Raw genomic sequence first — 55,904 nt, 5'->3', positions numbered from 1 at the left:
AGTGCGGCAGCTGTGAACTAGGAGCTGCCATTACCAGCAAGGCGGCAAAGCCGAAGACGGGAGAGCCCTGGAGAATGTGTCCCCTCACCCATCCATTGCAGCCAATCTGGGAGAGGCAGAACCCAGTAGAGGCAGCAGAGGTGAGAGAAAACAAACTTGCACTACAGCACCTCCTACTGGAAAAGAAAAGACCTCTACTTACCAACTTGCTGAATTGTTAAGAGCAAAACAGTATCTGAACACGAGTTCACTACCTCAAATGCATGGAGAAACAATCCATCGGGTACCATGAATAACCAAAGGTATCACATTCCCTGACTCAGTCATAACAGTTAAACAGTACAGTATTGGCAGAAAAGGACACAGACCAATGTGACCGAATTGAGAATCCGGAAATAAACACTGGGCAACTAATTTTTGACAAGCAAAAAACACACAATGGAGAAAGGGAAGTCTCTTCAATAAATGGCATTGGGAAAACTGGAAAGCCACATGCAAAAGAATTAAACTAGACTGCTAACACCATACATAAAAATTAAAGTGGACTTAAGTCTTGAATATAAGATCTAAAACAATAAAACACATAGAAGAAAACATAAGACACTAAACTTATGGACCTTGGTCTCATATGGCTTTTTGTGAACTTGATCCCAAAAGCAAAAGAAGTAAAAGAAAAACAAATGGAACTACATCAACCTAAAAAGCTTCTGCACAGTCGAAACCATGTAAAAACAAAGAAAACCAACTGAATGGGAGAAGATATTTGCACATGATACCTCTGATAAGGTTTTTTTTAATCCTCACCCTAGGACATTTTTTCCATTACTTTTCAGAGAGAGTGGAAAGGAGAGACAGAGAGAGAGAAACATCGATTGGCTGCCTCCCACACATACCCCAACCAGGGCCAGGATGGAGCCTGAAACCAAGGAGCGTGCGCTTGGCTGGCATCAAACCTGGGACCCTTCAGTCCAAGGGCCGAGCTCTAATCAGTGAGCCAAACTGGCTATGGTATAATAATGGGTTAATAACCAAAATACCTAAGGAACTCATATAACTCAAGAACAACAAAACAATTAAAAATGGGCAGAGGGCCTCAATAGACTGTCCTCCAAAGAGGACATACAGATGGCCAATAGGCATATGAAAAGATGCTCAATGCCACTAATCAGAGAAGTGCTAATTAAAACCACAATTAAGTATTACCTCACACCTATTGGAATGGCTATTATCAATGAATCAACAAACAAGTGGCCCAGCCCACATGGCTCAGTGGTTGTGTGTCAACCTGTGAACCAGAAGATCACGGTTCAATTTCCGGTCAGGGCACATGTCCAGGCTGGGGGCTCGATCCCCAGTTGGGGGAGTACAGGAGGCAGCTGATCAATGACTCTCATCATTGATGTTTCTATCTCTCTCCCTCTCCCTTCCTCTCTCTGAAATCAATAAAAACATATTTAAAAAAAAACAAGTGTTGGCAAGGATGTAGAGAAAAGGGAACCCTCATGCACTGTTGGTGGGAATGCAGGTTGGTGCAGACACTATGGAAAACAGTACGGAGGTTCCTCAAAAAATTAAGAATGGCACCTCAGGGGGTGGGAGCGGGGTGGAAGGGGTCAATAGGGAGAAAAAGGGACATCTGTAATATTTTGAACAATAGGAAAAAAAAAAGAATGGGCACCCCTGGGAACATGGTGCTCCAAGCGGTAGGGAGGGTACAGGCTGTGGCCTGCAGCCTGCATGCTGCCTCACCCACCACTCCCTGCAGGCCACACAGCCCTGGGGCCTAAGGGCAGACACCCTCCAGACGCTGTGCACCAGCCCCAATCTGCTCATCGTGCATAAGTTCAGAGAAGCATGCATGGATAATAACAGAAAGTTGAATTGGAACAGTGGGAATCAGCAATTTTGCACAGGAAGCTTTGGGAGATTTTGTATACTGTAGTCTGCCTGAAATTAGGACAAAATTGAACAAACAAGATGAGTTTAGTGCTTTGGAAAGTGTGAACTCTATTCTCTATCAGGAGAAGTAACTGAAATTAATGAAGCTCTTGCTGAAAATCCAAAACTTGTCAACAAATTGTGCTATGAAGATGGTTGGCTAATCAAAATGACACTGAGTAACCCTTCAGAATTAGATGAACCAATGAGTGAAGAAGCATATGAGAAATACATAAAATCTATTGAGGAATAAAATGGAAACCCCCTAAATAAGGTAGTATGAAACAACTTAATCTAGCATAGTTGTCTTAAATTAGCAGTGGACAGAAGATTTAAAATAGCAACTTTCAGTAATACCAATGTAAAAAGAAACAATGCTATTGGAAGAAAATAGCCCTTAACTTTCTGATGATTTCATCTTTTTCACAACACCCTATGATTTTTAGGCTAGGCTATAGTTATAATATTCAGAATTCCTGAAATTATCTGTGGTAAAATCTAGTTATAAAAATTATGCAATTCAGGCTAACATTATCTTAAGCCTTATGTAATATTGTAATTTGCTTACATCCACCTCTGGATTTGGAAATAACTGGCAGTGGAGAAAAGTTTTTGTTAGTTTTAAGTTACAGTGTCAGATGACAGACAATACTATCTTAATTTGCAATATACTGAGTTTGCTGGTGCTATTTTAATACAATGAAGCAGCAGCCTTGCAGGAAAACAAGAAAGTTAAATAAAACATTCAACTTCTTCATTAAAAAAAATTAAGAATCAAGCTACCACATGATCCAGAATCCCTCTTCTGGGTATCTATCCCAAAAAATTTGCAAGCACTTATTTTAAAGATACATGTACCCCTATGTTCACTGCAGCATTATTCACAGTGGCCAAGATAGAAAAACCTAAGTGTCCCCTGATGAATGAGTGGATGAAGATGTGGTTCATATACACAGTGGAATACTACTCAGCCATAAAAAGATTAAATACTGCCATTCACAACAATATGGAAGAATATTGATAGTGTCATGCTAAGTGAAATAAATCAGATGATAAAAGACAAGAACCATATGATTTCACTCATATATGGTACATAAAACAAAACAAACTCATAGAGACAACTGTTTGGTGGTGGGGAATGGGATGAAGGGAGCACAAAGAGGTAAAAGGGGTAAAATACAAGGTGATGGAAGAAGTCCACTCTTCAGGTAGTAAGCACACAATGGAGTACACATATGCCATATTATATGCCTGAAATTCATGTACTGTTGCTAACCAATGTTACCCCAAGAAATTTAACTTTTAAAAATTCTAGAGGTGGAGGCAGATGTTTAAAAACATACTGCCCATGCCCTGGCCAATGTGGCTCAGTGGTTAGAGTGTTGGCCCACCCACCGAAGGGTCTCGGGTTCAATTCCTGGTCAAGGGCACAGGGATTGCAGGTTCAGTCCCTGGCCCCAGTCACGGCATGTACGGGAAGCAATCGATGTGTCTCTCACAATGATGTTTCTCTCTCCTTCCCTCTTTCCTTTCCACTCTCTCTGAAAATCAGTGGGAAAATATCCTCAGGTGAGGATTAACAAAAGAAAAATTTATTTATATATATCTGAGTGTGTTTCTATGAAAGCCAGAAGAGTGAAATTCTAATAAATTCAGGTTTGGGCAGAAATAGAATATCTAAGCTCAAAGTACTGCTGGTTTTAATAAAATTTCTTTTCAATATCTTAATACTTTTTTAATGACTGTAATGTCTCAGGGGAAAAGTTAATCATTAAAAAACCCAAAACGACATAAAAATTAAATAAATACATAAAAAATAACTTAAAAACAACATAAAAACATGTATAAAAGGGGCATGTCTCATTTTGTCTTGGGCTCCAAAATGACTTGACACAGCACTGTTTGCTCAATCCTATATTCACTTGAAATTTTAACATTTTGATGCACTGCACGGTATCTGCATTCAGCAGTTTATTCCTGTTAGGTGTTCAAAGGACAGTATCTGGCATGTTGGTTGTCATGGCTTCATGCATGTTAAACCTGGTAATTTTATTGATACAGTATAAAAGTTTATTTTGACATTTTGTTCACAATGAATCTTTTGCATTCATTTTGAGCTGTTAAAGTATTGCTTTAATACCTTTCATTTTGATGACCAAGGCATTTGCCCCCCCCCCCCAAATTTGGGCCCCAGGAGAGTGCCTCCCTAGCCTCATTAGCTTGCAGGGATCTTGGCAGTGTCTGGGGACATCTGTGGTTGTCACACATATGGGGGTTCTCCTGGCATTGAGTAGGTCGGGGACAGGGATACTGCTCAACACCCCACAGTGCCCAGCACGCACCCCTGCCTCCCATCCTCCCCCCGAGAATGACTGTGCCCGATGTAAGCAGTGCCAAGGGGGAGACTCTGCCATAGAAAGTCTTTTAAAGGTTCCGTTCCTCATATGGCACCTTCTGGCTTAATTTCTATTTCTTCCCTTTCAGAGATGGGCAGGAGAGGGTGTCTGCTTGGGGACCGAACCAGCCAGCCTGGGAAAGGGGGTTTACTTCAAAGGAGCAAAGTATAAGGAAGGCCCAGCCCAAGGGGAGAGGAGTGGGCCGCCCTGTATTTCCCTCCTGGGATTATGCCCACTCTCCCAGTCAGGCCACTGAGTCAGCACACAGCCTGTGGACCAGCTGCCTGGAGTATGATCCTGGGGCCCAGCTTGGGCCAGATTCCCTGAGAAGCATGTGAGGAGAAAGTGGGGACACATAGGCTGTATATTTGACAGTGGTTCTTGCGGTCAAAATTCTGTGCCCCAACACCACACACACATCAAGATGGTTACTATCAAAATCCCCAGAAAACAAGTACTAGCAAGGATTTAGAGAAATTGGAACCTTCCTGCACTGTGCATTGTTGGTGGGAATATGAAAGGGGGCAGCTGCTGTAGAAAACAGGATGGTGATTCCTCAAAGGATTAAAGGTAGAATTACCATCTGACTCAGCAATTTCACTTCTGGAATTTCATTTTTGTATATACCCCAAAAACTGAAAGCAGGACATGGGGTAATCAAGGGGACCCCTGACACGAGGGGTGTTGTTAATACTTTTTCCTTTATACATGTTCACATGGCTTCACTGATTACAATGAACGTGTTTGTCTCTGTTATTATATTTCTTTTTTTTAATGTTTTATGTTGATTTTTTTTAGAGAGGGAGAGATAGAAACATCAATATCGATCAGCTGTCTCCTGCAAGTCCCCAGCTGGGGACCAAGCCCAAAACCCAGGCATGTGCCCAGACCAGGAATTCAACCAGTGACCTCTTGGCGCATGGGTCAACGCTCAACCACTAAGCAACACCAGCCGGGCTATAAATATATACACACACACACATACATATATATGTGTGTGTATATATATATATTTAAATATGTATTTAATCCTCACCTGAGGATGTTTTTTCCACTGCTTTTCAGAGAGTGAAGGTAGAGAGAAAGAGAAACATTGATGTGAGCGAGACATGTCAATTGGTTGCCTCCTGCACTCACCCTGACTGGGACTGTGGATTGAGCCTGCAACCGAGGTATGTGCATTTGGCGGAAATTGAACCCAAGACCCTTCAGTCCATGAGCTGATGCTCTAACCACTGAGCTAAACAGGCTAGGGCATAACTATATTTCTTAAATTAAGAAATGAAGTCGTGCCCTTACCAGGTGGCTCAGTTGGTTGGAGCCTCGACCTGTACACCAAAAAGGTTGCAGGTTCAATTCCCACGGTTGGGCCACAATGAGAGGCAACCAACTGAGGTTTCTCTCTCACGGGGATGTTTGTTTTTGGTTTTTTCAATCCTCACCTAAGGATACTATTTCCATCTGTCTCCAGAGAGTGAAAAGGAGGGGAGCGGAGAGAGAGACATCGATTGGTTGCCTACCTCATGAGGGATCGAACCTGCAACCCAAGTATGTGCTCTGACCAGGAATTGAACCGTGATCTCCTGGATCATACGTCAATGCCCAACCACTGAACCACGCCAGCCGGGCTCCATCGCGTTTGGAGAGAGTGGAAGGGAGACAGAGGGAGAGAGAGAAACATCAATGTGAGAGAGACGCATTGACTGGTTGCCTCCTGCACGTGCCCTGACCACTGGGGTTGGGGATTGAGCCTGCAGCCAAGGTACATTCAGGAACTGAACCCAGGACCCTTCAGTCCATGGGCCGACGCTCTAACCACTAAGCCAAACCAGCTAGGGCTCACATCAATGGTTTTTTTTCCTCTCCAAAAATCAATGAAAACATATCCTTGGGTGAGGATTTTAAAAAATTAATAGAAGAAATAGCCATGGCCAGTCTGCGGACCAAAGTGTCTCGGGTTCAATTTCCAGTTAAGGGTACGTACTTTGGTTGCAGGTTCATCCCCTGCCCCAGTCAGGGGAGTGTGGGAGGCAACCAATCGATGCGTCTCTCTCACAACGATGTTTCTCTATCCCTCTCCTCTCTCCCACTCTCTCTCTAAAAATCAGTGGAAAAAATATCCCCGGGTGAGGATTTTTTTAAAAAAAGAAATACAGTTATACACGCTGGAAAACACACCTAGCAGTTAAGTGCCAGTTAAGGCCAGGGTCCTGGAGACCTGTGATTTGGGTCTGAACTCTGCAGATAGGAATTTAAGGCTTTAAACCAGCTTTGTAACCTAGTGACTGCCCATTCCCCATTCAGGGTGCCCTCTTGGCTACTTTGCCCTGCTCACCTGAGGCTGCTGTGTTTGTGCAGCTGCCCCTTGGGGAACCCAGGAGGGGAAGGGACATAAGAAATCTTAAGAAGTCGCACTCACCTGAAAACTTGAAACAAATGACATCTGCCTACTGTGAGCTTGGGTTTCCCCGCCCAGGACCTGCCTCCAACTTGAGCAGGAATCACGTGGCTCAGAGTTGGGATGACACCTGCGGGGGTGAACCAGGTGTGCGCACCACCCCTCTGTCTCCCAGGGTGGAGCCTGGGGGCTTCAAACCCACCCTCCACTCATCCAGAGAGCGTACTCTAGGACGGCGCTCAGGAGGCCCATCCTGCTCCTGGCGCCGGCCACAGCTACCCACTCACGCAGCAGGCTTAAGCACCTGCCCTGGGCCGGCCAACCTCTGCTCTGGGGAAGCAATGGAGCCAGAAGTACTTAGGGGGCAGCGCCACCTGGACCCTCTGGCTCGGGAGGAAAAGGGGTTATGGGGGAGGGGGACAATAGGAGGAGGAGAGGTTCCATGTAGGGTCCTGGACCCCCAGGCGACAGACGGTGGCTGGACTAAGTTGGAGGCGGGGAGAAGGACGCATATTGCCCGATTCTGAAACGTCAGAAAGAAAGCGTTGGGTGGGACCTGGGGTATGCAGGGAGGTGGCCAGTGGCAATAGCCCGGGATGTGGACGCCGACGAAGAGGCTGGACGCTGTGAGACCGGGCGGCAGGGGAACAGAGGCCCGGCACAGGCGGGAACGTGGTGACAGGTGCAGGAGGGAGACCCCGGCGAGACCCGCGGCCACTAGGACACAGGACGCAGGCGCAGAACGCGCGAGCCTGGTGCAGCCGCAGGCCCGGGCTCCCTGTCCGCACGCTGATTGGCGCTGTCGCTGCGGGGCGGGGCCTGCGTAGCGCCTGCGCAGCACGCGGCCCCGCGCGCGGGCGGGTGGGCGGAGCGGGCCCCCCGAGCGGGGGCTGGCGAGCGCGGGGAGGGGGCTGAGAGGGCGGCAAAGCCGGCGCGCGCCCGGCTGGGGGTGGAGGGTGGGGGCCTGCGGGCCAGAACAGCCGCGGTAAGTGGCGGCGGCGGCGGCGGCGGCAGAGGCAGCTGAGGCGGCGGAGACCGGGGGTCCGGGCAGCGGCGGCGGCGGCGGGCCGAGGAGCCGGGCGCGATGGAGCGGAAGAGGTGGGAGTGCCCGGCGCTCCCGCAGGGCTGGGAGAGGGAAGAAGTGCCCAGAAGGTCGGGGCTGTCGGCCGGCCACAGGGATGTCTTTTACTATAGGTGAATGAACGTGCTGGCAGGGCAGGGCCCCAACGAGCGCCTCCCAGCGGCCTCTGCGGCGGCCTGGGCACCCCGACCCGGGCCGCGGCCTGGGCCCCCGCGTGTGCGTCGTGCGTGCGTATCGGCGCGCGGCAGACGCCTGGCCCAGTGCGCGTGCGCGGTCGCGCGCGCGGCTGCTCCCTCTCAACCCTTTGCCCAGTGCGCGTGCGCCCCCAGCGCGGCCTCATGGCCCTTGGTCGGCACGGGACGGTCGAGCACCGGCCTCACCGGCTTCTGTGGCAAACCTGCCGGAGGGCCGAGGGACGCCGGCACAGGCCAGACGCCGCTGGGAGGCAGGGGTGGGGGCTGGGCTAGTTTTTTTCTGATGGGCCCGGGAGGGCATACTTACGGAAGCAGGTTCCAGGGTGGCCGGGCCCCGGGGGATGCGTGTTTTTGAAGGGTTGCCCTTTCCCATCTTTGGGCATGTTCGGAGATTGCCACCCCCCGTTTGTCTTGTACCCTCCACCCGCAGGGACGCAGGACGTGAGACTGTGAACCGGGTACACACAGCTCTGCTTCTGTGTTGACATTATTGGTGGTCCGAGGCTTTCAGAGTTTCCCTCCCCAAAATTGAAAGCAGGGGCCGCCCTTGGCCTGGGAGAAATGGCCGAAATTGCCTGAACCCCCTCCACGGAACAAAGAATTAGTGAAAGGCTCGCAGCCCAGCCCCAGACAGTGGGCCACCTGCTGTTTGCCTTCTCTTTTTTCCCCTGACTGGTAGAAGCAGCTTTTGTTTCTGAGCCAGCTTTAACGGTTCCCTCCCCTTTGCTTCAGGTCCCTGGTGAAAGAGCCGGCAGGACACCTGCCTCATGTTCAATGCCAGCTGGTGCTGGGGGTATGCAGCCTGGTTGTGGGCCCAGAAACTGGCTGGGTGAAGCCAAGTTAAAGCAGAAACGATGCTCCGTCCTCCAACAGGCGGGAAGTGGAGGGGTCGCTAGGCCTTTGCTAGCCCCGTTTTAGAAGGAGGGAAGTGAGCTGGGAAGGAATATTGACTGTTCCACACAAGCTCAGGTTCTGGTTTTCAGTTTCCAAAAAGTGCAGGGCAGTGATGGGAGCAAAACTGTGGGACTCCAAATGTGTACAGGAATTAGCTGGACCCTTTAACTTACTCATTGACATAGTGGCACTACAAACTGTTTCTTAGGGACACATGCACATTCCTTTTCACTACCATCTACTGTGACATCACTCCCTCACAGGCTCTTTAGGAAACCTAAATCCTTTTAGTTCTGTCCTGAGTCAGTGGGGAGGCCTCAGACTAGGTACCAGGTGCCTCATTTAATTCTAAGCATGCTTGTGTGCTTGCTTGCTTTTAGATCCAAGGGCTGAGGCAGGTCTCTTTCTTGTCCTTTGTTAATTTAACAAGCATCTCTTCAGCATCTGCTAGGTGTGTGGCACTGCTGGGTCCTGACCATTTAGCTGGGAGTAAGACCCTGGCCCTCTCCTCCTGTGTGACAGCGGAGGCACCAGCCCTCACCCTGTTACTCCTGGGTTTCAGGTGGTGACATATGCTGAGAAGTGCAGGGACCTGTGAGGGCTGGTAGTAGGGGTGCCTGACTGAGGCTGAGGCAGGTCAGGGAGGGCTTCTTTGAGGAAGTGACAGCTAGCTGAGCCCTAACAGTGGAACTGGAAAGAGCAGTCCAGGCAGTGGGAATTCCAGGAGCCTGTGCAGAGGCCAGAGGAACCAGAGAGCAGTCTGCAGCTCAGGAGCTGAATCAAGGCCAGCATGCCTGGGAGCCTGTCAGGGCCTCAGCTGAGTGGGACCCCACTCTGAGGCTCTAGTGCTGAACATGGGGGTCTGGAGGTGGGGGATAGCTCCAAAATGGGGGGCTGAACAGATGCTACTTTAGGTTTCCCATGGCTGCCCCGAAGAGGTGAGGTCCTGAAATGGGAGAGGAGGGGGCATGGGGTCTAGCTTCATTCCCCGGTCTCTGGCCTGAGTGACCCACCAGATACCCACCAGGTGTCCCCCTTTCCCCCAGCGGAAAGAGATCTAGGGGGATATGATGTAGAACTGTGGTATTTTCCTGGAATGTAAGTTCCTGGCCTCCTCACCACTCTCTGAAGCCCCCTTCTGAACCCGGCGACTGGGCAAGAGCACAGGCAGATTTTCCTGAATGCAGTGGGGGTGCTGAGGAGTAAGACAGACCTGGCCCTGAGCTCTAGCCCTGCCCCTAGAGACATGCAAGCCTCGAATTATTGATTTCCTCCTCCAGAAAATGGGAGTGAGCAAGTGTGTTCTTTAAAGAATTGTATTGTAGGAGTAGAGTGACCCTATAGACTGTCCCCTGGGGGCTCACCCACCCACCTCTCCATCTTGATGATTTGCCTGAGCTTCATTCCCAGAGTCTGCTCACAGTCACGTGTTTTCTTTGTGAAAACAGTCTCCCTGCTCTACATTTTCTGTCCAGGCAGGAAACAGGACTTGGGAGAAGTTAGTTCCCTTACCTAATGAATAATTTTTGGGGGTGTGCAGCATAGAGATTATTTTCCTAGAAGGTCTCGTTTTAAGTAGAAGTAGACTTAGGAAAAGCAGAACAGCATCCCTGTCTACTGATGAGAAACAAAGGTATAGGGAAAGACCAGGTCCAAGGCAAGTGTCTGTCCTTTTGCATCTCTTCAGACCCTCCAGGCTCCACGTTGGGCACTGGCTCCCATCCCCACAACCAGCTGTGCTCCCAGGTAGGCCTACCTCCAGAGAAGGGCTGTGATGCTCATTTGTTTTCTCATTCACTAAATATCAGGAATGTCTTCCCATGTCAGTACAGATCTGAAAAACTTGTTTTGAAAATTGAGATACAATTTCACATTCCATACAGTTCACCCTTTAAAAGCTTACAATTTGGCAATTTTTAGTACATTTCACAACATTGTGCAACCATCACCATTCTAGATCCAGAACATTCTCATCATCCCAAAATGAAGCCCTGTGCCCATTAGCATCGCTCCTCATTCCCTCCCGAACCCTCTGCACTTTTTGTTTTAACAGCTGTATTGAGATAGGGTGCACATACCACATTTAAAGTGTACAACTGAGCCCTAGCCAGTTTGACTCAGTGGTTAGAGCGTCGGTCTGTGGACTGAAGAGTTCAGGTTCCATTCTGGCCAAGGGCATGTACCTCGGTTGCAGGCTCAATCCCAGGCCCTATCTGGGCATGTGGTGGAGGCAACCAATTGATGTGTCTCTTTCACATGTTCCTCCCTTCTCCCTCTCTCTCTCTCTCTCTGAAAAGCAATGGAAAAAATATCCTTAGATGAGGATTTGGAAAAAAAGTGTACAATTGAGTTTTTAGCATATTCACAGATAACAGCCATCACCACAGTCAATTTTAGGACATTGTCATCACCCCCAAAAGAACCAAAGACAACTATCACTGCCCTGTGTCCCCATCCCCAGCCCTAAGCAACTACTCATCTGCTTTGTGTTTTTATCTCCCTGTTCTCATTTTATTTTTTTTAAACAACAGCAATGGGTGAGGGTGACTGGAGGTGAAGAAATGTTGGCAAGTATTGGGGCAGGGGTCCTTCCCTCTTTGCCTTTCCGCTGCCCTGGGCACATGAACTGAATGTTCACATAAGCCAGTGGAGAGCATAATAGAAAAGTGGGTCTTTCAGAAGAGTCCTTAGCAGCCTTAGAACTTGAGGCAGTTGCTGATTCTGTGCCGAGGCACACTGTCCTAAAGAACGTAGCCAGGCCAAGGGAAGAAGCACAGGTTCCTATGACCTGGCCCAGTAGGAGGTCCCAGCCTGAGCTGAGTGTGCCATTGGTTTCCTTCTGCCTGTATCAGGTCCCACCCTGCCCTCCATTGGCCCTTGTCTGCTGTGTGCCCAGACATCTGGAGCAGGACTGGAGAGGGCAGGCGTGCACTTGCTCAAATTAGGGGCTTATCCCAGAGGTTCCCCATGCCTATCAGCAGTTACCCTCCATCCTCTTCAGCCCCTGGCACCCACAAATCCACTGTTCTGGACATTTCACATAAATGAAATCATACAGTGTGGCCTTTTGTGTCTGACTTCTTTCACTGAGCATGATGTCTTCAAGGTTCATCCATATTGTAGAGAGTGTCAGTGTTTCCCTCCTTTTTGTGGCTGAGTAATATTCCATTGTGTGGATGGGGTCATGTTGTTTATCTGTTCATTAGCTAGTGGACATCTGGGTTGTTTCCACTCAGTGCCTATTGTGAATCCTGCTGCTGTGAATAGTTGGGTTAAATTTTTTCGTGGACATATGTTTTCAGTTCTTGGGGAGATACCTGGGGGTGGAATTGCTGTTTGATCCTTTGAAGAGCTGCCAGACTATTTCCAAAGTGGCCGCACAAGTTTATATGGCAGTACTGTTACTGCATGCTGGGTCCTGTGCTGGTCTTGTCCAGCATGGTTGTGTTCACTGGGCTGTGCAATGGCCCTATGGGTGGGTGGTGGTGTATCCTAGGAGCTGAGCAGGATGCAAACTGTCACAGCCAGGCCCTCAGAGCTCTTGCTTTCCAGCTTTCCCAACAGGTCATGCCTGAACAGTTGTTTGGTGTCCTGGCCCCAAATCTTAACATGAGATTTTACTGCCCTGCCCCCTGGAGATTCTAGTCCCCAGTGCTATAACCACTAGAAGGAAACTGCTATTAGGACAGGTCCCTCAAATACCTGTTATCATTGGGTTTTTTCTTAAGAACATGGCCTGTTTCTGTTTCTGGAATGCTCTGAAAATGGCAGCCAGGCTCCCAGGGCTAGACCCTATCCCTCTGTAATCCAGGCATTCATCCCTGCTGTCAGCCTTCGCATCTGCTGTGGGCCTGGAGTTGGGGGTGTGGGGTGGCCCCGAGCGTCCTGTGGCCACTGACTCCTCTCTGGCCGCAGCCCAAGTGGGAAGAAGTTCCGCAGCAAGCCGCAGCTGGCACGTTACCTGGGCGGCTCCATGGACCTGGGGGCCTTCGACTTCCGGACAGGCAAGATGCTGATGAGCAAGATGAACAAGAGCCGGCAACGGGTGCGCTATGACTCCTCCAACCAAGTCAAGGTGAGCCTCCCTACCTCGCTGCACCCAATCATACTGGAGTTGGGGTCGGGGGGAAGAGAGCTAATACTGTAATCGAGTTTACTTCTAGTGTTGAAGTTATAACAATTCACTGAGGGAAGTTTGGAGTCCACAGAAAAGGAGAAAAAAGAGACTGTGATTCTGTCCCTTGAGAGGTCCCTGGCTGCTTCTGGTACCTGTGGCACTTTTTCTCCCTGCACAGTGTCTTCAACAGCTGACAATCCACATGGGTACCCAGTGACACTGTCCCCCAGCCTCTGATGGACACGTGTTCAGTGGGACTTGGACCCCTGTCCCTGCCCTCAGGACAGCTAGCCAGGGTGCCCACAGGCTAGTGCTTCACAGAGAATGAGGCACAGGAGGCAAGAACTGGGCTGGTGTGGGTCCAGAGCCCCATTGAGGACATCAAATAGGCAGGGCCTGGACTTGGCATCACCTCCAGGTCCAGGTCCCAATTTGCCACAGGGTGTGCTAGTGACTGGGAGACACAGAAATCAGGCTCCCGGGGTTTTGGGTGCCAGTGTGCCTGTCTTCACAGGGCAAACCTGACCTGAACACAGCCCTCCCTGTCAGGCAGACAGCATCCATCTTCAAGCAGCCAGTGACCAAGATCACCAACCACCCCAGCAACAAGGTGAAGAGTGACCCCCAGAAGGCTGTGGAGCAGCCCCGGCAGGTGAGCACACACTCGGGCCAGGTCAAGCCCAGCCCTGAACCCTCAGTTCCCTCCAAGCTGGGTCCACCCTTTTTTTTTTTTAATAGGCTTAATTCAATTTCCCTTTTTTCTTTATTTATTGATTGAGGGGGCATGGTGGGAAACATCAATTTGTTGCTCCACTTATTTTATGCATTCATTGGTTGATTCTTACATGTGCCCTGACCGGGGATTGAACCCACAACCTTGGTGTATCAGGATGATGCTATAACCAACTGAGCTACCCAGCCAGGGCATCAATTTATTTTTCTTGTGTAAAATTATGTGGTGGCCACAGTTGGAGCCTGGGTCCTCTGCACAGAAACTCTGGTGTGAGTCTTTACAAAATGGTCAGTGAATTCCTGATAGGGTGAACACAGTCTCTTTTCAGAGGTGAGATAGCTGTAGATCTTAGAGATGGCATCAAAGGTGGCTTTGGCAGAGTTACCCAGGGTGGCAGTGCAGCCCCTGGCCGAGGTGTAGCAGTCGTTGATACCAGCCAGCAGCAGCAGCTTCTTGGGCATAGGCTGAGACTATGCAAGTGCCCATGGGGACAGGGATGAGGTGCTACCAGCACAGAGCTACAGTAGCTAGTCATCTTGCAAGGGATGGTGTGGGGCTTGCTGACCTTGTTCCACCAATAGCCTCACGGCACTGGTAATAGAGAACTTGGCCAGGGTGATGGTCCCACGAATGGCAGTGGCTACTTCCTTTGAGCACTTAACACCCAGACTAACATGTCCATTGTAGTCCCCAGTGGTGACAAATGCCTTGAACTGGGTCCTTTGGCCAGCCAGTGTCTGCTGTTACATGGGCATAATCTTCAAAACCTTGTCCTTGAGGCACGCCCCCAGGAAAACAATGATCTCAGATTCCTTGATGAGCAGGAAGAAGAGATAGATCTTCTCCAGGGACTTGATCTTTATGTCCTTGACCAGGCGGCAGCTCCTTGACAGGGTCCACTCCTTGTCCTCGGCCTTGCCTCCGAGAGCTCTGTGGCCTCCGTCCTGATCCCAACTCCAGCCTCGACCTTGGCCCCAGATGTCACTGGCAGATCCTCCATGGAAGCCTTCTCAGCCTCCCATTCCAGGGCCCCTGGGGCCTCCAGGCCCTCCCCCAGCATCAGCATCATCCGCCATTTGGTGTTTTCCTCAGAGAAAATGCTGTCTACTCTTCAAAGCCTACATTCGTGGGTCTTTTAGCCTAAGTGCCAGTCAGGAACAATCACCCCAGAACCTAATTCTGTGGGGAGCAAAGCCCCACCCTGGTGCCACCCACCATGCAGAGGGCTGCTGGGGCACTTGGGGCTTTTTCTGGCCAATGTTTTCTTGAATAGGTGGTTAAGTTTTGTGGAGGGTTTTTTAAAATACGATCATACATATATGGCTTTATAAACTACCTTTCAAAAACCAAGTATTACCGGTATTTTCATACATATTTACAAATGCCCACACACTGTATAGTGGGGTGTGCGGGACAGTCTTTTGGGAACCATAACCCATCAACATCATGGCTCATTTAATTTATTGGGTCTTTGTCCTGCCAAAAACTGGAGTTGGCATTTCTCTGCTCTGGGAGGACGGGCCTGGGTGTGGATCCCGCTGGGGCCATGGCACCCTCATTTCTCAAGCTGGGACATCAGTAGCCCAGCCAGGGTGGGAGTTAGAGGTCATGCCAAGACCACTATACTGCATGTGGACGGGCTTCAGCCATCTGTCTGGACTGCTGTGGTTCACCTGCGTGTGGGGGTGCCTGGCTGTCTTACCGGCCTCACATCTGTCTGTCCGGCGGTAGCTCTTCTGGGAGAAGAAGCTGAGTGGCTTAAACGCCTTTGATATCGCTGAGGAGCTTGTGAAGACCATGGACCTCCCCAAGGGCCTGCAAGGTAACCCCAGCCCCCAGGACGGGTTGCGGGGGAAGTTAGGAGGGTGACTGGGTCTGCAGGGGGAAGGAAGGGCCCCTTCAACCTCCAGCCTTGGACCAGAGGGGCAGATGCCTGGTTCCTGGTCCTGGAGACAGCTGCCCAGAGCAGAGCACAGCTGGGGTGAATGGTGGAGAGGCACTGGACCAACAGGATGCATCTGTCCGGGAGGGTCCTGGAAAAATTCGGGGTGCGATTTTGCTCCTGTACCGTAAACACAACCATCCGTCCCTGAGCATATAGGGCTCCTTTTCTGATGTGAGAGCAACTGCCTGCCCGTAAGGAGGGTTTACAAACAACATCCGAGGCTGAGGGACAAAGGCTGCTGCTTAGTAGTGACTGTCCCTCCTGTTCCCCTTCAGGAGTGGGACCTGGCTGCACAGACGAGACCTTGCTGTCAGCCATCGCCAGTGCCCTGCACACCAGCACCATGCCCATCACTGGGCAGCTCTCAGCTGCCGTAGAGAAGAACCCTGGGGTATGGCTCAACACTGCCCAGCCCCTCTGCAAGGCCTTCATGGTGACTGACGAGGACATCAGGTAGCTGCCCTCCCACTCCGCCCTCTCTGTTGCTCGTGGCTGGTGTGTCTTCAAACCTTCAGGGGTATAAGGCCTTTGAGGGTCTTGCTGAGGGGTGGCAGGAAGTGGGCACATGACAGGAACAGGAAGTACTGAGTGAGAAGTGAAGATAGACACATCCTGGGGCTTGAGTGCTGGGCCTGAGTTGTTGGTGCCCAAGTGCAAGTGGACTTGGAGCAAGAGGTGTTCATTTGCTGGAATTTTTGGGGAAGACTTGATAAAGAGGTGGTTTGAACTGGTACTGGGCAGGAAACATCTAAAAGTGCTGATAGGATAAATATGCATCCTTTAAAATTTAAAATGTCAGTGCACAGCTGAGTTCAAAAGAAGTTAAAAAAACTAGGGACCCCTCCCCAAAGAAGGGACTGGAAACCAGAGCAGGCATGGCCTGAGTAGTGTACAGGGTGAGGTTGTGGGTTTCCTGTCTTGGGAATTGGGAGTTCGAAACTTCATAGGTATGAGAGAAGCCCCTGTGCTCCATGCAAGGTGAGGACATGGAACTAGGACCCCCCCCCCCCCAACTCCCCCATACCAGAGAGTCTGCCCAAGGGAAAGGGCAGGAGAGGGAATTGAAAGTATAAGAAAAGAACACCACTCCAAAAAGACAAGGATTTTTAAAGCTAAGCAGAACTACAATTAGAAGTCACTCAAATGAAAAATTCAGGTCACAGGTTAGGCAGTAGATTTGGTCTTGTCTGGAGAAGAGTTGAGTAGCCAGCTATACACAGAAGAGAGTAGTGGTAAGGAGAGAAAGGACGCCCCCCTCCCACACACACAGGACAGGGACAGCGCCAACATTTACCAGACTTGGCAACAGACACTAACATTGGATTCACATTACAGTGAAGATGTGGAACTGGAGGTGGGGGAGGATCTTAAAAGCCACAGAGGAGGCAGATGGGCAAGCAGACCAGGCTACAGCCACTTTCTTTGCCACGGTAACAAGCCAAAAGTCAGAAAGTCATTCCCCTCCTAGAGTTCTCTACCTGCAAACCTTGTCATCCACAAGACAAGTGACACTCTGGCTGGGCAGTAGACTGGACATTCAGTGGTCTTTTTTTTCTTTGCAAACCCCACTCAGGTGATAGCAAAAGAGCTTACATGTGCACTAGACCAGAAGAGCCAAGCAGACAGGTGACCACCCATTTCTGGGATGGGGAGTGACACGAGGCAGACCAGAACTGATTGGGGTAGTGCCTGCCAGGTGGTGGGGAGAGAAACTGGTGGCAAGAGGGAATGAGGAGGGCAGTGGAACAGGAGTAGAGTGTCTGAGCACTCGGAGCCCCTGAGGCTCAGGTCCCTCAGGAGGTGGAGTGTACCATCTAGAAGGCTGAGTTAGAGCTACTTGCTCAAGAAGGGAGTGTGAGCCACCATCCAGGGCTGGAGGACCCTCAGGCCCCCAAAATCACTGGCCCATGTATGTCTGTGCATCCTATCCTCCTGGTTTCTCCTGGCCTCGCACCCTGGTCGTCCTGGAGACAGGGAAGTGCCTTGCCAGCGCTCCGTGTGTCCCCAGGAAGCAGGAGGAGCTGGTGCAGCAGGTCCGCAAGCGGCTGGAAGAGGCACTGATGGCTGACATGCTGGCCCACGTGGAGGAGCTGGCCCGGGATGGTGAAGCGACGCTGGACAAGCCAGGCTTGGAAGAGGAGGTAGAGGATGAAGAGGAGGAGGAGGAGGAGCCTGACCAAGACCAGGAAATGGAGCATGTGTAGAGCAGGTGTAGGTGTACCCCAGGCCACAGCATGCGCTTGGGTAGTGACCACAGGGAGAGAGACTGTCCAAGAGTCCTTGGGACCTGTTACACGCTGGGTGTCGGCTGTGCTGGGAGAGCACCTGTCTCCCTGGAGGAACCTAGGGTGGCCTGGCCCTCTCTATCTTTCCAGAGACCCTGCCCGAGCCCTGCCTGTGTGGGGCACCTACAGACTCAGTCCTTGCCTTGATGGGACCAGGCTGGGGGGAAGGTGGCACCTCCTCCCCAGGTATTTCCACTCCCGCAGGCCACTTGAACACCTGGGGATCATGGCTGGAGGATGGTCCCCCTGCCCGGTTAGCCCCCACGTTTGCTCTCCTTTGAAGGGCCAGGCTTCTGGAAGTGCTGGTCGCTCCTGGGCCCTGCCTGCAGGGGGCTGCCTCTCTGGGTCATGGCTCCTGGATGCAGCTGGGCCTCAGGACTCATTGTCAACGTCCTGAGCTTCTCAGAGAAAGGTTCTTGAAACAATCTTGCCTCCCGAGCTTGAGTGTGAGGGACAATCCTCTGGGCCACCCTCTCAGCCCTCCTGGAAGGGCTTTGCAGGGTGGTTCCCCGAGTGCCCACCCTGCTGGGCAAAGCCGTGACACTCGGAGCGTGTCTGAAAGAAAGCGGCACAACCCAGACATTTTCCTTCAATAAATCGGTGGTACAAACTAGGCTGGACGTCCTGTAACTGCTTTACCTTTTGTGCTTGCTGCATGTGGATGCGAAATCTGGACTTCACATCTGAAAACCTGTTTGTGGCCTGGCAGGCCCTGCCTAAGGGTCAGCCACCAGCAACTAAGGAGGACTGCTCACAGCCTGGAGTACAGTAGGGCTGACCTATGTGCCTCAGTTTCCCCTTGTATAACAGGTACAGTTAACACCTAGTATTCTGGGCCGTGGGTTCTCATGTGGCCTGGCTGGAGCTGCCACTGGGGCCCAGGCTCCTGTGTGTTCCATCCAGAGGTGCATTTCATGGCCAAGCATTTCCAAGTGCCACACCCAGAATAGTGGCCTCCAGGGAGCATTGGGGGCAGAGATCATCAGAATACTATTATTTCACCCATCCTCTGCAGCCCTAGTGCTTTGGGAGAGGGCTGCCACCTTGTGCCCACTCTGCCCTAACTAGCAACCTGTGACTGTGGGCATGAAGGTCAGGGGTGAGGGGTGACATGGGAGCCCCTCAGAGCTGTGGCGGGTTTTTGCCAGCCTGATCTTCCAAGGATGCTGGTGCAAACTGACCACATCCTTCCAAGTCAAGTTGAAGCACAAATCCTGAGAACCATGAAGGCTGCCTAAGAGTGGTGTGCCCTGCCCTGTATAGGCCCATGTCACCTGGGAAGGAAGGCCCCTCCCAAGGAGGGCAGGAGTACTGGCCCCTCTGAGGGCCCTGGGCCATGAGTCCTGTCGTCCCTCAGGTTTGGGTGGAGGGGCTGCAGGAAGGCTGCTGTGGGTGATGGACAACTGAATAAAGCCATCTTGGGCAAGCATGGTTGAGCCTGGTTTCAATCTGAAGTGTTTGTGTCTGAGCAGTGTGGGACTTGCCTGGGCACCCCCAGGCCTGCTTCCTGTGGATCATCAATCCTGGGCTTGGTGATAATGGAATCAGGAGGGGCTAGCCTGTCCCAGGAGATGGCAGATTTTGCTGTGGACCCCAAGGTGCAGGCCTTCTGACAGTGATAGGTCCCAGCACTGTTAGCATAAAGCCAGGAGACTTCCAGAAGATTTGGGGCTCCTGTACCTGCTGGGTGGAGTCACCAAGACTCCTTGGAGCACCTGGATCTCCCAGTGTAGGTGTATGTTGGGGGCACTCTTCAGGGCTGGGCACACAGGGACTTGGCTGAGCATGGCCTTAGGGACCTGAACTGGCCCTTCCCTGGCAGGCTCCCAAGGGGTCCTACTGCCTCCAGGCCAGCACTAACAAGTCAAGTGGCCATTGCTAGCCTCTCCAAACCTAAAGGCTGGTGCAAGTGCTGGGAGAACCCTGGTCCCTCACCTGCCTAGCCCCCCAGGTCCTCTGTCCCCCATCCCACAGCTGGTCAGGGTTTGGTGGCCTGGACCTCCCTCCTCACAACCACGTGAAGACTGTTCATCTCTGTCTCCCCCCCCCCCCCAGTGGCCCCTCCATAATGTGTACTCTTTTCTCTTGCAGTCAGCCTTGCCCACCCACTGGAACTGGTTCTAGCTTCCAGGGGGAAAACTGAGGCTCAAGTTAGCAACTTGCCTAGGGGAACCATTTGGAAAGGAGTTGGGCCTGCCTGAGGACTTGGGTCTTCATGACTCCAGCACCCATGCAGCTAACCATGCCCAGCCTCTGGCCACCAAGAGGCCCTGAGCAGCCACTGACGTCGGGACCTTAGAAGGTAGACCAGCCTAGGTCCCAAGGCCTCAGTGGTTCTGTGTGAGAATGGAATGCTCCAGCCCTGCCATAGGGTCCTACACACCACAGAGCCCTTCCTGACACTGAGCCACCTTTCCAAGCTCGAGGGTCCCTCCTGAATTCTTTCCTCAGCGAGACCCCCAGAGGCAAGGGCACTGGGGTTTCTGAGCCAACAAGTTTAGGGGCATCTGCACCATGGACCCTGAGCCACCCCCAGGTCTCTACCATGTGCCTGGCTGCTCCTAGTCCAAGGCAGGCAGAGCTTTCTGAACCACCCTGCACCCATGCCCAGCTCAGCATGCCTGGGATGCCTCATTTGTGTGAGCCTCCTGTGGCTGCTGGGACAAATCACCATAAACTTTGTGGCTTACACTACAAACATACATTCTGAGGTCAGGAGTCCAACATGGGGTTCAACCCAAGTGTGGGCAGGGCTGTCCTTTGGGAGGACAGCCTCTAGTGGAGAATCGTTTCCTGCCTTTTCCAGCTTCTAGAGGCACTACATCCCTGGCCGGTAGCCCCTTCCTCCATCTTTATTTTTGTTTGTTTTAATCCTCACCTGAGGATATTTTTCCAGTGCTTTTCAGAGAGAGTGGAAGGGGGAGAGAGTAACATCGATGTCAGAGAGACCCATCAATTGGTTGCCTCCCACACGAGCCCCCAGGCAGGGGTCAGGGATGGAGCCTGCAACTGAGGTATGTGCCCTTGACCGGAATCGAACCTGAGACCCTTCAGTCTGAGGGCTGACCCTCTAACCAGAGCCAAACCAGCCAGGGCCCTTCCTCCATCTTAACAGCCAGCAGCACAGTATCTTCCATCTTTGGCTTTGACCCTCCTGTCTCCCTCTTTTGAGGACCCTATGATGACACTGGACCCCCAAGGGAAATCCAGGGTCACTCCATCTCAGGGGCCTTGACTTAATCCCATCTGCAAAGTCCCTTAGTCAAGTGAGGATGAATGTCTTTAGGGCCACTATTCAGCCCATCACAGAAGACACACCTCCACTCAGCCTGCCTCATCTCTGCCCAACCTTGGAACCTGGACGCCATTCGTAGCCTGAGTGTGAGGAAACAGTTTGAGCCCTGGAATTGGATGATCTCCAACTTCCTCCAATCACTCATTCAACATGCATTTATAGAAGGGCTGCCTCGGATCTGGGGCCACAAGAGAGGAACTTGGCCTGGATGTGGCCTGGGGGTGAGGGTGGGGAAGGGTCAGGCACAGGGACCAAGGCAGGGGATTAAGAGCTTTCTTGTGTGTGTAAATCCTCACCGAGGATATGTTTTTTATTGATTTTAAAGAGAGAGAAAGGGAGAGGGAGAGAGAAAAAAAATCGATGGGTTGCCTCCTTACACACCCCAGTAGGGGATCGTACCCAAAGCCCTGCTATGTGCCGATAACCCTCGACCCTTTGGTGCAGGGGACTATGCTCCAAAAAACTGAGCCACACTGGCCAGAGTGGAGTGAGGGCTTTAACTGGGGAAGAGGTACTTGCCACGGAAGACAGTAGGTGGAGAGAAATGACTGGAAGTGGATGGTTCAGCCCTAGACAGCTTTGGTTGAGGAACTACATAGTGGGGGGTGGGGGGTAAAACCTAAGCCTGTGAGGATGGCGGTGGACACCAGAGTAGGGGCCAGTATGTGGCAAAAGGGATCAGGTTTCCCCTCTCCCACCTAAAAAGCTCAAGCAATAGTCCTGAAGTTCCACAGCCAACTACGGGCCTAGAAGGGGTCCCATGAAGAGCAGGGCGGGCGACACCGTAGGGTCCGTTCTGCTCCCTGCCCATTTATCATGAGACACCCCATGGGAAAACCGGAGGGCCCTTCAACTCCAAAGGAAAAAGTCAGCTGAAGGAAAGGCCGCGCGGACAGGGCGGCTCTGGAACTGGGCGCGCTGGGCTGCTCCGGGAGCCCACAGGGCAGGGCGCCAGGCACCCCAGAAAGAGGGAGGATCTTCACCTCGGAGGGCTTCGACCGGTGGAAACCAGCCCAAACCGGGAAGCACCGCCCACGTGGCACAAACTCGGGCTCCAGCACACTCGTGCTGGGGGATGTGGGTGCCCTTGACCTCCCCAGGGGCCCACGGGCGCCCTGTACTTGCAGGAATGGGGACCGGAGTTCGAAGGCCCGCGAGCTCTCGAGGAGTCTAGGGGGTAGAGACCCCGGCCCTGGGGCGGGGACAGGGGCGAAGTGCCTGGGGGCACAGAGGGGCCCTGGGCAAAGGGATGCAGGCGCTCTTCGGCCTCGGGGCGCCGCGGGCACCTACCTGCGGCAGCGCCCGCACCTGCAAGCCCGCTGGACCCGCCCGAAAGCCCGCGGCGAGGGTGGCTGGCGCCCATGTGACCGCGCCCCGCCCCGCCCCGCGCGTGCGCCCTGCCCAGCGCCCCCATTGTTGGCAGGGCGCGCGTCACGGGGGCGGGGCCGGGGCGGGGCGGGCGGCTGGAGGGAGGGCGGCGGGAGGGCGGGAGGGAAGGAGCGTCCGCGCCGCCGCCGCCGCCGCCGAGAGCCCAGCCGCCGCCGCCTAGAGCGAGCAGAGTCGCGCCGCCGCCGCGCCTCCCGCGGCCCCGAGCAGCCCCGCGCCGCCGCGCCCCGCCGCTCCCGCCCCGCCGCTGGATGCCGGCGGCCGGCGGCCGAGCTCTCAGAGGCGGAGGGCGGCGGCGCGGGCGGCGGCGGCGCGGGCGGCCGGCGGCCCACAGGCAGGGGCGCGGGCCCGAGCGCTAGCGCCATGTCCGGCTCCATCGGCCAGCCCGACGGCAGCGGGGGCGCGGGTGGCAACGGGCCCGGGGCGGCGGCCGGCGGGGACCCCAGCCCGGGTGCCCCGCCGCCGCCCGCGTCCGAGGCCGCCGAGGAGGCCGCTCCCGCGCCCCGGCCGCCGCCTGAGCCCGACGACGCGGCCGCCGCGCTGCGCCTGGCGCTGAACCAGCTCTCGGTGCTGGGGCTGGGGGGCGCGGGCGACCAGGACGAGGAGGGGGCCGCCACGGGTGGCGGGGATGGCGCGCCAGCGGTGGCACGGGGCGCGGACGGCGGGGCCGCAGTGGAGCCTACGCCCCCCGACGGGCTTGATGCGGGCGCGCCCGCGGTGGCCGTGACCCCGGGCCCGCTGCCGCTTCTGGAGCCCGACGTGAGCCCCCCGCCGCCGCCCCCGCCTCGGCCGTCGCCGCCCGATGTGTTCGTGGGCTTCACGCCCCACCCCGCGGCCCTGGGCCCCCCGACGCTACTGGCGGAGCAGATGAGTGTGATTGGCAGCCGCAAGAAGAGCGTGAACATGACCGAGTGCGTGCCGGTACCCAGCTCCGAGCACGTCGCCGAGATCGTGGGTCGCCAGGGTGAGTGGCCGCCGTCGGGGGCGCAGAGCCGGGGGTCCCTGCGCTGCTGCTCGGGGGAGGGCCGCCCCAGCCCTGCCCGCAGACTTAGGCCACGCCCCGTGTGGGCTTTGGCCTCAGTGGCCGCTGTGCCTGCGCCTTTGTCCTGCCTTTGGCCACAAGAGAAAGTTGGGCACAGCCCGCGCTCTGGCCCCGCCGCTGCCTTTGTCTGGGCGCCTCCAGCCCGGGAGGGCCCCTGTGTCCAGCCTGCTGCCCGGGCCTTGGGCTGGGCCATATTGGAGACCAGGGCCGTGCTGGGCGGTGGGCTCTCCACACTCAAAACAGGCGAGGGGCGGGCCGACTCGGGTTGGGGGGGTTGGGAGGCGTCCAGTCAGGGTGATGAGAGAAGTTTGGCTACACAAAGAGGGTACATCAGGACTTGCCAGCCTGGAGACCCTGCTGGGGCTGGGGGGGGGGGGCAGAACAGGATGAAAGAGGGTCCCACCCTGCTCTCAGTGAGAGTCGGGAATTTGGGGGCATGTGGAAGGACAAGGACCAGTTATAAAAGGGGCTCCTGGGATCCAACCCCAAGGCCCTAGCCTGGCAGGCAGGCGGGCAACAGGCCCGGGGATGTAGGGGTCCCCTCAGTGGTATTGCCGAGCGTCCCTGTGGCCGCCCCATTGTTCTCTTTGTTAGAGAGCCAGGCTGAGATTTGCAGGGTGACATCAGGCTGGCCGCCGCTCATTGGCCCTGGAGCTGTGGGGCGGGCGGAGGGTGGTGGGCAGTGCCCACATACCCACCCACCCTGTTAGCTGCCTGCCCACCGCCTCAACTTTCTCCTGCCTTTCAGCCCACACTTGCCCCCTCCCTCCTGTCCTCTTTTGGTCAGCCAGGTTCTAGAACTTGGGGTGGGGCCTGGGCGGGGCTTTAGGTAGGGCCAAAGGACACTCAGGCCGGGGGGCAGGGGGTGTCTCAGCCTCTGGGCCCTCAGGAACAGGAGCCAGAGAAGGGTGTGGGGTGGCCTGAATTATAAGGTAACCTGTCATCCTCACCACCACCACAAGCTATGGACAACAGGGATGCTCTGGACACGGTCCTCTGCTAGTTCCGGGTGGGTGGGGTGGCTTGGTCAGCAAGCCCTCTGGTCATTCATTTGTCCTTTCTACATGTGGACACAGGAGTGCCAGGCATGGTGCTGAGACCCACCATCAGGAATGAGAGAGAGAGGAGGACACGTTACTCTCTGAGCCCTGCTGGCTGCTGTCAGGGACAGGCATGCTAGACCCATGCCGGACAGTTCTGCTTCACCACCCTGTTGCCACCTTCCTATATAGGCTCCCCACTTCCCTGCCCCTGTCCTCCATAACTGCACTGGGACATAGAAAAGATAGTTGCCATGTATTGAGTGTCCAGAAACCTGCAGTTGGGCAAGTGTGGATATGGATGCCTGGGGGCCATTTGCCCAAAATCACTAGGCTGATGTGTTGTGCAGTGGAGCATGAGGGTGTGTTCTGTGTGCATATGTGTGTCCTGGCACCTGAGGGTTCCTTCCAGAGAGGCCGCCTCTTATGTCTTACAGGTAGTGATAGGAGTCAGGCAGGGGGCATGTGAACCTGTAGCCTCAGGCTGAGTGGTGTGGAGGAGTGAACCTGGGGCCTCAGGCTCCCCCCGACCTCCTGGGTGTGCATTTGGCACCCAGTTGTTGGGTGCCAGCCTGTATTCTTGGTGGTTGTAGACAACAAAGCAGACTCTAGGCAGTACGGTGTTCCCTGCAGAGTGGGGAGGCCCTGTGACCCTGAGCAAATGAAGAGCCCCTCTCTGTAGTGGGGAGCACCTCCCTCAGGGTTTTTGTGTGGCTTCTTAAGGTACTGGTTCTAATCCCAGGCTGGCTCCCAGTAGCCACCCCACAGGTAGGCTACTGGGTACCAGGGAGGGAGAGTGAATACCAGGACGGGTTGTATTGCCCAAGCTCCGTCTGTGGCTCCCATCCTCTCCCACCCAGTTCTCAAGCATACCCTGGAAGACTGCCCCAGCCCTACCCCTTCCCCTCCTCCCATCACCTACCCCATTCTCCACCCTCTGGGTCTCTGGATGCCAGGACAGCCCCCTTCTTACTGCTGAGGCTCTCCCCAGTGCCGGTAGCTCAGCCTGCCCTCAATTACTCACCCTTTTCTGTCAAATCCCAGGTGCAGCGCCACCCCTCCCCAAGAAGGCACAGGAGGAAGAGGCTTTGAGAAATGAGGCAGGGCTGGGATTTGAACCCTGGTGTCATTGGCTCTGCCTATCCTGTTCCCTGGGATGCTGGTGCACACTAGCCGTGGGGATGACCTTGGGCCCTTGCCCTCCCCCCTTGACATCCATGCCCTGTACCCAGGGCGAGACCCAGTCCATGTCTTTACCAGGGCTGGGCTTGGTCAGGTTAGGTCTTCAGCACCGTGCATAGCACAGTGCCTGCTGCACTGTGAGGAACAAGTGAATGAATGATGATGAAGGCAGGGCTTGGACTGGCAGCCTCCCCCTCCCCCCGGGTCTCCTCTATCTCTGAGATCAGGCTGTGGATGGTGGCGTGGGACTGTCCCCATTATCTGTTCTTCTCTACTCCCCGGGCCTGGCCCTGACCCTGACCCTGTAGGCCTCAGGTGTTCTTTCTGGCAGCCAGGGACACTGCAGGGGTATTGGGGTCCATGCCTTGGTGTTCTGTCTATCCACTGTGGGGCATAGAAATAAAGAGATGCCCATGCTTGAGTTGGCAATTGTAGACCTGCCCTGCCTGTGGGGAGCTTTCCATGTCCCTATGTCACAGACAAGCCAGCTTCCCCCCAGACCACCCTAATGTGACACGGCCCACCGAGGACTACATCCCACTTTGGCCTGGCCTGATTGTGGGAACTTGTCCTAGCCCACCTTGCTTTTGAAGCTCTGCCCCTGCTGTTCCCTCTGTTGGAGTCCTCCTCTGCCTGCGTCTTCCTTCCCCTCATAACCTTGAGGTTTTGTTGATAAATGTAGCCTGTGGTCACCCGTGGGGCTTGGTTCTCTGAGTGCCCAGGACATGGGTATGGCGAGGACCCCATAATGAGGTCATATGAGTGATGGGAGGCAAAGGGCTGCCCTAGTCTGCTAGGCTCTCCTGGAGACCCTCAGCCTCCCCACTTTGAGAGGAAGGTCTGGCTGTAGTGGAGTGATGGTTGCTAGGGCCTGAGGCAGGACAGTTTCAGCCTCGAGGGCTGTCACCACATTCCCAAACACACCTAGCTCTCTGAGTTGGAATCCTGAGGGCAATGCCCAGGAATCTGTATTTCAGCCTATGCCCACCTATCAGTGGTGGCCCCCAGAGTTTCCCGGGCATGGGGCTCAGCCCCTGTCACCACCACTGTTTGTTTTGTGTGTTTGTTTGTTAATCCTCACCTAAAGAGGATATTTTTTCCATTGCCTTTTTTTTTTTTTTAGAGAGAGAGAGTGGGAGGGAAGGGGAGAGAGAGAGAGAGAGAGAGAAAGAGAGAGAGAGAGAGAGAGAGAGAGAAACATCGATATAAGAGAGACACATTGATTAGTTGCCTCACAGGTGCCCTCACCGGGGCGGGGATCGAACCTGCATCATAGGTATGCGCCCTTGACCGGGAATCAAATCCACAACCCTTCAGTATGCAGGCTGATGCTCTAACCACTGAGCACACTGGCCAGGGCTCACCACCAACTCTTGCCACACTCTGTCATCTCCATTGGGGCGGGGGGGGGGCGGTGGCCCGGGTCACTGGATCCCTGATTTCCTGGACTAGGCAATCCCATCGTCCCAAGCTCTGCCGCTTCTCAGGGTCTTGACAATGGGTTGGGTTTGTGGGCCAACAGGTGTCACAGCTGAAGTGCAGTCAGTAAATTGGGCTCCTCCTGGCCACTAAGGGCTCCACCCAGTGCCACCCAAGGGGAAGCTGCATGGTCTCTCCTCTGCCCTGACCCACCTGAGGGGCTCATCGTTCTAGCCTATGCTTGGGGTCAAGGCCCACTTCTTCATCTGTACAAAAGATCGGGAGGGGGGCATCGGTTGCTTGCATCTCCTTTGGCAAATCCCCTGCCCTTTCTCCAGGCCTCAATAGCGTCCCTCTCCTCACATGGCTCTGCTAGAAACAAACATTTCCGGGGAAGGAGGTCTGCCTGGGGCCATGGCCCTTTGAGTCTGGCCCCAAATCTGTGAGGTTGGGTGTTTCAGCCCTCCTTTTATGGGTTAGGAAATTGAGGCACAGGAAGGTTCCCTCAAGGGCCCAGGGCAGTCCCCAGTCTACTAGCCCTTAGAGCACAGTCACCTGGCCTCAGGGAGTTCAGAAAGTCAGGCATGATATCAGGAGAAATTCTGGAAGTGTATGCAGGGACCTGGCCCAGTCATGGCTTCCCAGAGGAGGGAGTGCCAGGCTGCAATGTGATGCAGAAAAGGGCCAGGACTGGGGGTGAGAGTGGTAAGGATACTGTTTCTAGTGGGAAAGGTCATGTGAGGTGACAGCGTGGCCAGGGAAGGGGGAGTTTGCCAGGTAGAGTTTGCCAGGTAGGGAGGGGACCATCAGGGCAGGCGTGGGGGCAGCCACGGGTCAGGGTGGGTTAGGGGGGCCAGAGTGCATTTAGAGGATGCCATTGAGGTGACACTGCTGTTGGGGGTAGTAGCTAAGGACCCAGGAGGCGGGGCCTGGAGATGGTAGAAAGGCAGCCCCTCCCTCAGAGATTTCTGACCCCGATTCATCTGCCCTGCTTTAGCTCAAAGCCCTGATTGGGGAGCTGCTATCTTCCTTGGGACCAAGGTGAGGAAGCCCCCTGCCATCTCTAGGATGAGCAGTCCCCTGGCCTAGGCACCATCTCCTTGATTTCTTCCTGGGCAGACATGCTAATTCTGTTAACTTTTTTTCCCCCTTTATATATATTTTTAAATTTTTTAAAATTAATATGTCTTACTGATTTCAGAGAGGAAGGGAGAGGGAGAGAGAGAGATAGAAACATCAATGATGAGAGAGTCATTGATCGGCTGCCTCCTGCATGCCCCTTACTGGGGATTAAGCCTGCAACCCGGGCACGTGCCCTGACGGGGAATCGAACCGAGACCTCCTGGATCATAGGTCAGTACTCAACTGCAGAGCCACACTGGTCGGGCTTCCTTTCTTTTTTTGTTAATCCTCACCCGAGGATACTTTTTCCATCTATGTCCAGAGAGTGGAAAGAGGGAGGAAAGAGACACATCGATTAGTTGCCTCCTGCATGAGGGATCAAACCTGCAACCCAGGTATGTGCCCTTGATGGGAATTGAAACTCTGACCCTTTGGCATGCAGGCAGACGCTCTAACCACTGTGCCACGCCAGCCATGGCATGATCTTGCTAACTTTGTATCTTTCGCTATTGTGAAGTTAGCAACACTGTTACTCCTCTCAATGCCACCTATGTATTGACACAATATCTCTGTGTCCCTCTAACCTCCCCAGAGCCTGAGGCTGGGGAGGTCTCCCAGACTCCTAGGCCTGAACTCAAGATGTCTCAAAAGGCGCGGGGGGGAGGGGGGTATCAGGGACCTGGGCAGGCACCCCTATCAGAGACGCTGAACAGCTGACCCTGCCCCTCCATAGAGTGGAATCCATAGCCCAGGCAGGATGAAGCCAAAGTGCCATGTTCCCAAGTGTCCCTGAGCATCCATCCCTGAGACCAGGACCACCAGGATCTTTGGAGGTGTCCTGAGTTCGGGCCTAGGAGTCTACATCGGGCTGAGACCTCCACTCTCCTTGGACTGGAAGGGTCACTTGGTCAGAAGAAAATTGCAGGTGGCTTATGCAATCTGAGCCTTGGTTTCCACACCTGTCAAATGGGGAGTTGGTGTCAGAGGATCTGCATTTGTGTCCTAGGGCTGACATAATCAGTTGAATAACGAAACAATAGAAATTCTCTCAGTTTCGGAGGCTGGAAATCTGAAATCAAGGTGTTGGCAGGGCTGTGCTCTCTCCAGAGGCTCTAGGGGACAGTCTGTCCCATGCTCTCTCTCCCAGCGTCTGGTGGCTGCCAGAAGTGCTTGGTGTCCCTTGGCTTATAGCCACATCACTGCAACTCCTGACTTTCTTGTCACATGGCCGTCTCCTCTGTGTGTCCCTCCTTTTGCGTTCAGGGCCCACTCTACCCCAGTGTGACCTCATCTTAACTAATTACATTTGTAGAGGCCCAATTTCCAAATAAGAGCCCATTCTGATGTTCTGGGTGGACATGAATTTTTAGGGGACACTATTCAACCTACAACAGAGTCCTTGCCTTCTTGCTTTTTTGCCAACCCCAGGGGCGCCCAGGACCAGAGGGGAAACTGAGGTCCCTCATCTAAGGATATGACTCTGAGTGTCTGAGATTAAATCCCTCAGGGGTACAGCCCACAGGTGGAGGCTCCCGGCTGGCTGACCCCTATAGCTGCTGCCTGGGAAGGGCTGTCCTGGGGAGGGGTCGCAATCCTCACCATGTTCCACTCCCCCTGCTCAGGGTGCAAAATCAAGGCTCTGCGTGCCAAGACGAACACATACATCAAGACGCCGGTGCGTGGAGAGGAGCCTGTCTTCATCGTAACTGGCCGCCAGGAGGACGTGGAGATGGCCAAGCGTGAGATCCTGTCTGCAGCCGAGCATTTCTCTGTGATCCGTGCTACGCGCAGCAAGGCTGGTGGGCTTCCTGGCACGGCGCAGGGCCCACCCAACCTGCCGGGACAGACAACCATCCAGGTGCGTGTGCCCTACCGAGTGGTGGGGCTTGTAGTGGGGCCCAAGGGCGCCACCATCAAGCGCATCCAGCAGCGGACGCACACGTACATCGTGACGCCGGGTCGCGACAAGGAGCCCGTGTTCGCCGTGACGGGCATGCCCGAGAACGTGGACCGGGCCCGCGAGGAGATCGAGGCGCACATCACGCTGCGCACCGGCGCCTTCACCGACGCCGGCCCCGACAGCGACTTCCACGCCAACGGCACCGATGTCTGCCTGGACCTGCTTGGGGCAGCTGCAGGCCTTTGGGCCAAGGCCCCCAACCCTGGGCGGCGGCCCCTCTTGCCCACCGCCAGCCTCCGCGGGGACGGTGCCCTGGGCGCCCCAGGGGGCCCCGAGGCCTTTTACCCGGGCAGCCGGGGAGGACCGCCAGTGCCGGACGCGGGCCCCGCCAGCCCCTACGGCGGCTCGGGCAACGGAGGTTTCACTTTCGGCGGTGACGGCCCGGGGGCCCCCACTGGGCCGCCCGCCCCCGAGGACTGCGACTTCGGCTTCGACTTCCTGGCGCTGGACCTGACGGTGCCTGCGGCGGCCACCATCTGGGCGCCCTTCGAGCGCGCCGCGCCCGTGCCGTCCTTCAGCAGCTGCTCTTCGGTCAACGGGGTCCCCACGCCCCCCGCCCCCGGCGTCCGTCGCAGCAGCGGGGCTGGTACCCCGCGACACTCCCCCACGCTGCCCGAACCCGGTGCCCTGGGCCTGGAGCTCCCGCTGGCCCGCCGAGGGCCCCCCGACCCAGTGGGTGCCCTGCCCTGGCGGCCCCCGCAGGGCTCCCTGTCATCTTTCTCGAGCAGCAGCAGCTTCTCCGCGGCCACCTCGCTGCCCGGCAGCTCCTCCGCTTCCTCGTGCTCCCCCCTGGACTCCAGCGCCTCCGAGAGCAGCCGCAAGCCCGCGGCCGCAGCGTCCTCGGGGCCCGCGGCCCCCGCGGCGTCCGGCGCGCCCGGCGCGGCCCTGGTGCGGGAGTGTGTGGTGTGCGCCGAGGGCGAGGTGATGGCCGCGCTCGTGCCCTGCGGCCACAACCTCTTCTGCATGGACTGCGCTGTGCGCATCTGCGGCAAGAGCGAGCCTGAGTGCCCCGCCTGCCGCACGCCCGCCACCCAGGCCATTCATATCTTTTCCTAACGAGCCGCGCCCTGGGCGCGGGGCTGCCGCGGCCCCTGGATGGGCCTGTGCTCTGGGCCGGGTTGGGGAGGAGAGAGCTGAGGGCAGGGGATGGAGGGGCAGGCCGGGGTGGGGGTGGGGGGCAGGGGCAGTGTGGCCAGTGTTTACAGATGAGCTTTAACTCCGGTCCCAGGCATGGAGACAGTGACCCGGCAGCCCAGTGGCACCTCAGTTCTTAACAAATAACAGTATTGAGTTGACAGGTTAAAATAAACCAGAGAGAAAAGGTCTGTTGCACTTTTTATTTGAGACACTCATACACACACACACACCCCCAGGGTGATCTTTTTTAAAAAAAACAAAACGATTTTTACAACAATCAGTTGTCCTTCTTTTCTATGAAGTGGATTTCTGATTTGACAGTGTTGTTTTTGCGCAGTCTTAGCCTCTGCAGAAAGTTCCACCAGGAGGATGGTGACATTTTTACTCCCTTTTCACTCCCTTTTTGGGGCTAACCGGTCACCTTTTTGTAGGTCAGCCCCAGGAAGGCCTGAGGGGGTGGGGGGAGGGGAGCAAGGGACATCCCAACCAGAAATTTCTAACTTTTTTATTTTTAATTATTAATCCCCTTCTGCTGTGGTTTATGTTGTCCGTTTTTAATTTTTTTTAATTGTTTTTTTTAAACTTTTACTTTTTACCTCTTGTGTATATGTAGCAAATTTATAGGGAAATATGTATGTACTTTATGGAATAAATTTTAAGAACTAAAATATATTTTATTTTAAAGTAACGGACCTTTAATCTTACGCAGCTAAATTACTGATTATATATTTGCTGAGCTGACTTAAGGGTTCAGAAAATTGTATCAAGAGTTTTATTTTTTGACTCCAAAGCCTTCTTAATAAAGTCTTTTTATGACATGCGAGCCCTTGGCGTGGTGTGGGGCGGGTGGGCATGGAGAGGTCGGGTTGGGGGAGGGACCCTCAGACCCAGCTCTGTATCCTCCATCTTCCAGATAAAGGAATTTGGCTCAGGTTACCCCCATTCCAGGCTCTACCGCAAGCCAGGTGCTGTGCCCTGTTCCAGATTAGGTCTGTTGGAGAGGTGGTCCAGCCAGGCCCTCCTTTCCTGAGGCTCAGGTCCTCCATATCCCTGGGTCCGGCCAACTGTGGAGTCAGTTATGGCCACTGTGGAAGTGGCAGTGCCAGGCTGTCTCTTTTTGGGGCACATTCCAGCTCTGTGGTGTGTGGGGGGGCTCCAGTCCCCACAGGATGGGATCCCCCCATCACTGCAAATGGGGATACAGAGGTCTAGCAATCTGCCACCTGGGTCCTAACACCTCCCACCCCAAAAGGATGTCTGAGTGATGAGCCACAGCTGTCCCCCTCTCACCTTAGGTCTAGTTGGGACCTGGCCCATTGGGCCACCAGACAGTTCAGGGCTGGTTGGCATGGAGGTGAGGACCAGGGTGGCCAGGGGTTGGGTCATCAGTAGTTGGGCGCCACCAAAGTTCTGAAGGAAGAAAGCACTGGAGTCAAGGGAGGGTGGAGTGTGGAAGGTGGTGACAGGGAGGGGCTCCAGGGATAAGAGTCTCCACTGGCTGCTGGCTTGAGGAGTGAGCAATGAGGCGAGATCTGGGGGACAGCCACTAGAAAACTAGGATATCCAGGAGGGCTTCCAAGAGGAGGCAAGGGACTTGGGACAACAGGTCAGGAGGGGCAACAGAAAGGTGGAGAGAAAGCCACAGACAGACAGGAAAACCCAAGGAAAGTGAACCCAGTGAGTGTCAGCCACATTAGACCCTCTGGCTGATGAGTGGAAGCACCTGGACCGCTAAATCCTATCTAGAGGGCATGGGGTGGGTCTCAGGAAGAGCCATACACATGAGGGGTTCCAGCCCTGTCTGGAATTTCCCCATCTGTAAAACAAGGTTCTCCCACATCCACACTCCCAACTCTGGTGAGGCTCAGGGGGAGTCAAGTGGGTTGAATCATGGTCCCAAAAGATATATCCCCCAGAACCTGAGACTGGAACCTTATTTGGAAAGAGTGTCTTTGCAGATACATAATTAAGGCTCTTGAGATGAGCTCAACCTGGATTGGGGTGGCCCTAAATCCAATGACAAGTGTCCTTATAAGGGGCAGAAGAGGAGAGACAGACCTGCAGAGGGAAGATTTTCAACTCACACTGTGACAGTGTCGACAAGGCAGAGACTAGAGTGATGAGTCCACAGGCCAAGGGAAGCCTAGAGTCCCCAGAAGCTGGAAAAGACAGGAAAGACCCTCCCCTGGAGGCTTGGGAGGGGGCACAGCCCTGCCACATCTTGATTTTGGGCTTCTGGCCTCCAGAACCACGAGAGAAAAAAGGATAATTGTTTTAAGCTGCCCACTTTGTGGTACTTTACTCCTGCAATCACAGGAGACGAATTCAGGTGGCCAGGTATTGCTTGACTTGGCCTGGCCCACAGTTCAGTGGTGAAGTGGGACTTGGCTACAGTGGCCCCCAGTGAACTGGGGTGAGGTCACACCCCAGCTAGACTGCTGGAGGGGGTGGAGGTGGCAGGGAGGTGAGGCTGTGGAGACCACAGAGAGAAAGGGCAGCCCTGGGGATGGGGTAGGGGGCTGGGGAGGGGGGTAGGAGTGAGTTCTTGGGAAGGAAGTGGGGGCTGAAGCCCAAATCAGGGTCCCAAAGGGAGTGGGCACAATGGCGGGGTTGGGGGAGGGCTTTAGTTCTGCAAGGAGTTGAGGCCTGTGTCTTGGGTAAGATTTGCCTTTTGACAGCCCTGGGTGAGTCAGCTTGTCAGTTTGCTGCTATAATTTGAGGAGAGAAGAGGCATCTCAAAACTGCTCAGGATGCCCAGGGGCTCGGCAGGGTATGGCGAATGATGAGGCTGTTGGATGAATGGCCGCCAGAGGGTCAAGCCCAGGCCTTAGGCCCAAATCCAGTCTGGCCAGAGCTCTCTCAAGGGGTTTTGTTTTTATATATATATATATATATCTTTATTGATTTCAGAGAGAGGAAAGGAGAGGGAGAGAGAGATAGAAACATCAATGATGAGAGAGTCATCGATCGAGCCCGCAACCCAGGCATGTGCCCTGACCGGGAATCGAACCCCGATCGCCTGGATCCCAGGTCAACGCTCAACCGCTGAGCCACGCCCGGCCGGGCTCAAGGGGTTTTTGAAAGATGCAATATTACATAGGAGTGAGGACCCAAACCAGAGGGTGAGGCTGTCACTCCTGGTGGTCTGAGGATATGCTGTCCCAGGACTTTCCAGAAATATCTGAGGGTTATGCTTAGTCCCTGCTTGGGGCTTGTGAAACTGATAAGACGAAGGCCAGAGCTGCTGAGGCCCTCAGGGAGAGCTAGAGGTGCCCAGGGGTAAATTCTGGATCTTTCTGTTTGAGGCCCTGGATTCAGTCATGTCTGAAGGCAACCCATCTCACCCTCAGTTGTGAGCACCAGTAAGCCCTCCTTCTTTGTTTAAGCCACTGAGAGTTGGAGTGACTAAAACTCATAACCACCTACAGAGACTACATTCCTGGCCAGGGAGCTGGGAAGCGTTTCTTTGCAGCAGAAACAAGTACCCTATGCATATAGCTTCTCCACACCTGAGCACAAGTAGGGATGCCAGAGGCTGAGGCCTGGCTAGGGTCCTGAGTGCAAGCTTTCACTCTCTTGTCACTTGTTTCTGTTGGTTCATGGACTCAGCACAACCTACCTCACCCCTGGACTCTCCCTTTTAAGAAAAGAAAGGCGCCTGGCTGGGCGTGGCTCAGTGGTTGAGCATCGACCTAGGATCCAGGCGATCGGGGTTCGATTCCTGGTCAGGGCACATGCCCGGGTTACAGGCTCCATCCCAGTTGGGGGCGTGCAGGAGGCAGCTGATCAATGACTCTCTCTCATCATTGATGTTTCTATCTCGCTCTCCCTCTCCCTTCCTCTCTCTGAAATCAATAAAGATATATAAAAAAAAATAAGAAGAAAAGAAAGCCACACTGGCTCACACTGGACTTTAGAGGCCAACAGAATTTAAATGTAAATAGCCACATGTAACTAGTAGCTCCTGTATTGGACAGCATCCCACTAGAACTTTGTGCAATGATGAGAAGGTTCTAGATCTACACTGTCCAACACAGGAGCCTCCAGCCACATGGAGTGATTGAGCATGAAAGGTGGCTTGTGCAACTGAGAGATAAAATTTTTTATTTTATTGGGGTTTAATGTAAAGCTACATAGCCCCAAACAAAAAAAGAAAATACCTAGGGAATCTCTTTGCTCTGCAGACCTTGAAATATTTTTTGAGCCAGGAAAGCAGGGCAGCCACTATGCCCTGAGATTGTTAAGAGTGTGGGTGTGGTCCTGACCACAGCAGCTCCAAAGCAACAAAGGCCACGGAGGAGGGAGAACTCATGGGTTGTTATGGTCGGCAGAATAACTGCCCCCAAAACTTCCACAGTCTTGCTCATAGGACCTGTGGTAAAGGCACTTTGCAGATGGGATTAAGTCAAGAATCCTGAGATGGGGATGACCCCAGAATCCCCAGGAGGCCCAGTGTCATCACAGGGTTCTAATAAGGGAAACAGGAGGGTCAGAGATGGAAGAGGCTGTGCTGCTGTGATGAAGGAGGAAGAAGGGCCACGAGCAAGGGGTGTGGGGCCTCTAGAACCTGGAAAAGGCCAAAATGATTCTTCCCTGGAGCCTCCAGAAGGACCAGCCCTGCCCACACCTGGGTTTAGGATTGCTGATCTCCAGAACCATCAGAGAATAAATTTGCATTGTTTAAGCCAACAAGCTGTGGTCATTTGTTACAGTAACCATATGAAATGGCACACAGCTGCTTTAAACTTCTGGGGGAAAGGGCTGATTCTATGGCCTTCCCAGGGCAAACATGTTCAAACTCCCCTGCCCCCCCCACCTCAAGGATGGGGACATGTCCAAGGGCACAGGAGCCACTAACTGAGAGACCTCCCAGTAGCAGAGCTGAAGCACTTCATCCTAGAAGACACAAGACAACCAACTAATTTGAATTTTAGATAAATGAATAATTTTTTTAGTACAAATTTATCTCAAATATTGCATGGGACATCCTTCTACCTAACAGCGATATGTTATTTATCTGAAACTCAGATTGAACAGGGTGTCCAGTATTTTTGCTAAATCTGGTAACTGTGAGGAGTGGAGGGAGGGGAGAGAATAATCCACTGATCTACAGGGAGAAGTATAAGCCTGAGCTCCCCTCCGTGTTTCCTGAATTCTACCCTGGCCGGTAAGGGTGGACAAAACTAATAGAACATAGGGGGCAAAGGGAGGGAAGGTTGGTAACATGGACCATAAATAATTCCACGAATATTGATGGATATGGATTGCGCACCTGGATCGTTACCACAGCCAGAAGTGGGTTTAATCTGGGGCAGCAGCCCCAAAAGAAGCCAAAAGCCCCAAGCACATTTGCCCCAATGCACCCCTCCCCCCACTACCTCTAAGTGGGCCCCACCCACGGCCAGGATGGAGCACCAAAATAGCCGGTAATCTGTCGCCACCGTGTGGCAGGAGCTGCACATGACAACCTGCTCACAACAGCCGTGGAGCCCCAACAGCTGGGACATTAGGCATCATTTGTGCCAACAAGTCTCAGCTGTTCACCTCCGTCTGCTTCCCCTACCCCCCACTGCTCCGCAGACTCAACTGCGTTTCTCTGGAACGACGTTTAGGAAATCACATAGCCACAGTGTAATGGTGAGACTTAAAACTCATAACACTGAAATTTCCCCCCAAATTTTATTGAGATATAATCAACATTCAGCACTTTCTAAGTATAAGGTGCACAGCATAATGATTTGACTTACAACAGTAATGTCTTTTTTTTAAATTATCACCCGAGGATATGTTTTTATTGATTTTAGATTTTAGAGAGAGGAAGGCGGGGGACATTGGTGTGAGAGAGAAACATCAATGCATTGCCTCCCGTACGCACCCTAACTGGGAATCAAACCCACAACCTAGGTATACGCCCTGACTGGGAATGGGACCCGCCACCTTTTGGTGCACGGGACAGTGTTTCAACCAGCTGAGCCACACTGGCCAGGGAAACATTAATTTGTTTTTAACTTGTTTTTTTGTTAATCCTCACCCGAGGATATTTTTCCATTGATTTTTAAATTTTTTTTAATTTATTGATTTTAGAGAGAGAGGCAGAGAGAGAGAGAGAGAGAGAGAGAAACATCAATTTTTGTTGTTCCACTTACTGATACATTCATTGGTTGATTCTTGTATGTGCCCTGACCAGGGATTGAACCCACAACCTTGGTGTATCAGGATGATGCTCTAACCAACTGAGCTACCCGGCCAGGGCCTTCCATTGATTTTTAGAAAGAGTGGAAGGAAGAGAGAGGGAGGGGGAGAGAGAGAGAAAAATCATGGATGTGAGAGAGACACATTGATTGGTTGCCTCCAGAACACACCCCCACCTACAACAGGTGCCCTTAACCGGGAATGGAACCCAAGGCCCTCTGGTCCACTGGCCGACGCTCTAACCACTGAACCAAACCAGCCAGGGCACAACATTAATTTTTCTTTTCTTTTTTAAAAATATGTCTTTATTGATTTCAGAGAGAGGAAGGGAGAGGGAGAGAGATAGAAACATCAGTGATGAGAGAGTCATTGATCGGCTGCCTCCTGCACGCCCCCCACTGGGGGTCAATCCAAAACCCAGGCATGTGCCCTGACCGGGAATCCAACGCGGTCTCCTAGATCATGTCAATGCTCAACTGCTGAGCCACACCGGCCTGGCAACAGTAACTTTTTAATAGCAAGGATCTGGTTGGCATTTATATGGCCTCGGTTGTATTGTGTTACAGTTTACAGCTGTTTGTTTCGCTCTCCGTCTAAACACGTGCCTCCTTGGCATTAGGTTCCTGTGTCTGGTTCATCTGTGGTTTCCAATCTTGACTGCTCCTCAGAGCAGATGAGGTGCTTTAGAAACACCTGAAGCTGGAGCCCAGGATTCTGCTGTAATTGGTCTGGAGCGAGACATGCGCAGTAGGATTTTTTTTTTTTTTTTATTGTGGTAAAATTCACATAAGGTAAAATTTACCATTTTAATCATCTTAAAGTGTAATTCGACGGCATTAAGTATATTCATGTTGTGCAACCATCACCTCTATCTCATTCCAGAACATTTCATCACCCCACAAAGAAGCCCTGTCCCCATTAGCAGTCACACACCCCCATTTCCCTTCTCTAGCCTGTGGACATTTCACATATATGGAATCACACTATGTGGCCTTTCGTGTCTGGCTTCTCTCACTGAGCATCATGTTTTTGAGGGATAATCCAACTTGTAGAGAATGTCAGTGCTTTACTCCTTTGTATGGCTGAATAATCCATCGCATGGATGGAGCACAGTTTGCTTATCCGTTCACCCATTGTTGGAGATTTGGTTGTTTCCGCTTTGGGCTCTTTGAACAGGGTTATTCTGAACATTGGTGCACACAATTGTTTTTAAACACTTATTTTATTTTATTTATTTTTTTGATATTTTATTATTATTATTTATTTATTTTTATTTAAAATATTACAAATGACCTTTTATCTCCCCAATGACCCATTCCACCCCATCCCAGCCCCCTCCCCAGTCCCCCTCCCCACCATTGTCCGTGTCCTTGGGTTGTGCATATATGCATATAAATTCTTTGGTTACTCTCTCCCCCTCCACCCACCAGCCCTCCTCCCTCCCTCTGACATTCGTCAGCCTGATCTATGTCTGATTCCATGTCATTGAATCTATTCTGTTCATCAGTTTATTAAGTTCTTTAGATTCCACATATAAGTGAGATCATGTGATGTTTGTCTTTCTCTGCCTGGCTTATTTCACTTAGCATAATTTTCTCCAGGTCCATCCATACTGACCCAAAGGGTAAGAGACCTTTCTTTACAGCTGCGTAGTATTCCATGGTGTGAATGTCCCACAGCTTTTCTATCCACTCATCTACTGACGGGCACCTGGGCTGTTTCCAGATCTTAGCTATTGTAAATTGCGCTGCTATGAACATAGGGGTGCATGTATTCTTTCTGATTAGTGTTTCAGGATTCTTAGGATACATTCCTAGAAGTGGGATCACTGGGTCAAAAGCCAGCTCTATTTTTAATTTTTTGAGGAACCTCCATACTGTTTTCCACAGTGGCTGCACCAGTCTGCATTCCCACCAGCAGTGCACCAGGGTTCCCCTTTCTCCACACCCTCGCCAGCACAAGTCGTTTGTTGATTTGTTGATGGAGGCATTCTGACAGGTGTGAGGTGATACCTCATTGTGGTTTAAATTTGCATCTCTCCGCTGATTAGCGATGTTGAGCATTTTCTCATGTGTCTCTTGGCCATCCGTATGTCCTCTTTGGAAAAGTGTCTATTCAGGTCCTTTGCCCATTTCTTAATTGGGTTGTTTGTCTTCCTCTTGCTGAGTAATATGAGTACTTTTTACACTTTGGAAATTAGCCCCTTATCAGATGCATCCTTGGCAAATATGTTTTCCTAGACCGTGGGGTTCCTTTGTATTTTGAGGCTGTTTTCTTTTGCTGTGCAGAAGCTTTTTAGTTTGATGTAGTCCCGTATGTTTATTTTTCTTTTGTTTCTCTTGCCCTCGGAGATGCATCAGTGAAAAGTCCACTACATGGGATGTCTGTGACTTTACTGCCTGTTTTCTTCCAGGATTTTTATGTTTCATGACTTATGTTTAAGTCTTTTATCCAATTTGAATTTATTTTTGTGTATGGTGAAAGTTGGTGGTCTAATTTCATTTTTTTGCATGTATCTGTCCAATTTTCCCAGCACCACTTATTGAAGAGACTGTCTTTACTCCAATGTATGCTCTTGCCTCCTTTGTCAAATATTAACTGACCATAATGGCGTGGGTCTATTTCTGGGGTCTCTGTCCTGTTCCATTGATCTATACGTCTGTTGTTGTACCAATACCAGGCCGTTTTTATTACAATGGCTTTGTAGTACAGTTTGATGTCCAGCAACGTGATCCCTCCCACTCTGTTCTTTTTTCTCAAGATGGCTGCAGCTATTCGGGGTCTTTTTTGGTTCCATATAAATTTTCAAAATGTTTGTTCTAGATCTGTGAAATATGCTGTTGGTATTTTAATAGGAATTGCATTGAATTTATAAATTGCTTTGGGTAGTATGGACATTTTAATGATATTAATTCTTCCAATCCATGAGCATGGTATGTTCTTCCACTTGTTTAAATCTTCCTCTATTTCTTTTTTCAGTGTCCCATAGTTTTCTGAGTACAGGTCTTTTACATCCTTGGTTAAGTTTATACCTAGGTACCTTATTTTTTTAGTTGAAATGGTAAATGGGATTGTTTTTTTAGTTTCTCTCTCTGAAAGTTCATTGTTGGTGTATAAGAATGCCATTCATTTCCAGATGTTGATTTTGTATCCAGCTACCTTGCAAAATTCATTTATCAAATCTACTAGTATTCTGACGGAGTCTTTAGGGTTTTCTCTGTACAATATCATGTCATCTGCAAATAATGAGAGTTTTACTTCCTCCTTTCCAATTTGGATACCTTTTATGTTTTCTTCCTGTCTGATGGCTGTGGCGAGGACTTCCAGTACTATGTTGAATAAGAGTGGTGAAAGTGGACATTCCTGTCTTGTTCCTGTTTTTAATGGAAATGGTTTTAATTTTTGCCCTTTGAGTATGATGTTGGCTGTAGGTCTGTCATATATGGCCTTTATTATGTTAAGGTATGATCCCTCTATTCCCACTTTGCTGAGAGTTTTTATCAGAAATGGGTGTTGGATTTTGTCAAATGCTTTTTCTGCATCTATTGCTTTGATCATATGATTTTTCTCCTTCATTTTGTTTATGTGATGTATCACATTTATTGATTTGAGGATGTTGTACCAGCCTTGCATCCCCGGAATAAATCCCACTTGGTCGTGGTGTATGATTTTTTTTTTTTTTAAATATATCTTTATTGATTTCAGAGAGAGGAAAGGAGAGGGAGAGAGAGAGATAGAAACATCAATGATGAGAAAGTCATTGATCGAGCCTGCAACCCGGGCATGTGCCCTGACCGGGAATCGAACCCCGATCGCCTGGATCCCAGGTCGACGCTCAACCGCTAAGCCACACCCGGCCGGCCTGTATGATCTTTTTAATGTATTGCTGGATCTGCTTTACTAGTATTTTAGTGAGGATTTTGGTATCTATGTTCATCAGGGATATTGGCCTGTAATTTTCTCTCTTTGTAGTGTCTTTATCTGGTTTTGGGATTAGGATGATGCTGGCCTCATAAAAAGAGTTTGGGAGTTTTCCATCCTCTTGAATTTTCTGGAATAGTTTGAATAAAATAGGTGTTAATTCTTCTTTGAATGTTTGGTAAAACTCGCCTGTAAATCCATCTGGTCCACAACTTTTGTTTGCTGGGAGTTTTTTTTTATTACTGCTTCAATTTCATTAGTTGTTATCAACCCATTCAGGTTTTCTGCCTCTTCTTGATTCAGCTTTGGAAGGTCGTATGCTTCTAGGAATTCATCCATTTCACCCATGTTGTCCAGTTTATTGGCATATAGTTGCTCGTAGTATTTTCTTACAATCCTTTGTATTTCTGTTGGGTCAGTTGTTATATTGCCTCTCTCATTTCTGATTTTATTTATTTGGGTCCTCTCTCTTTGTTTCTTGATGAGTCTGGCTAAAGGTGCATCAATCTTATTTATCTTTTCAAAGAACCAGCTCTTGGTTTCATTGATTTTTTGTATTTCTTTTTTTTTTTTTAGTTTCTATGTCATTAATTTCTGTTCTGATCTTTATTATCTCCTTCCTTCTACTTCCTTGGGGCTTTTCTTGCTGTTCTCGTTCTAGTTCTTTTAGTTGTGTTATATAGTTCATTGGATCTTTTTCTTGTTTCTTGAGATAAGCCTGTAATGCTATGAATTTTCCTCTCAGGACTGCTTTCGCCATGTCCCATAGGTTTTGGGTTGTTGTCTGTTCATTTTATTACTTTCCATGAAGTGTTTGATTTCTTCCTTGATCTCCTTGGTAACCCATTCATTGTTTAATAGCATGCTATTTAGCTTCCATGTGTTTGAATATTTTGGGGTTTTTTTATAGTGGTTGATTTCTAGTTTCATGGCATTGTGATCTGAGAAGATGCTTGATATGATTTCAATCTTCTTATATTTGTAGAGACTTGCCTTGTGCCCTAACATGTGGTCTGTTTTTGAGAATGTTCCATGTGCACTTGAGAAGAATGTGTATTCTGCTGCTTTGGAATGAAACTTTCTGTAAATGTCAATTAAATCCATTAGGTCTAGTGAGTCATTTAAGGTCTGTGTTTCCCTGTTGATTTTTTGTCTTGATGATCTGTCCAGTGCTGTCAGTGGGGTGTTAAAGTCCCCCACCATGATGGTGTTGCTGTCAATCTCCGTTAAAGTCCACCAAGAAATTTTTTATATATTTAGGTGCCCCTATATTGGGTTGCATAAATGTTTATAATGGTTATTTTCTCCTGTTGGATTGATCCCTTTAGTATTATGTAGTGACCATCTTTGTCTCTTGTTATGGTCTTTATTTTGAAGTCTATTATGTCAGAAATAAGAATTGCTACTCCAGCTTTCTTTTCCTTTCCATTTGCATGGAATATTTTATTCCATCCCTTCACTTTTAGCCTGTGTGAGTCTTTTGCTCTCAGGTGGGTCTCTTGTAGACAGTATATATTTGGGTCCTGTTTTCTTATCCATTCAGCTACTCTATGTCTCTTGATTGGACCATTTATTCCATTTACATTTAAGGTTACTATTGATATCAACTTATTTAATCCCATTTTTCCCCTTTATGCTGATATACCTTTCTCTCACTATTCTTTCTTTTTCTTAGAGCAGTCCTTTTAGCATTTCTTGTAATGCTGGTTTGATGGTATTGAATTCCTTTAGCCTTTTTTGTCTGGGAAGCTCTTTATTTCACCTTCAATTTTAAATGATAAACACTTATTTAAATTCTCTTGGATATATATGTATGAGTGGAATTACTAGGTCATATGGTAATTTGTGTTTAGCTTTATTGAGCAACCAGCAAACAGTATTTTTTAAAAATATGTTTTTATTGACTTCAGAGAGAGGAAGGGAGAGAGAGAGAGAAACATAGATGAGAAACAGATTGGCTGCGTCCTGCATGTCCCCCACTGAGAATGGAGCCCACAACTCTAGCATGTGCCCTGACCAGGAGAGTCCAACCAGTGACCTCTTGGTGCATGGGACTATGTTCAACCAACTGAGCCACACTGGCCAAGCTAAACAGAATTTTTTAATTTATTTTTTTATTGAGATCATTGTGGATTCCCTTGCCGTTGTAACAAACAGAGATACCACCATGTACAATTCGCTCAGTCTCCCCCAATAAGGCTGCATTTTGCAAACTTAAATCAATATCTCAACCTGGACGTTGACATGGACCCCATTACCTACCTTATCCAGATTTCAGATTTCCCAGTTTTACTTGCTCTCCTGTGTGCGCGCGCGTGTGTGTGTGCGTGTGTGTTGTCTACAATTGTATCAACTGAATAGGTTCCTGTATCCACCACAGCAAGGACTCCTAGGGCTGCCCTGTTATAACCTCAGCCCCTCCCATCTCTAATCCTCTGGTAATCACTTATGTGTTGTCATTTCAAAAATGTTACATAAATGGAATCTTACATTATGTGACCTTTGGACTTTTTTTCACTTGGCATAATTCCCTGGAGTCATCAGGATTTTTAAAAGCCCTCCAGGGGCTGGGGTGGCCAGGCTGACATACCTACATCCACCTGCGTTTTCTCGCAGCAGTTTATATATTGAGGCAACCCACGCGCCTCAGGCTCCCCATCTGTTAAACCCGGGTAGGAAAGCCCGCAGCTCCCAGGCGAGCTCCGCGGCTCAGAGCAGATGGGGAAGCAGATGCCCGCAGGCAGGACCTGGACCCCGCGAGGCTTTATGACGTCAACCAGGTTGCTATGGCAGCAGCCAAACGCCGCCCGGGCCGCCCCCGCCTCGGCCCCGCCTTGCTTGCTGGTGATTAGAGGAGCCGTTTGTGTCACAAGCTCCCGCGGACCAATGAAGAGCTGGCCCAGAGGCGGGCTCCGCGCGAGCCTCAGAGGGGGGCGTGGCTAAAGGCGGCGTTAGATTAACGCGGGTTTCTTCTCACTCTTCAGAGTTAAAAACGCCCTCCGTGGTTTCCATCCCCCCCCCCAAAAAAGGTGCTGGCCACACCCGAAGTGGATTCATTGCCATTTCTTGAGGCTCCAACCTTTGTAAGCACCCCAAAACTAACAGCTTTATTTGGAGGCGCACAGTTCCCCTCTCTGAAGAGGGCGGCGTGGGCACTTTGCCATCTCTTGATGTTCTTATACCTAGAAATAAGAATGGGCCTGGGAGGTTTCAAAATTAATATATTCTGTGGTTGGTTTATAAACCACTGTTGTGGGCGATTCTCACAGATTGTTGCTGTTCCTACGCCCACGAACAGATGGGAACAAACACTCTAGGTAGGTCATTTTGCAAGATAGGCAGTTAAACTGCTGACAGTGTTTTGTCGTTTTCTTCCCTGAAACCAATGTTCTGGGCAGAAAGGGGGCTGGGTCCTCTGCGTGTTTGGGCAAGTATTAGTGCACTATTGCTGAGTAGCAAGTCACCCTGAAACAGTCACTTGAAACAGCAAGGAACACATTTTTCCATAGCTTCCGTGGGTCTGGAAGTCGGAAGTAATTTGGTTGGGTGGTTCTGGCTGAGGGTCTCTTATGAAGCTGTGGTCGAGATGCCAGCCAGGGCTGCCTCCTCCGATGGCGGGACTGGGGCTGGAGGAGCCACTTCCAGGATGGCTCCCTCGGTTTGCTGTTGGTGGCGGGCTCAGCTCCTCTCCATGTGGGCTCCTCCACAGAGCTCCTGCAGTGTCCTCACAGCAAGGCAACCGGCTTCCCACAGAGCAAGTGGTCCAAGAGAGTGGGGCCGAAGCCTCGTATCTTGTATGACCTGGTGTCAGCAGTGAGAGACTGTTACTGCTGATGTCCTGTTGGTTCCACAGGCCAGCCCTAGTCGGTGTGGAGGTGACTACGCAAGGGAGTGGATACCAGGGGACGGGGCCATCTTGGAGGCTACCCACCATGGCATTTTCACACCAAAGACCACCTGTTGGTCAGAAACACACCACAGCAAAGCAAGATGATGATGGAATGTCAGCATCCACTCCCTCTGCTTCTGGACCTGCCAGGCTCTACCCTGGATCCAGGAGACTGGGGGGGGGGGGGGGGGTCATGTGAGCAAGGCCTGGCCAATAGCTTCAACCTGGGACTTTTGCTAGCACTAATGGGGAAAGTATGGCTGCTGCTTTTCCCCGGGGTTTGCTGGGGGGCATGTCAGCCTATGCCAGGGGTCATCTTTGTCACTATGCAGCAAGAGCCAAAACAAAGGATGGCAGGGCAAGAGATGAAGAGTGAGGGAAGGGAAGAGAGAGGCAAGGGGAAAGCTCTATTCATCTGACCCCGTGATCTAGCCTTGCCTACAGCCATCTCTTCTTCTGAACATTTCAGCTTCAGAAACCAACCCTTTCTGTTGCTCTTAACAATTAAGAGGGTGGTTTCTGTCATTTGTAACATGATGCTATCAACAGATGAACAATGAAAAAAACACACACACTCACACACTGGATTTACTCAGCCATGGAAAGGAGGGAAGCGCCTACACTCGATACAACATGGATGGGCCTTGAACACATGATGCCCAGTGAGAAGTCAGATACAAAAGGCCACCGAAGTATAAGCCCATTTATGTGAAATATCCAGAACAGGCAAATCCACAGAGACAGGAAGTGGATTAGTGGTTGTCAGGGGGAGGGGGAGGGGTGTTCTGAGGTGATAAAAATGCTTTGGAATTAGATAGAGGTGGTGGTTCCACAACATTGTGAATGCACTCATTGTCACCGAGTTGTACACTTTAAAATAATTAACTGCATGTTATGTGATTTTCACATTAATATAAAAAAAGAAGAAGACCATGATGCCCCACCGGGCCTGGCCTCTCCCTTCTGAAGGCTCCTCTCCCACCCACACCTGGGTCATCTCAGGTTCTCCAGGGAATCCTCCAGTTTCTACCCCATCTTTTAAGCAAAACAAATTTCTCCACCTACATCTGGCCACACCAAGGTATTTGACCTCCCCTGACCTATCCCACCTACTCCATTTCCTCCCCAGTCCTAAATGCCAGATTTTCTTCATACCCGCCTTCCATTAAAAGAAATAGGTGAATCTTTACACACAAATACAGAAATACACCCAGGCACATGGTTGAGGGGGAAAGCCAGATGCACTGATGGTTTAATTCTTTTCTTTAAAAAAAATTTTTTTTTAATCCTCACCTGAGGATATTTTTTCCATTGCTTTCAGAGGGAGTGGAAGGGAGAGAGAGAGAGAGGGAGAGAGACACTGATGTGAGAGAGACACATTGATTGGTTGCCTCCCACACGCACCCCAACCAGGGCCAAGGTTGAGCCTGCAACTGAGTTACATGCCCTTGGCTGGAATCAAACCCAGGACCCTTCAGTCCTCTAACCACTGAGCCAAACTGGAAAAGGCTGTTTAATTCTTTTCTACAGGAACATAAGTGTATGTCAATGGATAGAAAAAAATAGGACCCTCTCCAGGAAGCACATTCCCACCCAACCCTAAGTTATTGCGGTGACAGCTATACCAAGCATTTTGCCCCTGCATAACATGGGTCACCATCTTTCCAGTTCCCAACATCCTTTTCCTCACTGTCCACTAAGGAAGTGTCCCATATTTTAGATTTTTGGACATTTCAGAACACCCCTCTGGTGTTGGTGAAAATCTAGTCTGCCTGTCTCTGTCACCGAGAGCAATGGGCTCAGATCACGGTGGGTTTGAGTGCTGCCTTGCTGAGATTCCTCAAACTGTCTCAAAGAGAGCCAGACATCAGGCCTCAGTGTCAAGTTTTCTTTAATGAAAAAAGAACAAAGCTGAACAAAAGTCTGGGTTGAAGAGTCATTCCATGAGGCAAAGACCCCCGCCTCCCATGCACCTGCAAGCTCCCCCAGCTGGCCCCAAGGGCATCCCCTCTGGAGGAACAGAAGCAAAAATGGATCCTGGGTCCCTAGCATTAACATGCAGAGGTCCACTCTGACCCTTGGGGGCGCTAGATGCTCTGCAGCATGCAGAGAGCATGATGCAGGTGCTGGCGAGCAGCTGGGGGACAGCCTTGGCTCTGCAGGATCCCCAGCGTGTAGGAGGCACCAGTCTGGCCCCGTTCCCAGACCGTGAGCAGCAACTCTTCACCCCCCCCACTCAGCACCAGTTGAACCTGGTCTCCAGTACAGCTGACCTGCCAAAGGAAAGGAGCCAAGGTCAAGGAGAGAAGGGTTCCCCTGGGGCTGCCCCCAGCTTTGGCCCATCAGAGAGAAGAACAAGTGGACAGGAAACAGAGCTCCCCAACCTGGGTCTCAGCGACTGCCCCACTCCTAGGAACTCAGAGTTGGGAGCCCAGAGTTTTACTGTACAGAAGGGGAAACCGAAGTTCAGACATGACTTCCCTGCCCACGGTGACCCAGTGAGATCACCATTCTTAATTCTGTGACCTGGGGAATTCCATCCCCTCACCAAGTACCAGTTTCCCCAAGTGTTCTGAAAAGCCATGAAGGCAATGCTCTACCTGAGACCTGGCCCAGCTCAGGGCATTACTCACACACTGGTGTGAACAGCTAGAGTTGTTTTTCCTACTGGAAAAATTTTTAAATAATTACAAATTTAAAAATAACAATAATCATGGGCCCTGGCCAAGTAGCTCAGTTGGTTAGCTCATTGTCCCGATGCACCGTAGTTGCAGGCTAGATCCTTGGTCAGGGCACATACAAGAATCAACCAATGAATGCATGAATAAGTGGAACAGCAAATTGCCAGGACTGCTTAGGAAAACTTCAACTTAAAAATGATTTTCCAAGGAAATGACATTTTTTAAAATCCTTACCCAAGGGTATATTTCTATTTATTTATGTATTTATTTATTTATTTATTTATTTATTTATTTATAGAGGGGGGGAGGGAGAGAGAATGAGAGAAACATCGATGTGAGAGAGAAACATCGATTGGTTGTCTCTTGTAGCACTCTGACGGGATGGAACCTGCAACCCATGTATATGGGGAATTAAAACCTCAACCTTTTGGTGCATGGGACGACACTCTAGGCAACTGAGCCACCCAGCCAGGGAAGAAATGACATTTTGACAACCGCTAAATGTAACCACCCATGAAGATGACCGCAAATTACATTTTGCCATTAAACATTTTCTTTTCAATTTTGCAGTTTTTGTACTTAGGAGTCAATACTTTGCCCCCCTGCCAGGAGCCAGCTGTTTCCTGGAGCCCCTCTGCCCAACAGTGTGGACTGGAACAGCCAGCATGGTCCAGGGGACAGGGCTGCCCCCAACCTGCTGATCCCCCAGGGGCTCCTGAGGATGAGGGCCCATGCTCACCTGCACTGTCCCATCACTGAAGAACAGCAGCAGGGCCTGCTGGGATGCAAGGAAGCGCAGCAGGCAGAGGCTGGGGCTGGCAGATTGGTTGGGCACAGGCAGGCCCCCCTCCTGTGGACAGACCCAGCCATGAGGCTCTTAGGGCCAGGGCCTCTCTACCTGCCAGTCCCATTGGCCCCACCAGCCCCACTGGCCCTGGAAGCCCTTACCTGTCGCAGTCGCTGCTGCATGTAGGCAGCAAAGAGTCGCAGGACAGCGAGCTTGGCACCCAGTGGGCTGGGCACATCCCTCAGGGCAAACATTTCCAGCTTCCCTCTGTCAGGCATGTAGCTGACTTGGCTGAAGGTGGGGGCACAGGGCAGTGCTGGCTGTCACAGCCTCTGTCCTGGGGCACCTTCCCATCCAGCCACGCCCCCTTGGTCGGTAGCTTTGAAGACCAGTTCTACACTGACCACCCCTCTCTGTGCTTCCAGCCCTGGCCCCTCTCCTAAACTCCAGACCTCTGGAACCATGGACTCGGCCTGTCCAATGAGATCCTGATCAGCCCCCACAGCCACCCTCCTGCCATCGTCCTATCTTGCCCAGTGGTTGCTCCATCCTTCCCACCTGCAAACTCAGTCAAGATTTCAGCTCCCTTGCATCTCTACTCTGCCACCACCTCAGCCCAAGTCCCTGCCATTAGCCAGGGACTAGTCCAGCCACCTCCCCGCTGTCCTCTGCATCACTCCTGCCAGAGAGATCTTGTTAAAAGTGTGAGTCAGATCCCTCCTTCCTGCCCCGACCCCAGCAGTGACTTTCAAGGCCACTGACTTCACATCGCCCCTGTCTCCGCGTCACTCACTCTGGAGGCCCCACTGTTCCTCAAGCCCACCATGCTCCGTCCCATCTTGGGGGCCTTTGCACATGCTGTTCTCTGTGCCTCAAATACTGGTCCTGACAGGCTCCATTTCACCATTCATGTCTTACCTGAGTGTCACTTCTTCAGAAAGCCCCTCCACAGCCAGGCTGTCGTGAGCCACCTCCGCCCCCCAATCTGTCACCTCACCCAGTCATTGCCTTCAGAAAAGTGCTACCTGAAACCAACTTACTCATTTATCACTGTTCTTCCCGTGGGGAGTGACTGCCTGTAGGTGTGCACGGAGGTACTTAAATACTTGAGGAATGGGTGAAGAAAGGCGGGGGAGAGCCTGGCTCCCAAGGGGACAGGGGCCCCATGACTTACCCCCCTGGGGGGCGCAGGGCCATGTGGGTGCCATCCCGAAACAAGACACCGCTGCCCCCATCCGACAGCTGGTAGCCGAAGCCGTACTTGCTGGAATAATCCACCCACTTGGGGGCCCAGAGGATGGAGCACTGCTCTCTTGGAGGGTCCTGCATGGCTGGGCACAAAGACGAGGTGAACTGAGTGAGAGGTTCTGGTGGGAGCTGGGTGGAGGGAAGGCAAACACACTGGAAATGTTGAGAAAAGTCTAAAAAATAAAAAAACAACTCTTGCCTTGCGGGGGGGAGGGGAAGACTGGGATGTGAGGAATCACTCACTGCCTCTGGAAATGAGTAATTCTGAAATGCCTGCAATGCCCAAAATACCATAAGGCTTTGCTTTGTTTGATTAAAAATATTTGTATTAAAAATAAAAATTGCTCAGTGCCATGTGGGACCCTGTACTGGATCCTGGGAGACGAAAAAAAGGCATTAGTGGAAAAAAGGGGCATCCAATCGCCAAGGGCAGACAAAACTGTGCTGTCTTGGTAGCATCTCTGAAAAGTTATCTCAAATTCTCTTTTACTGTTTATTTAAAACATTGAAATAGAAGTTGGCTCCAGTTGATAAAACACAAGCTTAAAGTCTGGGTTCTTCTTGTACTACACAATCAGGGAAGGCTGAACAAAGCGAAATGGATCCCATGAAAAAGAAAAGTCTTGGGGCTCCCTCTCCAGGCGGGGCAGGAGGAGTGGGTTGGTGGAGAAAGAGGGTTTGGGAATCTGGGACTCTGGGATATGGGACAGGGTCCCATCTCAGTGGGTGGCTGGGACTTAGGTTCGGGGTTGGTGAAAGTCTGATGTTTCATTCCTCCCTCCGTTTCTCTCAGTCTCCTCTCTCGTTCTCAAACAGGAGTAGATTACAAATTATAGAGACTCAGACCCTGAAAAGACAAGGATGCCCCCCAGGGCCCTCCCCAACACGTCACTCAAAATAAACATCCATCATAAAATACATATAAAGAGGTCTCAGAAAGTTCTAGACTTCTCACACAAGGATAGCCTGTATCATGCTATCATTAGCCTCCTTATACAGGTAAGGAAACTGAGGCACAGAAAGTTAAGTGACTTGCCTGAAGTCACTGTGTCCCGAAACCTCCCTTAAAGCTGTCCCACTGTAGAGCCCCAGAAACACCCCCAAGGGGGACCTGGATGCGGACAGGGTGCCTTTCCTCAGAGATTAAGAGACAGGGTGACCCCTGTGGCCTAGGCTGTGCTCCTACCTGGAGGTCCAGGGTTCAGGCAGAGCTGTAGGTTTCTAATGGCCTCCTCCACCTCCTGCCTTGGGGTCCCCTCGAGCCCTGGGGAGACAGATCTATGTGGGGTCAGGGAGAGGAGAGAGGGGAAGGCAGGCCTGGGTCCCCACCATGAGGGGCCCCTCCACCTAGCCTGGCCCCAAACTCTCGCACCTGGGAAAATCTTTAAACCCAGAAGGATTCCAGACGCTGTTCCCATTTTATAGGTGGGAAAGTTGAAGCCAGGAGAGGGGCCATGACCTGACAAGGCACTGTCTTTGTCCCCTGCCTCTAGACCATCACTCCGCACCCATGGCCCCCACCTAGGATAGAGAGTCTGCTCACCAGCCTGGTCACTCTGGAGGGTCCCTTGGGTGAGCAGGTGGACAGGGACCTCAGGTCGGGGAGCCCCTTTCTCCAACAGGGAGGCCTGGGGAGGGAGCAGAGGGGGTGAGGGGTGCCCCAGCCCCTGGGGAGAGGCCTGAGGTGAACGAAGGGCTCCAGCCTCTGCAATCTAAAGATACCCTACTTCTCCCTCTCCCTCTGTGTCCCCTATCCTGAGCCCTCACCTCACTGCCCCACTCCATGGAGTCAGGGTCAGGATCATCTTCTCCTGGACATGAGGCCTCGCCGGGAGCGACGGGGCCTGAGGGAGGCACAGAGTTCTGAGGGCGGCAGAGCCTGGCCCCACGGAGGGGCGGAGGGGCGGGGACCCGCCGTCCATATCCTCCTCTGCACTGGGTGTGAGTTGCAGAGCAGGTTGAAAGCAGGGCAGGTGTGTGAGGTGCAGAACAGCTATTGGGCAGGTAGGAGCAGATGAGGGGATGGGTGGGCATGGTACTCACAGGGTAGCTGGCACTGGCTCATTAGCAGCTGGCCCACCTTCCGGAAAAGCCTGCCCAGAGGCTGAGGAATGGCAAAAATGGGTGGGCTGTGGCAGGAGTGGGGTGGCAGCCGGTCCGGAGTGAAACCCTTCAGAGTGAGGTGATAGGGGTTGGCACCCCACACAGGTTGCCTGGCCCCTGAGTACCTGGGCCACCTGGCGGTCCTGACCCTTCCTGAACCTTGGCTAAGATGCCCCAGAGAGGGACTCAGGCATCCAGCCCCCAGGGTGGCACCTGCTGAACATCACACACCTGTGTGAAGAAGTTGTCCTGCAGTAGGTGGTCCAGGCTGGGCCGCTCGGCTGGGTTGGGTGCCAGCAGGCGGGCAATGAGGCGACAGGCATTGGGCGACAAGTGGGCAGGCTCAGGGTAACGGCCATCTCGGATATTTTGATACATCTCTGACAGGGGAGCCACCGTGAAGGGAGGGTCACCAGTCAGCACCATGTACCTGGGCAAGGGAGGGAAGCAGGAACCTGGGTGCCTGCTTGCATCTGTCCTGGGCTGGTCCAGAGTTGGCTCACACCTACCTGTGCACACCTGGCCATACCTACCCACACTGTACATGCTTCCCGCTCATCCACGTTCCCACACCTGCTCTACATCCCCTCCCACTTGGCTATTCCTGTCGTGTTGGTAGATACAAGCAGCTGTAGACACCAGCTTATACCTGTACATACCTGAATGCACCTGTCCGACTTTCTTTTATGCATGTTCACACCTGCTCCAGTCCTGAATGTACTTCATACCTGTACATATGCCCTGCTTTGCCTGTGCACCTAGCACCTGCACACACCTGTCCACACATCTTTGAACATTCAAATCTGACGTCCCTGGCACATACTTCCCCCCATATCTCTGTTCACACCTGCATGCTCAAATGATGGCCGGGGTGTGCTCCTCCCACCTGCCCCATATCTGCACTTATCTGTTCACATCTGTCATGTATATGCTCACACCTGCCTGCCCCCCACTCAGCCTCCTGTGTACTTACTCATACCCGTCCTTACCTCCTTGCATGCTCCCACCCGCCCATACCTGGCACCATCTGGATACTCCTGCCCCACTTCCCCAGGCCCAAGCTCCCAGGACCCCACTCACATGATGCAGCCCAGAGCCCAGATGTCTGACTGGCAGGAGTGCCCATTCCTGGAGACAACCTCTGGGGCCAGGAAGTTTGGGGTCCCACAGAGCACTCTGGGAAGGGATAGTGAGGAGCTCAGGAAGGCTGGGGCCCCCATGCCAGACCAGGTTCTCCTGTGCCCACCCTGAGAGACTGCTCCCAGCCTCCACCCTCACCTGTGGCACCGGCCCCCTGGTCCCACCCTGGCAGCCAGCCCCAGGTCCCCGATCTTCACCTCCATATTCTTATTCAGGAAAAAGTTACCTGCCGGTGGGAAGAAGAGGCATGGGCATAACAGGGGGAGCCAAGTCCCAGCTCCCATGGCCCCCACAGTTTCCACAGCTCCCCTCCCCACACTCACTGAGCTTTAGGTCTCGGTGTACAATACGCTGCTGGTGCAGGTAGTGCAGGCCACTGACCAGGCCCCTCAGGTAGTAGCGTACCTCAGGCTCTGTCAGCGTCTGCCGCACCTCCAGCACATGGGCCAGCGACTGCAGGTGACCCGCAGGCCACAGCACCAGCACCAAAGAGACACAGATGAGCTCAGGTATACTTAAATGGGCAAAGTGAGTTCACGGAGTCTACGAAGGTACCACTAAGTTCAGCTGGGGGCATGGGGCATGGCTACGTGCAGGAGGGACACGGGTGAGCACAGGTATGCTCAGGTGGGCCCAGGTACCACAGGTGAGTATGAAATGAGCATGGTGACCACAGATTAAACTGGACACAAATGAACACAGGTGAGCCTAAGTGAGTTAAGTGAGCCTAGGATGAGCACAGTTGGGCCTGTGTGGGCACAGGTAGAGACGGGTAAGTGCAGATGGAATACAGGGGTGGATGCAGGTAAGCACAGCAGACATGGAGGTATGCAGGCTCCCTCTCTGCCCCACCCCCAGGACACCTTTCGGCTGCAGTACTCCAGCACCATGTATACGTGGTCACGGTCGGCAAAGTGTCCGTGGAAGGCCACAATATTGCGGTGTCTCAGGTGGCTGTGCAGGGCGATCTCTTGCTCCACCTGCAGGCACAGTCCCAAGTGTACACACCCGGCACACGTATTCATACCAACAGACATCCGCCCCGACCTCAAGGGCAGGGACCTCCCTGGGAACCCACTGTGGGCATGGGGACCCTGGGCACTGTTGGAGGGGCCATACCTTCCCAAAGGGGCGCAGACCCCGGGCCCCACCTCGCGGCACCACCTTGAGAGCAAACACAGTGCTGGTGGACATGTCGGTCAGCTTATAGCAGCGGCTGAAAGCACCCTTCAGGTAGGGATTCACAAACTCAGTGGCCAGGTGGCCAGGCTGCTTCTCACACACACACACACACACACACACCCCTGAGACACATAAACACACAGCTCACACACCCTCTTACCTGGACACTCAAAACAACACCTGGGAACAAACACACACAGAGACACATGCACTCAGGCAGACACATCCCTACCAGGCACAGGAAGCAGAGATGTGTAACGCATTTCACACACGCGCGCACACACACACCTGGAAACAACAGGACAGGGTTTCGAGACAGGCACAGAGACCCGTCACACACTCGGTGGCAGCGCACCCACGCCCATGGACACACCACTCACCCACACAGCACAGCCCGCCAAATACCGGTTCCTGCCTCGCACCAGGCGCCCAGACCAACGCCGACCCCAAACTCAAGCGGACACACAGCACTCCGAGACAAAGCCCAGGGCGCGGGGGGAAGCTGGACTAACGCCGGCTCCGCTAGGCTCAGGGTCGCGCGTGCACAGCCCGCCCCGCCCCGCACGGACCCCCGCCCGGGCCTGCGCAAGACCCTTCGCCGCGAGGTCGGGGTGAGGGGTCCCCACCTTGCCGATCAGCTTCCCGCGCTTGTAGACGCGCCCCGAGCCCGGGTCGCGCAGGAAAGCAGGGACCAGCTGGCGGCAGCTGCGCCTCCGCCGCCGCGGCCCGGGCTCCATCCCGGGGCCTGCCCGGGGCGGGGCGTGGGCGCCGGAGCGGCCTCCCAGCCGACCCCCGCGCGGGGCCGCGCCGCTGCTCCGGGCCGCGCTGCGGGGGGCGCCGCGGGGGGCGCGTCTAATTGGCTGAAGGGGGAGCGAGAGGGCAGAGTCCGGGTGTTTGGGGCTGGGCTGGCCCGGAGGGGGCGGGGGCGTGCGGGGTGCCCCGCCGGCGAGAGTTCCAGCGCCGGGAGCAGCGCTCACGCCCGCGTGCCAACCCCGTTCGCTCAGCCTGGCTCCTTCAATCCTGCGCCTCCCGCCAAGCTGCGAACTGTCAAAACGCAGTTTTGCTGAGCCTGAAACTAAGTCCCAGAGGGATTGTGTCATTCTCTCGGAGGCCTCCCAGGGAAAGGTGCGTGGGGCTGGGGCTTGGTGGGCGCTCCCCAGAGTGCGCTTGAGAAGTGAGTCTAGTCGTTCTGAATGC

At 52.4% G+C, this 55,904-nt stretch overlaps 3 protein-coding genes and 2 pseudogenes across 6 annotated transcripts; 3 read left to right on the top strand and 2 right to left on the bottom strand.

The window, feature by feature from the left end:
• Nucleotides 1-1,688: 1,688 nt before the first annotated feature.
• On the top strand, nt 1,689-2,256 carry LOC308556281 (glycine cleavage system H protein, mitochondrial pseudogene; annotated as a pseudogene). The gene has a single exon. The product of its transcript is annotated as a glycine cleavage system H protein, mitochondrial pseudogene (transcript).
• Nucleotides 2,257-7,588: 5,332 nt separating this feature from the next.
• MBD3 (methyl-CpG binding domain protein 3) lies at nt 7,589-18,594 on the top strand. 2 transcript variants are annotated; one of them, XM_081137531.1, is made up of 6 exons: nt 7,589-7,830; nt 12,817-12,976; nt 13,533-13,670; nt 15,483-15,573; nt 15,972-16,149; nt 17,705-18,594. In XM_081137531.1, the coding sequence occupies exons 1-6, from the start codon at nt 7,817-7,819 to the stop codon at nt 17,898-17,900; spliced, it is 777 nt and encodes a 258-aa protein (XP_080993657.1). In that variant the 5' UTR covers nt 7,589-7,816; the 3' UTR covers nt 17,901-18,594. The 2 variants fall into 2 exon arrangements, with proteins under 2 accessions (XP_080993657.1, XP_080993656.1); XM_081137530.1 differs by having other exon boundaries at nt 7,693-7,926.
• On the bottom strand, nt 13,930-14,980 carry LOC308556660 (small ribosomal subunit protein uS5 pseudogene; annotated as a pseudogene). The gene has a single exon. The product of its transcript is annotated as a small ribosomal subunit protein uS5 pseudogene (transcript).
• Nucleotides 18,595-22,979: 4,385 nt separating the features above from the next.
• MEX3D (mex-3 RNA binding family member D) lies at nt 22,980-32,387 on the top strand. The gene is made up of 2 exons (XM_081134126.1): nt 22,980-23,626; nt 30,090-32,387. Exons 1-2 carry the CDS (start codon nt 23,026-23,028, stop codon nt 31,481-31,483), a joined length of 1,995 nt encoding a protein of 664 aa, XP_080990252.1. The 5' UTR covers nt 22,980-23,025; the 3' UTR covers nt 31,484-32,387.
• A 15,052-nt stretch (nt 32,388-47,439) lies between these two features.
• Nucleotides 47,440-55,462, bottom strand: PLK5 (polo like kinase 5 (inactive)). Its single transcript, XM_081135521.1, has 15 exons — nt 55,334-55,462; nt 54,645-54,752; nt 54,389-54,505; nt 53,849-53,978; nt 53,664-53,751; nt 53,466-53,561; nt 52,617-52,815; nt 52,326-52,452; nt 52,050-52,126; nt 51,826-51,910; nt 51,469-51,546; nt 50,209-50,365; nt 49,196-49,325; nt 48,987-49,097; nt 47,440-47,839 (listed from the first exon to the last, which is right to left on the bottom strand). Exons 1-15 carry the CDS (start codon nt 55,442-55,444, stop codon nt 47,654-47,656), a joined length of 1,800 nt encoding a protein of 599 aa, XP_080991647.1. The 5' UTR covers nt 55,445-55,462; the 3' UTR covers nt 47,440-47,653.
• Nucleotides 55,463-55,904: the final 442 nt, after the last annotated feature.

This window comes from Miniopterus schreibersii, assembly GCF_964146895.1.
Source record: "Miniopterus schreibersii genome assembly, chromosome: 4".
NCBI lineage: Eukaryota > Metazoa > Chordata > Mammalia > Chiroptera > Miniopteridae > Miniopterus > Miniopterus schreibersii.
Note: the sequence above shows the minus strand (reverse complement) of the source record. Positions and strands in the feature narration are given on the sequence as shown.

Excerpts from the sequence above, each read along its gene's own strand:
- MBD3 (XM_081137530.1), top strand. The coding sequence starts at position 7,817 with ATGGAGCGGAAGAGGTGGGAGTGCCCGGCGCTCCCGCAGGGCTGGGAG. Across the intron at positions 15,574-15,971 it reads CCTCCCCAAGGGCCTGCAAG|GAGTGGGACCTGGCTGCACA; the intron begins GTAACCCCAGCC and ends GTTCCCCTTCAG. Across the intron at positions 16,150-17,704 it reads GTGACTGACGAGGACATCAG|GAAGCAGGAGGAGCTGGTGC; the intron begins GTAGCTGCCCTC and ends GTGTGTCCCCAG.
- MEX3D (XM_081134126.1), top strand. The coding sequence starts at position 23,026 with ATGTCCGGCTCCATCGGCCAGCCCGACGGCAGCGGGGGCGCGGGTGGC. Across the intron at positions 23,627-30,089 it reads CGAGATCGTGGGTCGCCAGG|GGTGCAAAATCAAGGCTCTG; the intron begins GTGAGTGGCCGC and ends CCCCCTGCTCAG.
- PLK5 (XM_081135521.1), bottom strand. The coding sequence starts at position 55,444 with ATGGAGCCCGGGCCGCGGCGGCGGAGGCGCAGCTGCCGCCAGCTGGTC. Across the intron at positions 54,506-54,644 it reads GTCTGCGCCCCTTTGGGAAG|GTGGAGCAAGAGATCGCCCT; the intron begins GTATGGCCCCTC and ends CTGTGCCTGCAG. Across the intron at positions 53,752-53,848 it reads ACACCGAGACCTAAAGCTCA|GTAACTTTTTCCTGAATAAG; the intron begins GTGAGTGTGGGG and ends TCCCACCGGCAG.